The following is a 68,647-nucleotide window of genomic DNA, read 5'->3' as shown; positions in this document are numbered from 1 at the left end:
CACCATAAACACAAAGATTTATACCGCAAAAAAGATTTAGAACAATAACAGTGAGAGGCACTGACCTCCAGCGGGAGGTATGTTGGACGATCTGGCTCCCCCACAATAAGACATGGAAGATCAGCAGAGTTATCCGGCTTGATAGACCAACGGTCCATGTAGTAATCATAAACAGTTACCTCCACAGTACCGTTGCCCTCTCCTTGCTTTCGTGAGAACCTACAGCAAAGAATGTTTTTTTCTTAAACAAGAGCACCTGAGGTCACACATCACGATTCAAGAGTAAGGTCTTACTTCTGTTCATAGCATCTTTTTTCAGATAATCCAACAATCTTAAATTCCGCTTTCCTGTGAGTGGTTTTGATCCATAGATTGTTCAGTGCACGCTTGGCCTAATATTATGTCCAGGGTTAGAACATCCAAATAATGTAATCTAATCATAGATTCTCTGAGGGCTATAAAGTTTATGAAGTCACTAGATTTTGACTTACTTTGCCCCAATCAATTCTTTTACAGTCCTTAATATTCTGGTTGAAGAGCAGAAAATCAATCACAGGACCATGTCTCACTACCATCGTTGTGGATAAATCTACACAAATGGAACAATCAATCATTCATAAAGTATGAACCATCAACTTGTAACAAACTAATTTACCAATAATCTCATGAAATTAGGATTCTAGGTTTAAAACATACCAAAGTTGAGCGAAAGCCCATTTTGAGTGGGTCGAAAGCTAGAATGGAAACCCCGACAACCGATCACGCCACTACCCACGTCTATGGAGCCAAATTCGCTACGGAAAAAAGACTCTCGGACTAAGAGACAACCCCTGTATAAGACAAAAACAGCATTGAAGCAGGCTGGGTATAAAAACCTAAGGACAAGTGTCATCAAATGCATTTGGTAAAAGATCGGGAGGTAGTTCGAAAAGTTAACCAACATACTGTCTTGCAGAATGCTGCCTCAGTATGATGTCAAGAACCCGTATAGCTTCCTGCGAGTTCTCAGATTCCTGACCACCACGCAGAACCTGGGCAATGGCACTCATCGGAATCCTTGCCGCAGAGGTGGAGGCTATCTCCACCTTGAATCTTTTGGGATACACTGCTCGTTTCATTCTCTTCTTGTCACTTGGTCCTGGACTGCCATCTCCTCCGGGGCTACGGCTCGTTCCAGTCCTGCAGGTTTATCATCAAGACAAGTCCCAAAAACAGCAATAGATCGATTAGCTCAATGGATTCGAACAGCTCAACTTCATACTTTCCCGATGAAGCGTCGTCGCACAGAACTACGTCAAACACATTGTTCTTAAATGGGAGAGGCCCAACGGTAAAGAGACCCTTCTCGCCATCATAGGCGAATACTTTGTGCGCGAGATGTGAGGCATAGGTCTCGTACAGCTGCTTCATCACCTTTCTGCGCACGCCTTCTCCGAGTTCGCCATCATCGTACTTCAGAGTCACCTGTGCTCAACATGACGAAAATTTCAAAACAAATTGTCAAAAAGTAGGCATCAAAAGTAAACATAGGGTGAGATATGGGGTTGCCGTGGGTACATCATAGTGGTAGAGTATCTGATCTGTTCTGGTGAGAGAGACTTTGAAATGGTTCGTGAGTAGCATTACGGGCCTCCCTTTTGTTGCATGCTGGGTTGGCCTTTTGATGGGAAGCCTCTGAGGCTTGGCCGTCATACTGGAACCACCCTTGCCACCGTCAGACACTGGTGACTTGCTGGGATCGCCCTTGCCACCGTCAGACGCCGGTGGCTTGCTGGGATCTCCTTGCCACTTTGAGACTCCATCTACAAAGAAGAACACAGCAAACTAATTTGATCAACAAGTATATATTCGGTACGGAATTAACCAGGCATTGTTCCATTCTTTTATCAAGTGCAGCCACTACTTGTGTGCTGTACAAATTAATAAAACAGAATGCAGTTTATGTCGCATGGAAAAATTCTTATACTACATGGTATTTTCCCTCACAAAATGGAATCTGGGGTTCAGTCACAAGTCCAGCTGATTGTAGATCAACCAAAAGAAGACCGGGGAACCAATAATAATCAGGAAACAATTAAACGAATAACTAGTACAGCGCCACCATACTACAGTGAAAAGTGAAAACCCTCATTTTCTTTTCGAGATGAACAGTGGAAACCCTCGTGCATACGAATCCAAGAATCAAACGTAAGAGCAGCAGACCCTTTGACAAGTTGAATGCGTGATGCGTGAATCTAACTTTGAGAGACAGATCCGTCAGGAAGAAGAACTAATGCAGTATCGATTGAGTTCGCTGCAGGCAAAAACCTCAAAAACCGCCGATGTAGAGACTACCGTGCTACGGATCTGTCCTCGTTTGGAGAAAAACGAAGAGAAATGCACGGTAAAACAACTTCGGAAACTAGTACTAGCTCGGAAGCACGCGAAGATTAAAGAAGAGATACAGTAGAAATCCAAGAAGAAAACTGCAGGGAGGGGATCGATCGAGCTCGTCGTCACCTGGCCTGCGTGGATCGCTGCAGTGCGATCAGGAATCCTTTGGAGAAGATTACCCGGCCGCTTCCCCTCTCCTCCTGGAGCGGGAGATGAAAACCCTCGTCTCTTCGCCTGGCTCTGGCTAGCAAGCTTCACAGCACCTCAGTGCAAAAACCCCCATTCCCTCTACCTCTTATTTATTGGCAGACTCCGAGCAAAAACCCCTCTTTGTCTTCCCCAGTGTGGACCGACTGACTAACCAGCGAGTGAGCTTGTCTCGCTGGCTTGTGGGTCCGAAACAGCAAGGTCCCGCGTGTCATCCTCGATCCATCTATGAGCGCAGATAAAGAGACTGGAGAGTGAACGGAAGGGGACGCTGCCGCAGCGCTTGCGAAGGCAGTCGCCGCCAGGTGGACCCGTCAAAGCACCCGTCAAAGCACAGTGGTTCTGTGATGTTACAGTATTCATTATTACACCTGTCCCGTTGAATCCTCTCCTCTGTCATAGTTAAGATTTCTTTTGGACTCTCACAAAAAAAAATTGGACGATCGATCATAGATTCATATTGCTCCTCCGTCTTATTAAATGTGGAAGATTTATCAAAATTTGGACGTCAAAGATTTATTAAAATTTAGATGTACTTAGACACTAAATCATGTCTACATGCATCTAAACTTAGACAAATATTCGACATGTTTCATGGGACGGATGAGTAAGGCGGTAGCCTTAGCTCCTTGCCACAAAAACAAAGTGGTAAGAGCATCTCAGCGACCCGACCCAAAAATGTTTGTTTTGGTTGCGTCAATCCCAAAAATATTTGTTTTGGTTGCGTCAAGCCGCGGACACAAATCAATCGCTTCGTCTTTCTTCTCCGTTTGGGTCGGAGTAGCCCAGCAGCCCGAGGCAAATATTTCTTTTGATAAATTTTATTGATAGAAAACTTAATTCACATAATTAAAAAGGGGGAAATACATTGAATCTAAAATGGGCTAAAACCCTAGCCAACTCTACTTCTTGTTGTTGTCACCCCGGAGGAGCTCCACGATCACCGGACCTCCCACGGCTAGTTGGGTGCCAGTGCCACCAGAGGGTATGCCCGCGGAGGGGTACGACTAGGGTAGGCACGGGCCACTGCTACTACGGCGGTCGTGGCGTGGGAGGGGTGGTGCATGCGAGGACTCCAGGTCGATCCTGATGGCCTCTTCCTTGGCCATTCCTATGGGAAGTTGCATAACAGGGCTGCACGCGAGGCAACAACGCTCGCGCCTCGGAGGCCTTCATGGTATGATCACCTCCTCGTCCACCCCGCATGGCATGATGGAGAGCTCTTCCACGGTTCGAGATGGCCAATTAACTCGTCTCGTGTCATCCCATTCCTCCACGGTCGGGACCTCGTCGCCATAGACCTCATCGCCTCCTCCTCACCCTCCATCTTCACGTCCGGCGCCGGGGGAAGGCGGTAGTCGTACTCGACATCGCCAAGGAATCCACTTGAGTTTACCGAATGTGTCCCACGCCGACGAGTTGACGCTGTAGGCTGGGCCGTGAGGATATCTGTAGGCAGAAGGTCTCGCTATCGAGCGATCACCTAGCGTTGGTCCCGACCGTACTGCGGCACCTGGCGGTATGGGCACCCTCCGAAATTTGAGGTGTCAGCCATCGGGGAGGTGGACTTCGTCCCACCCTCACGGATGGTCATGTTGTTGTAGAGATCCCGCGCCACATCCATACCGATGAGCATACGGTTGCGTGGCTTCTTCTGTTTCCCCGACAATGACCCTGCCTTGTGGTCGTGCTTGGGCTTCCTCCATGGCCACGTTCCCTTGCCCATGGTCGTCATGAAGGGTGCTGCTTGTGCTATGGGAAACAAAAGGTGCCAATGGTGGGGCATGTTGTTGTGGGCGGCAGCAAGGCGAAGCCGCTGCCCTTAAAAAGGACAGGCGTGCGGCCGCTTTCAATGTCGGCGCTGGACTCCAAGCACATGCCATTGATATCGGTGCAGGAGACCATATGCCGACAGACAGTCCTAGCGCGACACCAGAAGTCGAAGCACGTTATTGATGGTGCACGCTGAGTAAAGTGCAGGAGACGAAGCAAAACGGCTGCTGACCCGCCTCCAGGAAGGCACGAGGCGACAAAACGCGGAGACGCATGGTCCCTGTTGCATGCGTGCCGATGCATTTGCTTACCAAATTTGAGTTACATATGGATCGTTGCGGATAGGTCCATTCGTTTGCATCGGGCCGCTGTCCTGGGGTTTTGATCTCCGTGTGTTCGCGCGATACAAACGAACCACGTCGATCTATTTGTGTCGAGCCGCTGGAGATGCTCTAACACTAGCTAGTAACTCACGTGCGGAGAAGCCAAGCAAGTTTCTTAGTTTAGGAGTGATGTTTTGGCTCTTGGATGCTTCATGTATTTTGAAATGCATCTTTGATATATTTTGAAATGTAGAATATTTCAAACTAAAAATTCAAGTGTACATCTCGTACATTCTAGGGCATTAGACGAGTGCGCCGAAGCCTCACCCCACGTAGGATTTCAAGTGTGGGGTCATCCCGTCGGCGGCACAACGGTGGTTCCCGCTTTAGTGAGCTGCCTCGTGATACCATCGGACGTGGTAATCCTTTACTAATGAATGGACCTGTTCCTCATGTGGAGATGCCTAGGATACCGCCGCCGTTGATGGGAATATGTCCTAGGGGGGCTAGCACCTGTCCCACTCACCGGATGAAGAAGGACCAAGAGGGGGTCTAGTGACACGAAAGTCTAAAACCCCGTCGTCTACCTCTGGTCAAGCGACGTTAATGGCGCCCAGCTTTCCCAGACGATGCGGTGAAGCATCACGTCGTGCATGGCCGCGTGGCCATCCGTGCCGGTGCTTATTGCGGCCATCCGCGCCCAGCGCGCTTGCCTCACCGGCCGAGGAGCGCGCCGATCCCACACAGGCCCCCACTAGCAACGACGGCCGGTGGGCGGACTTCTTCCGGCGCGCAGTACGATGCCGACATGAACAGCACCGACGACCTCGTTGGCCGGAGGAATACGTGGAACAAGGAGGGGCGCATCCGTTTCGGGGTGTTCCCGGGCGCACCCCTCCCGAACGTCGTCAATGGAATCCATAGGGGCGCCGCAAGGTTAGAGATGCCAGCTGCCCCGCCACCATCTCATTCGGCCGCAACATGCTAGCAACCGAGCAGGACGTACTCATCCTCCTCGAACTCTTTGTTGCGGCCGTCGCGATTGATGCCTTCCTTGCACCGCCCCATGTCGTACAGCGTGCCAAAGCGTGAGGTGAAGGAAGAGCCGGAGTAGTGCGATGCCGCCCGCGACTCGGAGCGCGGCGGCAGCAACGTCAACATCCGCGAACCAGCGCGGCAGCAGGATAGGCGCGCTGGTGGCGCCCTCCTCGTTCCAAAGCCGGAGGTGAAGAGGGAGCAAGACAACGAGGAAGCCGCGTAGGCTGCGCGGATGTCGGAGTACGAGCGGCTGAAAGGATCATATGACACCTAGAGGGGGGTGAACAGGTGTTATCTCAAATTTTAATTCTTTTTTAATTTAGGTTTGACACAAAGGTAAATTCTCTAGATATGCAACAATGTGAATTTACCTATATAACAAGATACAAGTAACAATACACATACGAGATACAAGTAGTAAGGTGAGGTAAGAGGATAGAGGTAACCGAGGTGGAGCACACGGAGACACGAGGATGTGATTCCCGTAGTTCCTTCCTTGTAAAGGGAAGTACGTCTACGTTTAGAGGCGTGTGGTGCCACGAAGGCCAACCAACACCACGAAGGCCAACCAACACCACGAAGGCTCACCCTATTCTCTGGTGAGCAACGCCACAAAGGCCTAGCTCACACTCCACTAAGCGGTTGCCTTGAGGTCGCAACCGGCACCTTTACACGAAGCTTGGGGCACACATCCACAACCAAATTGGAGGCTCCCAAATGCGCCCATGGAGCTTTACACAAAGAACTAGTTCTAGGACGACCTCACAAAGATCCACAAACTGCACTAAGTAAACACGAAGAAATTGAGCGGTGGTCACAAATCGGTTTGGTGGGATTGTAGATCTAGGGCTTCTCCTTCACTCCTCAAAGAATCACGGTGTTTGGGTGGAGGAGCAAGGAGATCTAGATGAATTTATGAGGCGTAATAATGGTGGAGAGAAGTGTGTAGGTCGTCACCGTCCCAAGGTAGAAGAAGGAGGTCCAATTTATAGGTAGGTGGACCGAATACGGCCGTTGGAGGAGGAGAAACTCATCTCCACTCAGCCGGACCGGTCGAGTCCCGGTTGAACCAATCCGGCCGGCCGGACTGGTCCGGCCAGAGGCCGAACCCTGGCCGGCACCAAGCCAGTGTCCAAATCGCGCGAGCCCGGACCGAGCCCCGGACCAGTCCGGCGGGGCCAGACCAATCCGGCCAGGCTAGACTGGCCCAACACCATATCGAACATCACTTCCGCCTCTTCAACATGCAAGACACCGGTGACATCTTAACAAGATGACTATGTGGGGGAAACTTGGATGTGTATGGGCTCAGCAACCACCGCGACAACCTCTCGGAAACCCCTTTAAACAAAACGAGAAACCTAGCTCAAACCGAAACTAAACCGCAAGGCTTCTCTTCCTTTTTGCTTCTCGAAACCGGGGGAACCACCACACCGTTTGCTTGAACTCTAGAAACTTGGCACAACTAAAGCAAACGGTTAGTATCCAAGTGTTGTTAACAAACATCAAAATCATTAGGAGAAGAAATGCCCTTTCAATCTCCCCATTTTTGGTGTTTGATGACAACACACGGATTTGCTACAAAATATGGAGTATGTATGAAACAAAGCATGTTCGAATGAGATATCGTTGAAGCTCCCCCTAGATGTATGCAACAAGATATAATAAATTGAGCTCAACTACATACAACCTAGGTACAAGTCACTTTGTATTCAAGCAAGTAATGCACAAGGTATTATCAACAAGCATTTTTCATTTAGCAATTGCTTATGAGAAACAAAACACTATATAGCAAAGCAATGCAATACACATGTAAATGGCGAGTAAAAGAGAGCATGATAGGATATATCTCACCATAGACTACTAAACAGCTCCCATTAGTCTTGAGCACATAGATAACCGGGGAATAGAAATAATATGTCTTACACACCATATGATAGCCAAATAGTTCTCAAGTTCTCAAGCACGACATAAAGGCTAATAAGTTCAAACGGAAATACGAATGGCAAATGGAAGAAGCATATCAAGCATAACCTCCATAGGTAAAAGCAAATCCCCGGAACAACCTAATAGACCTTTCTCCCCCTTTGGCATCGAGACACCAAAAAGGAAGAAAGCGATGCTACCCGTCCCCAGAACTCACTCCGGGAAGTCCTCATCACCAAGCTCGGCATCATATTCCTCTTGGTGCGGAGCGGCTGGCCTAGAGGAGGTGGCACCACCATCAAAATCGGAGTACTTGCCCTTCCACTCCGCGGAGGCGGTGAGTTGACCCTCAGAACCACTAGCAACCCGGCATGCCCAACTTCCTCATAATTTCCTTGTTTTGGGTCCTTATGATCTTTTTCTCACGGTGGAGCTTGTAGTTTTGGTCCTTGATGTCAATCCCTTGGCAAAATAATTTCTTGAGCTTTGACTTCTAAGACTCCTTGAGGTCAACGTTGCGAGAATTGCGGACCACTTCTTCAACACCGGGAGCCTCTTCTTGTGTGCGGCGCTTGGACCGGGTGCGGGCTTGACGCTCATCCGCAGTCAAAGGAAGAGACATGGTAAGGCTCCTGTGAGTGGTGAGCGGATAGTTGTGGACTTCGGTTCCAATGCAATTCTCAATAAGCAACTGAAGGTAGGGAGCATAGATGCAACACCGCTTCTCGATCACACAAAGCCTCAACTCATTGTACATATAATCCAGGATGTCAAGCTTCTTGTTGGAGTCAAAGTAGTAGAAGGTGTTGATCAACCAACTGCGAACCATACCTTTATCCCCTTGTTTGATGGACAGTGTGTTGCGGAGAATCTTGTGGATGGTATGATAGGTGTTGGTCATCTGAGTGATATACGGGGAATACAATGGACCATCTCCCTCATGGTAGCACACATACAGGTGGGGATCATGGGAGAAGGGTTGCTTGGCATTGTGGATGCGCAAGTAGTTGGAATCCGCGGGATCTTGCACATCATAGCCCAAGAGAACTCCAAAATCAGCCAAAGTGCGAGTGTAGGAGTTAGTACCACTCATCCAAGTCATTGTCCTTGCTTCATCGGGATGGAAGTGCACGGTGGAGAAGAATTGAATAATAAGCTGTTATCACCAGAATTTGACCGGATCAGAGGTGGGCCGCGATTGGAGATGGGCTTGAAGAATATATACAGAAGAAATACATGAATCGGCCTTGTGTACCAAGTTTGGGCTAATTGCCCGTGTATCTGTACCATAGTAGGATACGTGTCGGTTAGAAGTTAGAGTTTTCCCAGTGCACGGTTAGGTGCACGCCTGAATTAGAAAGTCCCCCGGACTATAAATATGTATCTAGGGTTTATGAAATAAACAACAACCAACGTTCAACACAAACCAATCTCGGCGCATCGCCAACTCCCCCGTCTCGAGGGTTTCTTCCGGGTAAGCACCATGCTGCCTAGATCGCATCTTGCGATCTAGGCAACACACGTTTATTCGTCTTCCATGCGTTGCTCGTACTGAAGCCTTTTTGATGGCGAGCAACGTAGTTATCATAGATGTTTTTAGGGTTAGCATTGTTCTTCGTATCATATGCTATCGTCGTGCAACCCTTAGGCATCTAGCCGCCCTTACGCCTGTCACGGGTGTAAGGGCGGCACCCCGCTTGATCATTATTTAGTAGATCCGATCCGTTATGATTGCTCCTTGTTCTTCAAGGATTAGTTTAATATCTGCATCGTTAGGCCTTACAAAGGGTTGGAGGATCCAGCGGCGTGTAGGGTGTAGTTTGCTAGCCCTAGACAGGACGTTCCGAGGATCAACTTCGTGTTGGTTTTTAGGCCCTATCTAGGATCGGCTTACGATCACCGTACGCGAGCGCGAGGCCCAATCACGAGTAGGATGTTCCGATTGTGCGGTGAGAACCCCAGATCGTAGTAGGTCGCTTCAGCTTTATCTTGATCAAGCAGGACCACCATCTGATCGTACACCTCGTACGCATCATGGGTGGATCGGCTCTTTGAGCCGATTCACGAGACAACCTCGAGAGCCGATCGAGGCTCGTATTTAACGTTTACGTGTATGCCATGCAGGAAACTAAGCGAGGCATCATCCAACACCTTCCCCGACCAGGTATAGGTCAGGTGGCACGCCCTTGCGACGAGCATCGGACGTGTGTGCGAGAAGGCTTTGCGGGCCGTCGCTCGGAGGGACCGGGGCCAGCCCGCAGCCCGGGAGATTCCCGGCTCTACGGTGTTGCCCGTCGCCGCCCGCCGGTGGGTTTCTGACCGCAACACATTCTGGCACGCCCGGTGGGACAATCTTCGACATCCACCGCATCGCCATCTACATCCGAGATGGCGGAAGGCACTCCGGTCAAGTACGAGGATCTGACTGAGGAGCTCAAGAAGAAGCATGACGAGATCAAAGCAGTCCTCGAAGCCGACCTCATCGGCTCTTTCCACAGAACCCGCTCCCATGGCATCGGTGGAAAGGGTTCTCACCCGAAGGCGCGCTCGATGGAGTGGACCTGTCCTCCCCGTCCGAAGAACGCACCAGGTCGCTGCGTCGGAGATCAACTTCATGGTGGCTCATTCGCTGCACCGCCACTCCGAGAGCCCGGTGAACACTTTGGAGCGTGTCGCTCCGCGCGTGATCCAGGAAATCATGAGCCATCGGTATTCTCCGTCGGGACCAGCTCGGGGACTTACCAAGGAGAGATGCCACTCCAGTCCCGTCCACCGCTGCCGTTCGCGTTGGCAGCACCAGAAGTGCCGAATTCATCGGCATACGTCGTCTACAAGATTGGTGGTGACCCTAGTGACTACCAATTCTTACATGAGGCGCCCAAGGAGATCCCCACGGATACACGTGCGCATACGTGCCAGATCGCGATGACTGGGCACTCTCGAACCAGGCTGCAACAGCAGGGACTTCTGGAACAGCAGGAGGAACGTCGGGAGCAGATATCGAGAAGCAGACGTGGCTAGCTAAGTACGCCACTCCGACAAACCTCCAGAGCTCAGCTCCTGCAGTTGGCTCAGACCTGGAAAAGCAAGCATGGCTGGCTAAGTATGCCACCCCGGCGAATCTTCAGAATTCGACGCCTGCAACCATCACCGCGGATCAGATTTGTACAATCCTGAAAGATCAGTTCGGCATGATGCCGAAAAGGAGGACAATCGGCTATTCCAAGCCGTACCCTAATGAGTACGAATTGATCCCACTACCACCCAAATATCGGCTCCCCGATTTCACCAAGTTTAATGGATCGAGATGGTTCCAGCTCCATCGAGCATGTGAGCCGATATTTGGCACAAGCTGGGCACGATCTCGGCGTCGGACGAGCTGCGTGTGAGGTTCTTCGCACGAGTCCCTCACAAGATCGGCTTTCGGGTGGTACACATCGCTGCCACCGAACTCAATCCGGACTTGGAAGCAGATTGGAAGAGCGGTTCCACATACGGTATCACTCGAGGCTTCCGAGGCTGGTATTGCCGATCTAGCACAAGTACGACGAAGCGCGGGAAGCAGGTGTCGAATACATCCAGCGCTGTCAGGACCGTTAGGAACCGATGCTATTCGGTTCACGTAAGTGAAAAGAAGCGCTCGAGTTGGCGGTGGTGGGTCTCTCATCATCGATCAAGGACGTGGCCTCCCGAGCAGTACTACCCTTCATTGGCGCACATGGTGCGTGGCGTCGGCATATGAACAGCGCCACCCGAGATGTTTACCAGGACAAATTCAAGCGTGCGGTGGTCCTGGTTGAGGCGGACGAGGATGAAGGTGCTGCGGGAGATCAAGAGGTAGCAAGTGGCTGAATGGACTCGGGCGGCAAGCCCCGTGTCCCGTAAGTGGGTTAAGCCACAAGGCCCTCCAAAAGGGTTCGACTTCGACGTGACCAAAGCTGAGCAGATTTTCGACCTCTTACTCAAGGAGAAGCAGCTAAAGGTACCCGAAGGCCACAAGATCCCCACGGTGCAGGAGCTGAACGGAAAGCCATACTACAAGTGGCATAACACGTTCACCCACGCCACTAACGACTGGAGGGTGTGGCGTCAGCAGGTCCAAATGGCGATAGAACAAGGGCGGCTAATTTTCAACCAGTACGCCATGAAGGTCGACACACACCCCTTCCCCGCCGTTAACATGGTGGAGTATACTTACCATGGAGGGTGCCAGCCAGATTTCTCGTGCAATATCAACATGGTGGGACCTGGGCACCACTTTGGTAAGGACGAAGAAGGTCGGACACAAAGGAAAGAGTGGCGCCCCAGACAAGAGAAAGCCGATGATGAGACATCGGCTGGCACAAACATGGTCTTCATCCTTCCAACGGAGTTTAGTGCTCCAGGATTAGACGAAGCACCTGTGGCACAACTTGACTGCGGCCCACGGCCGGTCATCTTTGAGAAGCCACGAGAGAGAAGCTACATGCATCTGAAGGCCCCGTACTTGCGAGGTTACATCAATGGGCAGCTCGTCAACAAGATGTTGGTGGACACCGGAGCGGCGGCTAACATTATGCCATACTCCATGCTACGTCGGTTGGGACGCTCCAGCTCGGATCCGATCAAGACCAATGTGACACCGAGCGATTTCAACGGCCAAGCATCCGACGCACAAGGTGTTCTGAATGTGGATCTGACCGTAGGAAGGAAAACTGTCCCTACGACGTTCTTTATTGTCGACAGCAAGAGCTCCTATGCTGTCTTACTAGGGAGAGATTGGATCCATGCCAAATGTTGCATCCCATCCACGATGCACCAATGCCTAATACAGTGGGATGGAGATGAAGTAGAAGTCGTCCACGCAGATGATTCAGCCGAGATTTCAACGGCTGGCATGAACGTTTGGGAGACATCAGGCCAAGAGCCACTCTCGGGCATCAATTTGGACGACTGCGAGTGCATCGACGTGACAAAGGACGGGGTGAGGCTGGTTTTATCCACCGGCCTGACCGTGTAACAAAAGCAACATCGATGGACAAACATGGCGATGCCGATCCAGGGGATCGGCCCCCAAAGATCTATGAAGAAACATTACAAAACCTTCATTGAGCGCTTCGATCAATAGGGAGGCTGATTCCAGCAATCGGCCAAAATTATCCTCACCATACATTCTGCCTGGGTTCAGCAGTGGATCCAACAGGGAATACCTGAAGAGCCGATACCATCAAATCCCTTGAAAGAATCGGCTCGGGGGGCACCTAGGTGGATAAAACACGAGGATATGAAGTAGAAGTGTCTTTCAAATGCCCAGCAGCCCAAGATATTCTTTGATGATGGGTATTGAAGAAGTGTGGGGGCCGATACATGAATCGGCCGAAAAAAATTCAAATTTTTTTAGGCACAGCCGATGCGCAGACATCGACTTAAGGATAGAAAGCCGATGCATGGGCCATCGACTCAAGAGGTACAACTGTTATAAGCAGAGGCTCGATGGAGCAGGAAGTGGGTCACGAAGAGACTCTGCTGGAAGAACTCCTCAATGGAATGGTTTGGTGGCTCAGATCCTCTCTTCAAGAACCTCCAAATTCCTTTTGCAAGTATTCGAGTCCGCAATATCAGCTGGGGCAAGTTTGAGGGATCATGACCCTGACCAATGCCAAGAGCAGACATGGACGTGCGGATCAGGTTAAGGAGGGGTTGCATCAAATCCGCCAAAGGAAAGGAGCCGATCCGACCAAGCAAGGCGCAAGAAGTGGACCGAAGAAGCTCGGGGCAGCTCACCCCGAAGGTTCTTCTGCTCGAGGAGCCGATTTTGTTGAAATCGGTCGGCTCTGCATTATGACTTGGGGGGCCGATGGCGGCACATTTGGCTGGCTCACTACTTTTCTCGCCTTAACCGAGGCTCGGGGGGTAGCTTGCCCCGAAGGACCCTTTGCTATAGGAAGCCGATTTGGTTGAAATCGGGCTGGCTCTGCATCTCAACTTTTTGAGGAATGGTTGCGGGAAAACGAGGCGAGAGCTCGTCCCTGCAGTATCAGCTCCGGCCTCCGGGTTGATTCAGCAATGGCCCTAGAGCTCTCCCGAAGACAAAGGTTGCCGTTAATAACACACTCAGTGACTGCGGTTTGGACCTGCTCGGTTGGGAGTTGGGGATCTGAGGTTGAGCAAGGTTCACAGGTTACCATTTGAGGAGGTGGCTAAATTGATCTATCTCGAAATTTATCGTAAGAGGTCGATGCATTGCCATCGGCTCATTGAGCGTTGATCAAACTAACAATCGGCAGAATCAACACGAAGGGAAATCGGCAAAATCGAGTTAAGGAAAAGTCTTCTTCATTAATAAGAAAGGATTTTTACAATGAAGAGACGATTGCTCAGGCAAAAGAAGAGCCGATTGCTCAGGGCGCTACTAATCCTACATTACTAATCCTCGCTGGCATCATCATCGGCGTCGCCGTCGGCGCTACCGCCGGAGAATTCCTCGTCGCTGCTGCCCCAGCCTTCGGCCGGAGCTTCTTCTTCCTCGTCATCATCATCATCCTCGCTGTCCGCCCAAGCACGGAAGCGCTTCGTCGGCGGGTACCCAGCGGAAGAGGAGGAATCATCATCCTCCTCCTCCTCCTTCTCCTTCCTCGTCATCGTCCTCGTCCTCGCTGTCCGCCCACATGCGGGAGCGCTTCTTCGGCGGGAGCCTCGGCGGAGGGGAGGCCTCTGTCTTCTCTACTTCTCCTTCTTTCTCCTCCTTGTCGGAGGAGATGGGGTTCGCCCCGGAGTTGAGGTCGTCTTCATTCTTGCTCTTCGGCGAAGATTGGAGGGGAGGCCCGAGGGGGAAGAGGAAGAGGAAGACATTGCTACAGGGGAAGAGGGTTTTTGGGCGCCGGTGGACAGGACAGAGCAAGGGGATGAAGTGGCGAACCGTTCGGCACAGATAAATAAAAGGGGTGTAGTGGAGATTTAATGCCATGACGGTTCTCGAGGACGTGATGCCGAAATTATCAATTCGTGCAGAGAAGCCCAGGAGGCGAGGCGAAATGATGGAAGATTCTGCGGCAGTTCGCTCCGCCACGACATGACCCGACGAAAGAAAGCGTAATGATTTTGGAAATGTCATTTCCAAAACCAGGGGGGCATGTGTTATCACCAGAATTTGACCGGATCAGAGGTGGGCCGCGATTGGAGATGGGCTTGAAGATTATATACGGAAGAAATACATGAATCGGCCTTGTGTACCAAGTTTGGGCTAATTGCCCGTGTATCTGTACCATAGTAGGATACGTGTCGGATAGAAGTTAGAGTTTTACCCGTGCACGGTTAGGTGCACGCATGAATTAGAAAGTCCCCCGGACTATAAATATGTATCTAGGGTTTATGGAATAAACAACAACCAACGTTCAACACAAACCAATCTCGGCGCATCGCCAACTCCCCCGTCTCGAGGGTTTCTTCCGGGTAAGCACCATGCTGCCTAGATCGCATCTTGCGATCTAGGCAGCACACGCGTTTATTCGTCTCCCATGCGTTGCTCGTACTGAAGCCTTTTTGATGGCGAGCAACGTAGTTATCATAGATGTTTTAGGGTTAGCATTGTTCTTCGTATCATATGCTATCGTCGTGCAACCCTTAGGCATCTAGCCGCCCTTACGCCTGTCACGGGTGTAAGGGCGGCACCCCGCTTGATCATTATTTAGTAGATCCGATCCGTTATGATTGCTCCTTGTTCTTCAAGGATTAGTTTAATATCTGCATTGTTAGGCCTTACAAAGGGTTGGAGGATCCAGCGGCGTGTAGGGTGTAGTTTGCTAGCCCTAGACAGGACGTTCCGAGGATCAACCTCGTGTTGGTTTTTAGGCCCCGTCTAGGATCGGCTTACGATCACCGTACGCGAGCGCGAGGCCCAATCACGAGTAGGATGATCCGATTATGCGGTGAAAACCCTAAATCGTCGTAGATCGCTTCAGCTTTATCTTGATCAAGCAGGACCACCATCCGATCGTACACCTTGTACGTATCATGGGTGGATCGGCTCTTTGAGCCGATTCACAGGACAACCTGAGAGCCGATCGAGGCTCGTATTTAACGTTTACGTGTATGCCATGCAGAAACTAAGCGAGGCATCATCCAACACCTTCCTGACCAGGTATAGGTCAGGTGGCACGCCCTTGCGACAGCATCGGACGTGTGCGCAGAAGGCTTTGCGGGCCGTCGCTCGGAGGGACCAGGACCAGCCGCAGTCCTGAGTTGTTCCCGGCTCTACGGTGTTGCCCGTCGCTGCCCGCCGGTGGGTTTCTGACCGCAACACATTCTGGCACGCCCGGTCCAACGTTCAACAACAATGCAGATATTAAACTAATCCTTGAAGAACAAGGAGCAATCATAACGGATCGGATCTACTAAATAATGATCAAGCGGGGTGCATTCCTTACACCCGTGACAGGCACATCAAATTGAATTTTTTTTAAGAACAAAGCCGATGCATAGCCATCGACTCTAGCACAATGACACAGGAGCTACCCGCTGCGTGTTCAGGGCACAAGGCAATGCTGTCCGAGGAGTTAGGCCATTGGTGAGTATCTGCATATCGGCTTTCAACGGAGGAAGGGTGATCGGCTTTGGCTGGCTCTGCACGGTAGTTCTCTCAGACATGATTGAGCCTAGGTCCATTTGTCTGAATTGCGTGTCCTCGTCTCTGTTTCGCCTTGACTGAGACTCGGGGGGCAGCTGGCCTGGTGGATGCTCTGTTTTTGAAAGCCGATTGGGTGGCCATCGGCTAGTCCTGCGTCGTGATTTTCGTCAAGGGTGGTAATCCAGCAGAACTCAAACTCATTGATCGAAAAGATGAAGGATAGTTCATGAAGGTTTGATGCGCTGACATCGGCTTATTGAGCTTTGACCAAGATTGCAATCACCCCGTGGTCGAAGAGATGAAGGGCGGATTATGAGAGACCGATGTGTTGCCATCGGCTCATTGAGAATCGGTTTAAAAGAAATCGGCAAAATCAAATTGGGGAAACTTCTTCATTAATGAACAGGATTTCTTACAAAGAAAGAGCCAATTGCTCAAAGAAGGAAGAACAAAAGAAGGGTCTATTGACCAATCTACTACTACTAGGCCTACACTAGTAGATCCTAATCTACGGGCCATCGCTGCCCTCGTCGTCATCCTCGGAGCTCTCATCGGCACTACTGCCGATGGGCTCCTCGTCGCTGCTCCCGTAGCCCTCTATGGGAGCTTCATCCTCCTCTTCATCATCGCTGCTGTCGTCGTCCCACCACATGCGGAGGCGTTTCGCTGGCGGGTAGCCCTCGAGGGAGTCGTCGTCGTCTTCCTCCTCCTCTTCTTCAGAGGAGGGGCAGCCGTCCCGGGGAACCGGTCATCCTCGCTTTCCGATTCCGGCCTCCCGTCGGCGAGGAACTGGAGATCTTCATCCCCGCTGGTCAAGGACTGGTCGTCCTCGGACCAGATGGAGGAGGCGTGGTCTTCCTGGTCCCATTCTTATGGTGCGCGGATGTCCTCCGGCGTCTCGCGGGAGGAGGAGGATCCATAGGAAAGACCGGAAGAGGAAGAGGAGGAAGAAGACATGGTGGCGCAGGAGGGTTTTTTGGGTGCTAATGCGAAGGGGATGAAGAAGCGAACTGTTTAGAACGGTTAAATAAAGGGGATATGAGGGAGATTCAATGCCACAGCAGTTTCCGAGGAAGTTGTGCCCAACAGAAAAATTTTGCGAGCCACGCGGAGAAGTGGAAGAGGCAAGGCATCGTAATGAAGGATACTGCAGCAGCTCCTGCTCTGCCACGACATGACCCGACGAAAGAAAGCGTAATGATTTTGGAAATGTCATTTCCAAAACCAGGGGGGCATGTGTTATCACCAGAATTTGACCGGATCAGAGGTGGGCCGTGATTGGAGATGGGCTTGAAGAATATATATGGAAGAAATACATGAATCGGCCTTGTGTACCAAGTTTGGGCTAATTGCCCGTGTATCTGTACCATAGTAGGATACGTGTCGGATAGAAGTTAGAGTTTTTCCCGTGCACGGTTAGGTGCACGCCCGAATTAGAAAGTCCCCGGACTATAAATATGTATCTAGGGTTTATGAAATAAACAACCAACGTTCAACACAAACCAATCTCGGCGCATCGCCAACTCCCCGTCTCGAGGGTTTCTTCCGGGTAGCACCATGCTGCCTAGATCGCATCTTGCGATCTAGGCAGCACACACGTTTATTCGTCTCCCATGCGTTGCTCGTGCTGAAGCCTTTTTGATGGCGAGCAACGTAGTTATCATAGATGTTTTAGGGTTAGCATTGTTCTTCGTATCATATGCTATCGTCGTGCAACCCTTAGGCATCTAGCCGCCCTTACGCCCGTCACGGGTGTAAGGGCGGCACCCCGCTTGATCATTATTTAGTAGATCCGATCCGTTATGATTGCTCCTTGTTCTTCAAGGATTAGTTTAATATCTGCATTGTTAGGCCTTACAAAGGGTTGGAGGATCCAGCGGCGTGTAGGGTGTAGTTTGCTAGCCCTAGACAAGACGTTCCGAGGATCAACCTCGTGTTGGTTTTTAGGCCCTGTCTAGGATCGGCTTACGATCACCGTACGCGAGCGCGAGGCCCAATCGTGAGTAGGATGATCCGATTATGCGGTGAAAACCCTAAATCGTCGTAGATCGCTTCAGCTTTATCTTGATCAAGCAGGACCACCATCCGATCGTACACCTCGTACGTATCATGGGTGGATCGGCTCTTTGAGCCGATTCACAGGACAACCTGAGAGCCGATCGAGGCTCGTATTTAACGTTTACGTGTATGCCATGCAGGAAACTAAGCGAGGCATCATCCAACACCTTCCTCGACCAGGTATAGGTCAGGTGGCACGCCCTTGCGACAAGCATCGGACGTGTGCGCGCAAGGCTTTGCGGGCCGTCGCTCGGAGGGACCAGGACCAGCCGCAGTCCTGAGTTGTTCCCGGCTCTACGGTGTTGCCCGTCGCTGCCCGCCGGTGGGTTTCTGACCGCAACACAACCACAGGTAAGTCCATGAAGAGCTCACGAAGCCACTTTGCTTTAACAGTGGCTGTGTCTAATGCTGTGAGTTCTGCTTCCATAGTTGACCTCGTAATGATGGTCTACTTGCAAGACTTCCAGGAAACAGCGCCACCTCCAAGTGTAAACAAATAACCACTTGTGGCCTTAGTCTCATTAGCGTCAGATATCCAATTTGCATCACTATAACCCTCAAGTACCCTTGGATACCCAAGATAGTGAATGCCATAACTCGCAGATGCCTTTCAAATAGCCCAAAACTCTCTCAAGAGCATGCCAATGAACATCTCCAGAGTCTAGACACAAAACGGCTGAGTTTACTTACCGCAAAGGAGATGTCGAGCCTCGTGGCGCCGGCTAAATACATAAGCGAGCCAATGATCTCGCGAGTATCGCAATTGATCTCTAGCAATTCTTTTATTCTTACGAATTATCACACTAGGATCATAAGGTGTTGAGAAGATTTACGAGCCGCTATACCCGAAGCGACTTAGGATCTTTTCCACATAGTGGGACCGAAGCAATGTAATCCCACCATCGTCATCCTTCAGCAGCTTGATGTTTAAGATCACATCAGCTACTCCCAAGTCCTTCATCTCAAAACAACGAGATAGGAACTCCTTAACCTCCTTAATCATAGTAAGGTTGGTCCCGAATATCAATATGTCATCGACATAGAGACAAAGAATAACTCCCTCGCCCCCACCATGGCGATAGTATACACACTTGTCAGCTTCGTTTACAACAAAGCCTTCAGCGGTTAAAGTTCTTTCAAACTTCTCATGCCACTCGCTTAGGCGCTTGCTTAAGCCCATATAAAGATTTCAGTAATTTACACACCTTTCCTTCTTGACCATCTACTACAAATCCATCGAGCTGCTCCATATAAATTTCCTCTTCAAGCTCTCCATTTAGGAAAGCAGTCTTAACATCCATTTGATGAACGAGAAGACCATGTGAGGCAGCCAAGGATAGTAGCACTCAAATGGTGGTCAATCTGGCAACAGGTGAGTATGTATCAAAGAAATCTTCACCTTCTTTCTGGTATAACCCTTGGCCACAAGACGTGCCTTGTACTTTTCAATAGTACCATCGGGCCTAAGCTTTTTCTTGAACACCCACTTGCATCCTACAGGTTTGCACCCATAAGGGCGATCAGTAACCTCCCAAGTTCTATTAGCTAAGATGGAATCCATCTCGCTACGGACAGCTTCCTTCCAGTAGTCAGCATCCTGAGATGCATAGGCTTCTGAAATAGAAGTGGGAGTATCATCCACGAGGTACACAATGAAGTCGTGACCAAAGGACTTTGCAGTCCTTTGTCTCTTGCTCCTTTTGGGAGCTTCACTATCATCGTCCACAGGATTATCAAAGTGTTCTATAGCCATGGTAGGTTCAGGAAATAATTCCTGAGTAGATGAACTGGGCATCTCCTGAATTGATGAGCTAGACGTTTCTTTCATAGGAAAGATGTCCTCAAAGAAAGTCGCATCATTCGACTCCATAATTGTACCAACATGCATGTCAGATACCTCTGATTTTACTATCAAAAATCTGTAGCCAATGCTATGAAATGCATATCCCAGAAGAACACAATCCACAGTTTTTGGTCCAAGCTTGCGCTTCTTGGGTATCGGCACATTTACTTTCGCCATACAGCCCCAAGTTCGTAGGTAAGAGAGTTTCAACCTTTTTCCTTTCACATTCCTCAAAAGGGGTAATGGTTTTGTTCTTTGTGGGGACACGGTTTAGGACATGACATGCAGTCAATATCGCCTCCCCCCACCATGCCTTGGATAGACCCGATGTATCTAACATGGCGTTAACAAAATCGCTTAGAGTACGGTTCTTTCTTTCGGCCACCCCATTTGACTGAGGTGAGTAGGGAGGCGTCCTCTCATGGATAATACCATGTTCCGCACAAAAAGAATCAAACTCGTTAGAAAAATACTCTCCACCACGATCGGACCTTAGCCATTTGATCTTTCGATCAAGTTGGTTTTCTGCTTCAGCTTTAAAGATTTTGAAGTGATTAAGAGCTTCATCTTTAGATTTCAGGAGGTACACATAACAATATCGAGTAGAGTCATCAATTAAAGTCATGAAGTATCTTTTTCCTCCTTTTGTCAATTCACCATTCATTTCACAAAGATCTGAATATATAAGCTCCAGCGGTGCCAAGTCTCTTGCCTCCGCAGTCTTGTGAGACTTACGTGGTTGCTTAGCTTGCACACATACTTGGCACTTGGATTTCTTGACAATAGCAAATTTCGGAATTATATTCATATTCGCTAGCCGCGTCATGCACCCAAAATTAATATGACAAAGTCGTGAATGCCAAATATCGGACTCACTATCATTGCAAACATGATTAATAATTTGAGTACATAAGTCCGACAAAGATAAGCTGGAACAGGCCTCCGCACACATAACCATTTCCAACAAATTATCCACACTTGGAAATTACAACTTTATTGGACTCAAAAACCAACTTAAAACCATCTCGACATAAAAGCGATCCGCTAACGAGATTCTTATTAATGGAGGGAACGTGCTGCACATTCTTCGACTGGATGGTCTTTCCCGAAGTAAACTTCAGATCCACCGTACCAACACCACGAACAGAAGCACGTGAGCCGTTTCCCATCAGGACGGAGGAAGTCCTTGCGACCTGATAAGAAGAAAACATAGACACATCAGAACATACATGTGTATTGGCTCCGGTGTCCACCAATAAGGAGAATTACATACTGAAAGGACAGTAGGGGAAATACCGTACCCAACGTCCTTCATCTCAGTATCAACGCCAATAACAACATTTGCGGACTTGCCGCTGTTCCCACGCCGATCATGATGTTCTGGGCAATCAGGAGCCCAATGTCCAGGAGCGCCACAAACATGACAGTTCCCTTTCTTCTTATAAGGAGTCTTCCTCTTGAAGTTGGTTGAGTTGGAGGCTTTGTTCTTCTCATCAAACTTGCCTTTTCCATTGTTCTTATTCTTAGACTTGTGAGATTGGAAGTTCTTCTTCTGTACCACATTGGCACTAGAACCTCCCTCAAAACTACGAGCGCGTGTGTCCTTTGCTCTCGCCTTCTCTTCCACATGAAGTGAGCCAATGAGATCCAAAACGGAAAACTCTTGTCTTTTATGTTTTAGAGAAGTAGCAAAGTTCCTCTATGAGGGAGGAAGCTTGGCAATAATGCCGCCGGCCACAAATTTGTCCGGTAAGGTACACTTAAACTGCTCGAGTTCTTTGGCAAGGGACTGAATCTCATGAGCCTGCTCAACCACGGAGCGCTCATCAGTCATCCTGTAGTCATAGTATTGCTCCATGACATACGAGCTCGGTGCCGGCGTCCGAGACCCCAAATTTGGCCTCGAGCGCATCCCACGCATCTTTACCATGGTCGAAAGCCATGTACGGGTCAACAATGTTGTCCCCAAGAATGCTGAACAAGGCCGCCTTAAACATAGCGTCGACCTTCTCAAACTTTTCCTGCTCCTCTGCAGAGAGAGGCCCCTCAGGTCTAGCATCTGTGGCGCTAAAACAGCCTAGGTTTGTAAACCATAGAACTGCCTTTGTGCGCCACCTCTTGTAATGCATACCATCAAAGAGGGGAGGTCGAGTAGCGGCAGCAACGCTGCTTGAATTTATTTGCCTAAAATCAGATTTTTGGATTGTTGAATATATAAGCAAATATCCATATGAAATAATCCGTACAGGTGAATGATAAATCATGACCACGAAAATAACAAATAAACTAATCATGCAGACTAGTAAGGTAGATGAACAGATCACATCTAAATAAGATAAACTGATCGTGTCTACGACACAAACTAGAAGAAGAAACTCTAACAGAAACTGAAAGAGAGACGACAAGATCACATACTTTGCAGCAGCGTCGTTGTCGCCCATGTTGAGGTTGCCGAAGAAGTCGCTGAGGTCCGGGAAGAAGTTGTCGGTGTGGAGGAACTCGTCGTCCGATGACGACATCGTGATGCCAGTAGTCGCGCCGGAGCGCTCCCCAAAACCCGATTGCCCCTCACCCGTACGGGTTCACGAGAGGCGGGGTTCCGGAGGCCTACTGTCCCGGCAGTCGGTGCACGCCGACGGACGGGATGAGGAAGACGAAGGCGGCGACGCAATGAACTGGAAACAGGTAGTAGCGTATGCGTCTGGTACAGACTAGGGTTGGAGTCCGCGCTTATGTAGTACGGTTCGGGAAGGTCGTGGGGCGCAGCCCACGTCCGAGTCGAAGTAACGCGTCCGTTAATGACTCGAAATTGATTACACAATTAATTTCCCAAACAGCAAAAAGATAAGCTCGGCTCGGCGAGATTCCCGCAACCCGTGACGCGTCGTGGCGAGGCGTGGCGAGGCGGGCGACGGAGGAGGAGTGCGCGAGGGCTCTCTCTCTTCTCACTCACTTACTAGGACTAGAACAGCCCAGCTTATATACCACTCCAACTCCCTCCCAACTAGCAATGTGGGACTAAACTTCAGCCCCCACTAGTGCTGCCACTGATTATTGGAATGGGCCATGTGAATTTCAGAATTTGATAATGGACCATGGGCTAAAGGCTAAATCCCACTAATCAAATCAGAAACTTTTCCCCCGCCTCAGCGCTCAAATCATCAAAATCGGGTATCGGGGCAAGCAAACTAGCCGACGGAAGCCACGCCAAGCAAAAGCAGACAGAGCACTTGCCGTTTCCGGCTCCCACCTCTGAACCAACCCGAAAGTCCCCTCATCACCATTCCTCTTCCTCCCATGGCGGCCTCCTTTACTCCTCCCCCACCCCCACCGCCTTCCCCAGCCACATTACGCCCACACCAGCCTCCAGAACCCCGGAACAAACGAGCCCTTCCTGGCGCCGCCGGAGGAGGAAGAAGGAGCGGGGATGGGGCGCGGGAAGATCGAGATCAAGAGGATCGAGAACCAGAGCAACCGCCAGGTGACCTTCTCCAAGCGCAAGAACGGGATCCTCAAGAAGGCGAAGGAGATCAGCGTACTCTGCGACGCCGAAGTCGGCGTCGTCGTCTTCTCCAGCGCCGGCAAGCTCTACGACTTCTGCTCCCCAAAGACATCGTGCGTGCTCTAGCTCACTCTTCTCTCGGTTCTCTTTGACATGCACTGTTTAGGACTTGTCAGTGCTTGTGCTTTAGTTTCGAGGTGGCTTTTCTTTTACAAAAAAGAGGGGTTGCTTGTTTTATCCCAAATTCTCGATGGATTGGACGTTCTGTTGGCAAATATGCAACCTATGGCTGTTTTATCAGTAAAGGAGGATATACTTTAGTCACTGCAATTAGGTAAAATCTGCTACTCGTACCAACAACTTACCATGAACGGGATTGGGTAGGTCTAGATGTTTTCTGCTTGATTGATTTCTTGTACAGTAGGTTAAAGGTAAACTTAATTTGGTAGGACTGAGTAAACAACTGATACTTCCCTTTTCATAGACTAGATGGGAATTTGGAATCTAGAAAAAATATCTACTTTTCCATTCAAGTGGCACGTTGAGCAACCTTTACCCCTGTACTGAATTATTGATGCATCATTTTGGTGAGACATAGCCTATCAAGAATCTTGGAGAAGTACCAGACCAACTCCGGGAAGATACTGTGGGATGAGAAACATAAGGTAATTCCTGATTTCCAAAACAGATCAATAAATGCCTTTGTAGTGTTGCTTTTCTAGAGATAGAATACCACATTTTCTTAAAGCCAGGCTGAAAAGCCTTTTCAGGAAAAAAAAAAGAGCGACTGCATTTTCTTTGTTGAGCCAGTTGAGTAGAATGACTTATTGCAAAAAAAAAAGGTAGAATGGCTTATCACTGATGGACACATTCAACGTTTCAGAGCCTCAGTGCGGAGATTGATCGAATCAAGAAAGAAAATGATAACATGCAGATCGAGCTCAGGTAAATTCTTGAACATACCGTTTCTTTTTTTCCTTCGGGTACTTTTTCTACTGAGACTGTAGTCACCCATTATGATTTTATACAGGCACTTGAAAGGCGAAGATCTGAACTCACTGCAACCCAAAGAGCTGATCATGATTGAGGAAGCACTTGATAATGGACTGACAGGCCTGCATGAAAAACAGGTAATATAATTGTTCGACTTGTTGGTTGACATTGTACCATTATCACTATTGAATTATTTTTGGTTTCTGATCTTGCTTTATTCTGTTTGTGTAGATGGAGCACTACGACAGGCTGATGAAAACTGTATGACCTAGTTTTGGAGACATGATTACATGTCGTGTATTTTTGTTGATTATAATGCAGTTCTTCTATGCTTTCTTCTCACCCACTGTTTTCTTGGTCAATTGCAGGGCAAGATGCTAGAAGATGAGAACAAGTTGCTCGCATTTAAACTGGTAAGTGACCTTCCAGAATGACTCACTCGTAGAACTTATTGGTGAATAAGCTGTATCTGTTTTTGTTCAAGTTCTTATAAGCTAAAAACTATTGGCACACTGTTTAAATGCTGATTATTGTTCCTTATATGCATTCTATTTTTTGTTAGGGGCATAGACAAAATTCCTAAATGAGTGCATACACAAGAATCCTTCCACCAATAACAATTGTTGAAAATCATACAGTAATATCGCCTCATTAAACATTCAGTTATATAGGGTTTTCCCCCACCTGAAATTTTCATTGAAAGGAGGCCAAAACGCCCAGATGACAGCATAGACCAGGAGGGCGAGGCCATTAGACAGAGGAGCTACAGGGTTACAACATTATGCATAAGCATTTGTAAACGCTCTATCTGCACTGGACCGAAGGAACTTCCTATGCTGAATGTTTACCGAACACTCTGTTTTTTGTTCATTCTCTCCAGCATCAGCAAGATATCGCCCTGAACGGCAACATGAGGGAGCTTGAGCTTGGTTACCATCCGGATAGGGACTTTGCAGCCCAGATGCCGATCACCTTCCGCGTGCAGCCTAGCCACCCCAACCTGCAGGAGAACAGCTAGGCCGTTTATTCTCCACTCCCATTCCATCAAATGATCTTATCCACCACTGGCATGTATATGCACCATGCATTTTGCCAATTGTATCTCTCCTTTTGTGTCTGTTTGGATAAACAACTGGACAAATTATATCTGAAGTCGCTTGATGTGTCGATATAACTCTAGAACACTATTGTGGTTGCCGGTCTGCCCTCATTGTAAGATAGCAACAACTCTGGAAGTTGGTGTAGTACCAGTAACCTGTATCTGTATGTTTGTGTAATCGCCACAATTGCCAGATGCTGAATAGTTTGTACCTTGTGCAAGAAAAAGAAAAAGTCTCTTAGAGCTTTATTTGATGTGAACTTCAGTTCATTCAGCATATCAGCACAAGACAGTGTGCACACTCAATTTACATCAAGAAAAAAGTGATACAAACTCTGAACTTCAGTCAGCCAGCGGTTGCAGAAGTTTAACTGCTGCAGTATACGATTCCAATTTCAAACCAAACATCGCTGCATGCATCGATCCATCACCTGAGCATGTCGCCAAAGTCGACGAATGGACCACTCAGCACCGAAGATGCACTGAAGTTGCCGTCAGCTTCGTCGAACGGGATCCTCTGCCCGTATGGCTGAGGCCGGTCCGGCAACTCCGGCACGTCCAAGTCCCCCTCCAGCATCCTCAGCGCCTCCGGCATGGTGGGGCGGCACGCCACCGTGACGTGCGCGCACAGGATCCCCACGAGCACGAACCTCTCCATGTCCACCACGCTCATCCCCTCGCGCTCGCGCAGCAGCGCCTCGGCGAGCACCTCCCTGGCGCGCCCGGCCCTGACGAGCGCCCACGCCCAGTCGGTGACCAGCACCATCCCGGACGGGTCCGCGAGGTCCAGCGCGCGCCGGCCGCTCATCACCTCCAGCACCACCACGCCGAAGCTGTACACGTCGCTCTTCTCGGTGAGCTGCCCGTACAGCGCGTACTCCGGCGACAGGTAGCCGTGCGTGCCGGCCACGCGCGTCGTCAGGTGCGACTGCCCTTCCCGGCTCCGCCGCGCCAGCCCAAAGTCCGCCAGGCGCGCCCGCATGTCCTCGTCCAGCAGTATGTTGGTCGCCTTGATGTCCCGGTGGTAGATCCCCGGCTTGACGCCGTAGTGCATGTACTCCAGCCCTCTCGCCACGTCCATGATCACGCTCCGCCGCCGCGCCCACGGCATCGCCGCCCCGTCGAAGATGTAGCTATCGAGCGAGCCGTTGGGCATGTAGTCGTACACGAGGAGCATCTGCTTGCTGCCATGGTCGTCCGCGTCCTCGGCGCCGGTGATGCAGCAGCCGCGCAGCGGCACCAGGTTCCGGTGACGGAAGTGGCTGATGATCTCCACCTCGTTTGCAAACTCGTCGTCGCCGCCGTCCACGTCCGGGTCGAGCATCTTCTTGACGGCGACCACCGACCCGTCCGCGAGCACGCCGCGGTACACGACGCCGAACCCGCCGCGGCCGATGATGTTCCGCTCCGCGAACCCGCCAGTTGCCTTCGCCAGCTCACCGATCTCGAACAGCACCGAGCCGGTGTTGGGTCGCTGGCGCGACGGCCGCCGCTCCACGGACAAGCCACGGCCGGTCTTGATGGCGCCGTCATGCCGCTTCGTCCAAACAAGTAGCGCGACGAGGAGCGCGATGAGGAGGACGGAAGCGATCGGGACAACTGTTGCTACCACGATGTTGGTGTGGTTACTAGAGCTGGGGGTAGTGGAAGATGTGGGGTGTGTAGTGGAGAGAGCGAGGCCGAAGGCGCACGCGGCGGTGGCAGGGGAGGCAGGCCCGGCAGTGTTGGAGACGCCGGCGGCGTAGATTACGGTGAGGTAGAAGCAATTGAGGGAGTCGGAGCTGTTTCCGGCCGCGGCGGTGAGTCGAGCCGAGGCGCGGATGCCGGCGGCGAGGCAGCTGGAGCAGAGGGACATCGCGGCGAGGTCGGAGCCGCAGGAGGAGTTAAGGTCCCCGACAGTCGCGTCGCCTACGACGGCGACATACTGTGAAGCGGTGGTGACGCCGGCGCAGAAAGACGGGGATATGGCGAACTGGGATGGGACCGGGAAGCAGGTTGGCGCGAGCGTTGGCGGGAGCGAGAGCGGCGGCGAGGCGAGCTCGTCGGAGAAGGCGCGGATGCAGGCTGCGGAGGCCGTCGCGGACGGGAGGCGGAAGCGGCCGGTGGCACGGAGGCGCGCGGCGATGCCGATGCCCAGCACGGAGAGGAGCGTCGTGCAGCAGGTAGTGACGTTGGCCACCGGCGGCGCGCACGGCGCGCGGTCCCACGGGAACGTCCGCACGTAACCCAGGTCCAGCGGGCATGCCGCCTTTGGGTTACCGCTCCCTGCCGCGGCGTGCAGGATCGGTACGGCGACGAGGAGGAGTCGGATAAGCCCCGCGACGATCGCCATTAGTTTCCACGGACGAGCGAGCGAGAGAGCGCGAGTAAACAAACAAAAGGCTCTGACTGATCGAGTCTGCCATTTGGACTTTGGAGTCTATGGCTCGTGGGGGTAGCCTGACAGGTCAGCGTTTTTCTCAAAAACAAAAGACAGCTCGGTGTGGGTCCCATTTGGCACCTGACCGAAGCTGGAGATAGGGATCTATTGCTTTCTCCTATCCAATTTAATTATCGCAGATTTTGATAAAATTTTGGTTAAATCTACGAACAAGGTCAGAGGTTGTAGTTTACTATGTGTAGTGTGGGAACTTATAGTGGACAATTTAAGTTATCTGGCATTAAAAATGGTCATGGTAATATCTTAATACGTACGAACATGAGAGCGGCGAACTATTTTCAGGGTGAAAACCTAAAATCTTTGATCGGGCAACGATGGCGTTGGTGCACTGTTCCCTTCTTGGAGGCGTTGTTTTTGGAGAGTCTGTATTTCAGGTGTTGTCTTGGTGGTGGATGTATTGCTGTTGCTAGACCTGTGATACTTTTATTTCTTAGTTTATTTTTTCTCTTTTTTGGCTGTGTGCATCCGTACTGTGCATCCGTACTGCCATTAGGCTGGTGCCAATGCATAGCCTCACTCTCACCCGCCACGTCAGCTTTTTTCCTCACTCTCACCCCACTCTCACCCCACGGTGCCAATGCACAGGCTATAGTGCCAGCTTTACTTCTCTTTCCTCCACGTCGCCTTTTCTCTCTCCTTGCCATCAAGCATTTCATTTTCAGATTACAACAATATAAATAATGCAAGGAAATTATTTTATTCAACTAAAATTGTTACCGATTACATCATAAAAAAAATTACATAAAAATTTGAAAAGATTACATAAAAATTTGAAAAAATTACATAATCTAGGCATTAGCCCACACATGCTCCATCAAATCATGCTGGAGCTGTGTATACATCGGTGACTCCCTCATTTCGGTGTCATCCGATACCTTCGCCGAAAGTAGCTCGGAGGATAGTTGCAGTCGTCGGCGAAGTAGTCCTCGAACAGCCGATCGTGGGCACCAAGACGATCACGTCTGATGAACTCTCGGCGGCGTCGCGGCCGTCTTGCCTCCTCCTCCTCCTCGTTCAGCATCTCCTCCTCATACTCCGCTTGGAATGCAGCGATCAGATCACCCTCTATTCCGTCGCTCGAACTGCTGCTGGACGAAGACATGGGGTTGAGTGGAGTGGAAATGGAGAGTGGAGGAGATGAAATGGGTGTGGAGTGAGTGAAACCATATGGGGGTATTTATGGGGGGGGGGCTGAAATTTTAGGGTTTTTGAAGTACCAACGGCTACCCCAACGGCTAGCTGAGGTGGACGAATCACATCGCGCCACCTCGGCTACTACCGCCCTCTCTCGCTCGCTCTCGCCCGCGCTGCCGCCCGCCCCTCTCTCGCCCGCCCGCCACCGCGCCGCTCCGCCTATCGCCCCGTCGTCGTCGCGCTCGTCGCCGCCAACGCGGGCGGAGCCGGCGGCAGCGGGCGGCACCGCCGGGCGCCAGCCGCAGCGCCCCGCGCTCCCGTCCCGCCCCACTCCCGCCCCTCTCTCGCCCGGCGGCGGGCGGTACCGCCCGCGCTGGCACCAGCCTTAGGGTGTTGCGTTATTGCAGAGGCTGGGTGTAATTGGTATCTTTTGATATTAATATATTCGCTTTATCGAAAAAAATGAAAATAGACGTGGTAAATATCTGGATCTGATAAATAATACACAAAAATATGGCACTTCCTCCGATTTATATTATTTATCACTAATATGGATGTATCTAAAACTAAAATATGTCTAGATACATATTGGGGACAATTAATATGGAGCAGAGAGTGTATTGGATTTTGAACAAAATATGGATATGGAAATGGATATATTCTTATCCGAATAAAATTATGTTAGATTATATTAGTAGTTCTAAATTAGTCAACCAAAAATACTTACAAAGTATTCAATATATAATTTTTATGATTGAACCTGAAACAAATTGTGTATTCCTCCGTCTATAAAAGTATAAATAGATGTCTGATTTGTCCAAATCTAGATGTATCTAGACACTAAATATCGTCTAGATACATCCAAACTAAGACAAATCTCATACGCCTATTTATGGACATAGGTAGTATTATCACTGTCTAGTTGACTCACTATAAAATAAGCAGTCTATTATTCGTTATTCGTATCCATTACGAATTAAGAAAATATCCACTCTCCATTCATATTCGACATCCGTATTCACATTCATATCTGTTTTGAAAATATAAAAATGGATATGAAAAGAACATTCTACAGTTGACTCAGTATAAGATACACAGCCTATTACTCCATATCCTCCGAATTGAGAAAACATCCACTTCTCATTCCTATTCGACATCGGTATTTATTTTGAAAAATATAAAATAGATACGAAAAGAGTATTATCTAATCCGCATGCAATCCGTTTCCACTCATGTGATGCACGGGAGGTTTTGCATATATAGTACAGTGCTCAGTGCCGAAGCTAGCTAGTCGCAGGTATCTTTGGTCAATTCTGTGTGGTGTAGGCACGGTTTCTCTCACAGGCCAGCTATAGTAGCAACCAATGGCTAATGTTGTTTTCACGTTGTGTTCTAGCCTAAAGACTAAAGAGGTTTAGACTAATACGGTAACCTGTATGTCCCGAGTCCCATCAGGTACCGTACTGATAGCAGCAGGTCGTCGCTGATGGTAAGAATCATGAGAGAGTTGGTTCCATGTGGCTAACAAGATGCACTTTTCTCACGGGGTTAGACACCTTTGCAGCGAGAAATTTGATGTATCTGATGATAACGATGCTTGATCAGGAAATGTACGAGTAGCTGATAGTTTATCGTGTCTGGTTATCATGCCATTTGGTTGCCGATCTACACACTAGTAGAAAATGGCGCATCAATACCGGTTTCAGAGGGGTTTTTTTTGTACCGGTTAATCAACCGGTACAAAAGATCCGGTACAAAAGCCCCCCCCCTCGTACCGGTTTCTTACGAACCGGTATTAAAGGGCCTCCATGTGGGCACCCGGGAGAGCACAGGGGCGAGGGAGCTTGGTACCGGTTTATAATACGTACCGGTACCAAAGGTTGTCTGCCGCGGCAGAGAAAATGCAGAAATCTCTGCCGCGGCAGAGAATTCAGGGTTTAGGGTTTTAGGAGGGGTTTAGGGGTATCAGACAGTTTCATATCGCGTCGATGCGCCTGCTACGCGTTTGGGTTTAGGTAGTACATGAAGATAAAGGTGATGCATAGCAACTTGGTGCATACAATATAACACACGTAATTGCATAAGATCGCAAACTAAGTAGTATGCATGAAGATCAATCTTCATGCATATATAGTGGTACTCTCCGAGGCATATTATCTATTACATATAGCATAGTGGTACTCTCCGAGTCAAACTATATGTTACATGTACATCTTCATTCATAGTGGAACTCTGCGAATGGTGGTATGACGTTCCGAAGGAAAAAATCGCGCCAATTCATCGCCAATTACTCTGAAGCGTTCCTCGATTGAGATCCTGTCCCGCTTTCTTGCCAACTGTAAAAGAATAAGATACAAATGAATACATGAGCTATGTGTGTGTATATATATATCAAATCACAAACAAACAATTATTACTGAAACTAAGCACAACTTATGGTAACAAAATAAATTTGTGAATATTTTTTCGTACCTCTTTATTTCTTTGATTATTCGTTCTCTCGCTGACAATTATGTGGATGAACTCGCAAACGTAGTATCCACATAGATTAGTCCCCTCTGGTGGTTGCGGGTATTTCTGTACAAGAATATAATTCAATGAAACAATAATCAAGTATGATAAAGGTGTGTGGACCTAGGTAGTACTACTTACTTTGGCCGCACGCCATGTCAGCTTCTGTTTTCATTCATGGGACCGATCTTCCTTGATGAACATTTCCCATACACTGTCCGACAAAAGAAAAAGCTTAAAAGAGTTATCAATTAGTTGATATCAGGAAATTACCGAAAAGACCGATAAGATTTAAAATTACTTTTTGAGCATAAAAAACACGTCTTGTACAGTATGGCCTCTTTGCTTTGTGAGTCAAAGACTTCAACCTCTCCTTCATACATTTTAATGACGATAAGAATAAAGTGGAACCTGCGCACGTTTAAATATGCAGTGTCATATATATAAGTCATCAGTTAAAATTTGAACTTCTCGTGAGCAAAATAGAATGTGTTATAAGACAGTAACACTCATTTGAAGTTGTAAGGCCAAAGTATTATCCTTTTGTCACGTTATCGCTTCAAAAACCTTAGCAAAGTCTCCGGTGTATCCCTGTTATAGATGGGATCCTCTATGGTTTTTTCATGCATTGTATCCAGGTCAATGAACACAATGTGCTTGATTTCATCCCTTTTGCATTCGAGCATCTTCGATCTGCATAATATAGCACACAAAAGATTATAATTTGCAGACAATGAACGAGCTGAGCTAAAGACTTCTCAAATTACATAAATAAATCACTTACAGACAATAGCAACTGATGATTGATTTGTCGAGGGCCCAGAGATTGTATAACTGAAAGAGTTCGCCGAAGTCAACGCTCACAGAGTATTCTTGGAAGTAGTGCTCTTCCTTAACTCGCACCATGATAGACTCGATCCCTTTTTTTGTGGCATTACTATACCACGAATGCAAATTACGCATACTTGTTGGTAGCTTCCTGAGATTCTCGACCAAATCTTTCCCTTGAACAAATTTATATTATACTTCAGCGAAGGGGTAATCGATGTATTATCGAGAACTTTGAACGGCCTTCTCGTCAAACACCATGAGAGGGGGGACCGATTGAACGGGTTGTTCTCCGAGCTGGTGCACTTGTTGTTTCCCTTTTTTTGTTGTGACACCCGATTGATTGCGTTGTTTCGCCTCCACCATCGTGTCATACGATCTTTCAATAGAACGCCTATAGTCAGATGGCGGCGATGGTACAGGGTCATATAGATTCTCAACGGTACGCACAACTTTCACCAGATCTAGTGTCTTCTCAAAAGGTATCTCTGGCGCTTTCTTAGCAAAAAAAGGATTTGAGCTGGGATTGACATTTTTGCTCATTTTCCTCAATACTCATTTCCCAAGGTAACTTCTCCATAGGCGGTAGTGGTTTCTCCATTCTAAATCTCTTCCTAGGCGGAGTACCGTTCCGCTTAAAGGACGCTGTCTTACGCGGAGGATCTCGAGATGGTGGACTGACGCTGGGGTCTCTCTCAGGTAGGTGTGGCCTTTGCTGCTCTTGTGGACTGCTACCTGATACGTCTCCAACGTATCGATAATTTCTTGTGTTCCATGCCACATTATTGATGTTATCTACATGTTTTATGCACACTTTATGTCATATTCGTGCATTTTCTGGAACTAACCTATTAACAAGATGCCGAAGTGCCGATTCTTGTTTTACTGCTGTTTTTGGTTTCGAAATCCTAGTAAAGAAATATTCTCGGAATTGGACGAAATAAAAGCCCGGAGGCCTATTTTCTCACGAAGCTTCCGGAAGACCGAAGACGAGACGAAGAGGGGCCACGGGGTGGCCAAACCCTAGGGCGGCGCGGCCCCCCTTGGCCGCGCCGGCCTGTGGTGTGGCCCCCCGTGCCGCCTCTCGACTTGCCCTTCCGCCTACAAATAGCCTCCGTGACGAAACCCCCGGCACCGAGAGCCACGATACGGAAAACATTGCTGAGACGCCGTCGCCGCCGATCCCATCTCGGGGGATCCTGGAGATCGCCTCCGGCACCCCGCCGGAGAGGGGATTCATCTCCCGGAGGACTCTACGCCGCCATGGTCGCCTCCGGTGTGATGTGTGAGTAGTCTACCCCTGGACTATGGGTCCATAGCAGTAGCTAGATGGTTGTCTTCTCCCCATTGTGCTATCATTGTCGGATCTTGTGAGCTGCCTATCATGATCAAGATCATCTATATGTAATTCTATATGTTGCGTTTGTTGGGATCCGATGAATAGAGAATACTTGTTATGTTGATTATCAAAGTTATGCTTATGTGTTGTTTATGATCTTGCATGCTCTCCGTTACTAGTAGATGCTCCGGCCAAGTAGATGCTTGTAACTCCAAGAGGGAGTACTTATGCTCGATAGTGGGTTCATGCCCGCATTGACACTAGGACGAGTGACGAAAGTTCTAAGGTTGTGTTGTGCTTGTTGCCACTAGGGATAAAACATTGATGCTATGTCTAAGGATGTAGTTGTTGATTACATTACGCACCATACTTAATGCAATTGTCCGTTGCTTTGCAACTTAATACTGGAGGGGTTCGGATGATAACTCTGAAGGTGGACTTTTTAGGCATAGATGCGGTTGGATGGCGGTCTATGTACTTTGTCGTAATGCCCAATTAAATCTCACTATACTCATCATGATATGTATGTGCATTGTCATGCTCTCTTTATTTGTCAATTGCCCAAGCTGTAATTTGTTCACCCAACATGCTTGTTCGTCTTATGGGAGAGACACCTCTAGTGAACTGTGGACCCCGGTCCAATTCTCTTTCTCGAAATACAATCTACTGCAATACTTGTTCTACTTGTTTTCTGCAAACAATCATCTTCCACACAATACGGTTAATCCTTTGTTACAGCAAGCCGGTGAGATTGACAACCTCACTGTTTCGTTGGGGCAAAGTAGTTTGGTTGTGTTGTGCAGGTTCCACGTTGGCGCCGGAATCCCTGGTGTTGCGCCGCACTACATCCCGCCGCCATCAACCTTCAACGTGCTTCTTGGCTCCTCCTGGTTCGATAAACCTTGGTTTCTTTCCGAGGGAAAACTTGCTGCTGTGCGCATCATACCTTCCTCTTGGGGTTGCCCAACGAACGTGTGAAATACACGCCATCAAGCTCTTTTTACGGCGCCGTTGCCGGGAGATCAAGACACGCTGCAAGGGGAGTCTCCACTTCTCAATCTCTTTACTTTGTTTTTGTCTTGCTTTATTTTATTTACTACTTTGTTTGCTGCACTAAATCAAAATACAAAAAAATTAGTTGCTAGTTTTACTTTATTTGCTATCTTGTTTGCTATATCGAAAACACAAAAAAATTAGTTTACTTGCATTTACTTTATCTAGTTTGCTTTATTTACTTGTCTTGCACTCTACACTAAAAATTCAAAAAAATTAGTTACTTTTGTTACCATGTCTAGCTATGAACCTGTTACTTCTTCGCCTGAAGAATTAGTCTTCACTTTTAAACAAGGGGATGAGGAGAGTTTTAAGGATGCTTGGTCTAGAATTTTTACTTCCTATCGTAAAACTGAACCTCAAATGACTCTGAGTTTGCTCCTTAGTAATTTTTATTTTGGTCTTATGGTTCGCTATAGATATGCTTTGGATACTTTAGTGGGAGGAGATTTCCTTCATTGCAATGGGGATCAAGCTTTTAATGCCATAAAGAAGTTGGTTGCATCATATGATTCAGCTAATAACTTTGATTCGAGTCCTCGCTAGCATATATAGTAGATTAAATACTGCGGAGATAAGTACATCTCGCTTGAATGATAACTATTGCCACGTTCGTAATCGTCTTGAACAAGTTTTAGTGAACTCTAAACTCTCATTGTGGGATCCTGCTGTTAAAATTGCTATCGGTGATCGAACCCTCCATGCCTACTCTGTGATATTATGTATGAATTTTGCCTTATGCCTGAAAGTATTTATAAATCTTTGAAACTTTGGGGAGTCGAGGAAGGAGGAGAAGAGATAACTCTCATTGATAACTCTACTATAATCCCTAAAGGAATAGCTGCAGGTGTGCATACAACTATTTGTGGAAGAACAATATCTATTGATTATCTCGTTGTTGAAACAGGAAAACTCACACTCGGAAGATCCTCTGCTGAAACTATTGGGAGCAGTCATTGATGTTGGAGAAGGCACTTTGAAATTCACCTCTATACCGGGAGAAACTCGTATATTTACTAAACCAAAGGGAAAGAAAAACAATAAGAAAGGTAAGGGTAAAGCCCAAGGTAATGTTGATGCTCCACCCTTCGATAATACTTGATACACACTTTTGCGCCTAGCTGAAAGGCGTTAAAGAAAAGCGCTTATGGGAGACAACCCATGTTTTTACCTACAGTACTTTATTTTTATTTTGTGTCTTGGAAGTTGTTTACTACTGTAGCAACCTCTCCTTATCTTAGTTTTGAGTTTTGTTGTGCCAAGTTAAGCCGTTGATAGAAAAGTAAGTACTAGATTTGGATTACTGCACAGTTCCAGATTTCTTTGCTGTCACGAATCTGAGCCCACTGCCCTGCAGGAAGCTCAGAAAATTATGCCAATTTACGTGCATGATCCTCAGATATGTACGCAACTTTCATTCAATTTGAGCATTTTCATTTGAGCAAGTCTGGTGCCATTTTAAAATTCGTCAATACGAACTGTTCTGTTTTGACAGATTCTGCCTTTTATTTCGCATTGCCTCTTTTGCTATGTTGGATGAATTTCTTTGATCCACTAATGTCCAGTAGCATCATGCAATGTCCAGAAGTGTTAAGAATGATTGTGTCACCTCTGAATATGTCAATTTATATTGTGCACTAACCCTCTAATGAGTTGTTTCGAGTTTGGTGTGGAGGAAGTTTTCAAGGATCAAGAGAGGAGTATGATGCAACATGATCAAGGAGAGTGAAAGCTCTAAGCTTGGGGATGCACCCGGTGGTTCACCCCTGCATATATCAAGAAGACTCAAGCGTCTAAGCTTGGGGATGCCCAAGGCATCCCCTTCTTCATCAACAAATTATCAGGTTCCTCCCCTGAAACTACATTTTTATTCGGCCACATCTTATGTGCTTTTTCTTGGAGCGTCGGTTTGTTTTTGTTTTTGTTTTGTTTGAATAAAATGGATCCTAGCATTCACCTTATGGGAGAGATACACGCTCCGCTGTAGCATATGGACAAGTATGTCCTTGGTTTCTACTCATAGTATTCATGGCGAAGTTTCTCCTTCGTTAAATTGTTATATGGTTGGAATTGGAAAATGATACATGTAGTAATTGCTATAATGTCTTGGGTAATGTGATACTTGGCAATTGTTGTGCTCATGTTTAAGCTCTTGCATCATATGCTTTGCACCCATTAATGAAGAAATACATAGAGCATGCTAAAATTTGGTTTGCATATTTGGTTTCTCTAAGGTCTAGATAATTTCTAGTATTGAGTTTGAACAACAAGGAAGACGGTGTAGAGTCTTATAATACTTTCAATATGTCTTTTATGTGAGTTTTTCTGTACCGTTCATCCTTGTGTTTGTTTCAAATAAGCCTTGCTAGCCTAAACCTTGTATCGAGAGGGAATACTTCTCATGCATCCAAAATACTTGAGCCAACCACTATGCCATTTGTGTCCACCATACCTACCTACTACATGGTATTTTCCAGCCATTCCAAAGTAAATTGCTTGAGTGCTACCTTTAAAATTCCATCATTCACCTTTGCAATATATAGCTCATGGGACAAATAGCTTAAAAACTATTGTGGTATTGAATATGTAATTATGCACTTTATCTCTTATTGAGTTGCTTGTTGTGCGATAACCATGTTTACTGGGGAACGCCATCAACTCATTGTTGAATTTCATGTGAGTTGCTATGCATGTTCGTCTTGTCTGAAGTAAGGGCGATCTACACTGAGTTGAATGGTTTGAGCATGCATATTGTGAGAGAAGAACATTGGGCCGCTAACTAAAGCCATGTTCCATGGTGGAAGTTTCAGTTTTGGACAAACATCCTCAAATCTCTAATGAGAAAAGAATTAATTGTTGTTGAATGCTTAAAGCATTAAAAGAGGAGTCCATTATCTCGTTGTCTATGTTGTCCCGGTATGGATGTCTAAGTTGAGAATAATCAAAAGCGAGAAATCCAAATGCGAGCTTTCTCCTTAGACCTTTGTACAGGGCGGCATAGAGGTACCCCTTTGTGATACTTGGTTAAAGCATATGTATTGCGGTGATAATCCGGGTAGTCCAAGCTAATTAGGACAAGGTGCGGGCACTATTAGTACACTATGCATGAGGCTTGCAACTTATAAGATATAATTTACATGATGCATATGCTTTATTACTACCGTTGACAAAATTGTTTCATGTTTTCAAAATCAAAGCTCTAGCACAAATATAGCAATCGATGCTTTTCCTCTATGAGGACCATTCTTTTACTTTCAATGTTGAGTCAGTTCACCTATTTCTCTCCACCTCAAGAAGCAAACACTTGTGTGAACTGTGCATTGATTCCTACATATTCGCTTATTGCACTTATTATATTACTCTATGTTGACAATATCCATGAGATATACATGTTACAAGTTGAAAGCAACCGCTGAAACTTAATCTTCTTTTGTGTTGCTTCAATACCTTTACTTTGAATTATTGCTTTATGAGTTAACTCTTATGCAAGACTTATTGATGCTTGTCTTGAAGTGCTATTCATGAAAAGTCTTTGCTTTATGATTCAGTTGTTTACCCATGTCATACACATTGTTTTGATCGCTGCATTCTCTACATATGCTTTACAAATAGTATGATCAAGTTTATGATGGCATGTCACTCCAGAAATTATCTTTGTTATCGTTTTACCTGCTCGGGACGAGCAGAACTAAGCTTGGGGATGCTGATACGTCTCCAACGTATCGATAATTTCTTGTGTTCCATGCCACATTATTGATGTTATCTACATGTTTTATGCACACTTTATGTCATATTCGTGCATTTTCTGGAACTAACCTATTAACAAGATGCCGAAGTGCCGATTGCTGTTTTCTAGCTGTTTTTGGTTTCAGAAATCCTAGTAAAGAAATATTCTCGGAATTGGACGAAATAAAAGCCCAGAGGCCTATTTTCTCACGAAGCTTCCAGAAGACCGAAGACGAGACGAAGAGGGGCCACGGGGTGGCCAAACCCTAGGCCGCGCGGCCCCCCTTGGCCGCGCCGGCCCGTGGTGTGGGCCCCCGTGCCGCCTCTCGACTTGCCCTTCCGCCTACAAATAGCCTCCGTGACGAAACCCCCAGTACCGAGAGCCACGATACGGAAAACATTACTGAGACGCCGTCGCCGCCGATCCCATCTCGGGGGATCCTGGAGATCGCCTCCGGCACCCTGCCGGAGAGGGGATTCATCTCCCGGAGGACTCTACGCCACCATGGTCGCCTCCGGTGTGATGTGTGAGTAGTCTACCCCTGGACTATGGGTCCATAGCAGTAGCTAGATGGTTGTCTTCTCCCCATTGTGCTATCATTGTCGGATCTTGTGAGCTGCCTATCATGATCAAGATCATCTATATGTAATTCTATATGTTGCGTTTGTTGGGATCCGATGAATAGAGAATACTTGTTATGTTGATTATCAAAGTTATGCTTATGTGTTGTTTATGATCTTGCATGCTCTCCGTTACTAGTAGATGCTCTGGCCAAGTAGATGCTTGTAACTCCAAGAGGGAGTACTTATGCTCGATAGTGGGTTCATGCCTGCATTGACACCAGGACGGTGACGAGAAAGTTCTAAGGTTGTGTTGTGCTGTTGCCACTAGGGATAAAACATTGATGCTATGTCTAAGGATGTAGTTGTTGATTACATTACGCACCATACTTAATGCAATTGTCCGTTGCTTTGCAACTTAATACTCGGAGGGGTTCGGATGATAACTCGAAGGTGGACTTTTTAGGCATAGATGCGGTTGGATGGCGGTCTATGTACTTTGTCGTAATGCCCAATTAAATCTCACTATACTCATCATGATATGTATGTGCATTGTCATGCTCTCTTTATTTGTCAATTGCCCAACTGTAATTTGTTCACCCAACATGCTTGTTCGTCTTATGGGAGAGACACCTCTAGTGAACTGTGGACCCCGGTCCAATTCTCTTTACTTGAAATACAATCTCTTGCAATACTTGTTCTACTCGTTTTCTCGCAAACAATCATCTTCCACACAATACGGTTAATCCTTTGTTACAGACAAGCCGGTGAGATTGACAACCTCACTTGTTTCGTTGGGGCAAAGTAGTTTGGTTGTGTTGTGCGGGTTCCACGTTGGCGCCGGAATCCCTGGTGTTGCGCCGCACTACATCCCGCCGCCATCAACCTTCAACGTGCTTCTTGGCTCCTCCTGGTTCGATAAACCTTGGTTTCTTTCTGAGGGAAAACTTGCTGCTGTGCGCATCATACCTTCCTCTTGGGGTTGCCCAACGAACGTGTGAAATACACGCCATCACTACCAGGAGGAGTCGATGGCCTTTGCTGCTCATGTGGACCGCTACCAAGAGGAGTCGGTGGCCTTTCCTGCTCATGTGGACATCTACGAGGAGTCGGTGGCCTTTGCAAAAGGACGATGTATTTCTTCCGCCATAGGGTGAAACCGTGCTTGACATCGGCAATTGTCCTCTCATTGTCACCTCTAGGAAAATAATCAAACTCCACTGTTTCAAAACCCGGAACAACTTCATCCACCCCGACAAGAACACATCCAGGTGGAATAGGCAAATGATGGTGCGTTGCTCCATCTTCATTTGGGTAAACATAGCCGATCGCCACCTTAACAGACGCGGTCCTGAATAACATCTATAGCTCGCAATCTGTCTTCTCCGTGACATAATCCACTTGGTAGCTTCCTCCACATCCGTCAAGATGCGTGGAACCCACACTGCTTCTTCGCTGAGATGGGGCGACATCGGCTTGAGGATCCTGTAGAAACATCGGCTGATCAGGTGCCCTCTGATTTTTCTCAAGCGCCTCCACCCTATTTAACAATTCCATTACAATGTCCGACTCCTTCTTCTTCTTTCCCGAACGGCTTCTATAAGTGTCAGCGCACTCCGGCCACGCTTCCTTCAGGGTCTGACCTGGGCAAGCTCGAACCCGTCCAACGTGTTCAGGATTCCCCAAAGCGAGTGTTAGCTCGTCATTCTCTCTATCGGGAATGTACTCTTCCTTTCTGACCTTTTCAATTGCATCTACAAGCTGCTTCGTGATTGCTTCAATTTTGTCCTTCCATTTCCCCTGCGCAACGATCTGCCCTGTCTTAGGGTCCAACCCTGCCCCATGTGCGAACAACCAGAACTTGGACAGGTCGGGCCAGTCCCATGTTTGTGGAGTGATTCCGTTTTCCATCAGTTCATTTTCAAACGATGTCCACTTCGGAATGGCAGTCTTGTAGCCACCTGACCTCAAATGATGGAAAAGTTTCTTCTTTGGAGCATTTTTCGTATTTGTGACCGATCGGGAGTTACTCATAAAGCAATAAGTTCAAAGTAAAGGTATTGAAGCAACACAAAGGAATATATAAGTTTCAGCGGTTGCTTTCAACTTCAACATGTATATCTCATGGATAATTGTCAACACAAAGCAATATAACAGGTGCAATAAGTAAACATGTAAGAATCAATGCACACAGTTGATACAAGTGTTTGCTTCTAAGATAGAAAGAATAGGCAAACTGACTCAACAATAAAGTAAAAGATAGGCCCTTCGCAGAGGGAAGCATTGATTACTATATTTGTGCTAGAGTTTTTCATTTTGAAAACAAGAAACAATTTTGTCAACGGTAGTAATAAAGCATATGAGTTATGTATAAGACATCTTATAAGTTGCAAGCATCATGCATAGTATACTAATAGTGCTCGCACCTTGTCCTAATTAGCTTGGGTTAACACGGATTATCATTGCATAGCATATGTTTCAACCAAGTGTCACAAAAGGGTACCTCTATGCCGCTCGTACAAAGGTCTAAGGAGAAAGCTCGCATTGGATTTCTCGCTTTTGATTATTCTCAACTTAGACATCCATACCGGGACAACATAGACAACGAGATAATGGACTCCTCTTTAATGCATAAGCATTCAACAACAGTTATTATTCTCATAAGAGATTGAGGATTAGCTGTCCACACTGAAACTTCCACCATGAATCATGGCTTTAGTTAGCTGCCCAATGTTCTTCTCTAGTATGCATACTCAAACCATTTGATTGTGAAAACCGCCCTTACTTTAGACAAGACGAACATGCATAGCAACTCACATGATATTCAACAAAGGTAAAAGAGTTGATGGCGTCCCCAGAAAACATGGTTACCGCTCAACAAGCAACTTACTAAGAAATAAGACACATAAGTACATATTCTTCACCACGATAGTTTTTAAGCTATTTTGTCCCATGAGCTATATATTGCAAAGGTAAAGAATGTAAATTTTAAAGGTAGCACTCAAGTAATTTACTTTGGAATGGCGGAGAAATACCATGTGGTAGGTAGGTATGGTGGACACAAATGGTATAGTTATTGGCTCAAAGATTTGGATGCACGAGAAGAATTCCTCTCAATACAAGGCTAGGCTAGCAAGGTTGTTTGAAGCAAACTCAAGTATAAAAGGTGCAGCAAAGCTCACATATGAATATATTGTAACTATTATAAGACTTTACATTGTCTCCTTGTTGTTCAAACACCTCAACCGAGAAAATATCTAGACTCTAGAGATCAATCATGCAAACCAAATTTTAACAAGCTCTATGTAGTTATTCATTAATGAGTACAAGGTACATGATGCAAGAGTTTAAACAAGATCTATATGAGCACAACAATTGCCAAGTATCACATTATTCAAAACATTTAACCATTTACCACATGCGGTATTTTCCGTTTCCAACCATATAACAATGAATGAAATAGTTCAACTTTCGCAATGAACATTAAAGATAAAGCTAAGAACATATGTGTTCATACGAAACAGCGGAGCGTGTCTCTCTCCTAAACAAAGAATGCTAGGATCCGATTTTATTCAAACAAAAACAAAAATAAAAACAAACAGGCGCTCCAAGTAAACCACATAAGATGTGACGGAATAAAAATATAGTTTCACTAGAGGAACCTGATAAGTTGTCGATGAAGAAGGGATGCCTTGGGCATCCCCAAGCTTAGACGCTTGAGTCTTCTTAAAATATGCAGGGATGTACCACGGGGGCATCCCCAAGCTTTGACTTTTCACTCTTCTTGATCATATTGTATCATCCTCCTCTCTTGACCCTTGAAAACTTCCTCCACACCAAACTCGAAACAAACTCATTAGAGGGTCAGTGCATAATTCATATATTCAGAGGTGACATAATCATTCTTAACACTTCTGGAAATTGCACAAAGCTACTGAAAGTTAATGGAACAAAGAAATCCATCAAACATAGCAAAACAGGCAATGCGAAATAAAAGGCAGAATCTGTCAAAACAGAACAGTCCGTAAAGACGAATTTTAAAGTGGCACCAGACTTGCTCAGATGAAAATACCCAAATTGAATGAAAGTTGCGTACATATCTGAGGATCACGCACGTAAATTGGCAGATTTTTTTGATTTTTCTACAGAGACTACTGCTCAAATTCGTGACAGCAAGAAATCTGTTCCTGCGCAGTAATCCAAATCTAGTATTGGCTTTACTATCAAAGACTTTACTTGGCACAACAATGCAATAAAATAAAGATAAGGAGAGGTTGCTACAGTAGTAAACAACTTCCAAGACTCAAATATAAAATAAAGTGCAGAAGTAAAATAATGGGTTGTTTCCCATAAGCGCTTTTCTTTAACGCCCTTCAGCTAGGCGCAGAAAGTGTGTATCAAGTGTTATCAAGAGATGAAGCATTAACATCAATAGCTCCCCCATCCGTAGTGGTACTAAGGGCTTTGTCAATTTTACGCCTATAATAATAATTTTTTTGGTTTAGGCACTTTAGAGACATACATAAACTTTTGCTCCTTACCCACATAAGCTTTCTCCTTAAACTTAAGAGAAGAAAAAGTTGAACCCAAGGTTCCCATAGCTTCTTCAAGTTCACTAATCCTATGGATTCGATTATCATGAGTAGCACAAGTTTCTAAAACAACAATTCTCTCATTAATTCCACCTAGATATTTATCAAGTTTATCAGTGCTATTAAGTAATATTCCCAATTTAGTCTCAATACTTGGAAGATCTTTCTCTATGGCCTCCAACTTTTTCATGACATCTTCAAGAGAGATTTCAATTTTAGCTTCATTAACAGGTGGTATTCCAACTAGACTCTCAATAATGCAACTAGCCTCTAAAGCAGGAGTGCCTAGGAAATTACCTCCCGCAAGAGTATCAAGAACATACCTATTCCAGCTAGAGATTTCAACATAAAAGTTCCTAAGTAGTATAATAGTGGAGTGTTTCTTAATGCACCTATGATGAGCATCGCTAATTCTATACCAAGCATCTTTAAAACTTTCTCCCCCTTGTTGCTTAAAGGAACGAACTTCAACTTCCGGATTACACATTTTTAGTAGTAGTAAATAAAGCAAACTAAATAAAGTAAATGCAAGTAACTAATTTTTTTGTGTTTTTCGATATAGAGAACAAGACAGTAAATAAAGTAAAACTAGCAACTAATTTTTTTGTGTTTTGTTTAAGTGCAGCAAACAAAGTAGTAAATAAAGTAAAGCAAAACAAAGCAAGACAAAAACAAAGTAAAGAGATTGGAAGTGGAGACTCCCCTTGCAGCGTGTCTTGATCTCCCCGGCAACGGCGCCAGAAAAATAGCTTGATGCGTGCAGTCGACACATCCGTTGGGAACCCCAAGAGGAAGGTGTGATGCGTACAGTAGCAAGTTTTCCCTCAGAAAGAAACCAAGGTTTATCGAACCAGGAGGAACTAGAAGCACGTTGAAGGTTGATGGCGGAGGAGTGTAGTGTGGCGCAACACCAGGGATTCCGGCGCCAACGTGGAACCTGCACAACACAATCACAGAACTTTGCCCCAACGTAACAGCGAGGTTGTCAATCTCACCGGCTTGCTGTAAACAAAGGATTAGATGTATAGTGTGGATGATGATGTTTGTTTGCGAAGAACAGTAAAAAACAATTGCAGTATATTGTATTTCAGATGTAAAGAATAGGACCGGGGTCCACAGTTCACTAGTGGTGTCTCTCCCATAAGATAGCAGATGTTGGGTGAATAAATTACAGTTGGGCAATCGACAAATAAAGAAGGCATAACAATGCACATACATATATCATGATGAGTACTATGCGATTTAATCAGGGCATTACGATAAAGTACATAGACCGCTATCCAGCATGCATCTATGCCTAAAAAGTCCACCTTCAGGTTATCATCCGAACCCCCTCCAGTATTAAGTTGTAAACAACAGACAATTGCATTAAGTATGGTGCGTAATGTAATCAACACAAATATCCTTAGACAAAGCATCAATTTTTTATCCCTAGTGGCAACAGCACATCCACAACCTTAGAACTTTCTATCACTGTCCCAGATTTAATGGAGGCATGAACCCACTATCGAGCATAAATACTCCCTCTTGGAGTCACAAGTATCAACTTGGCTAGAGCATCTACTAGCAACGGAGAGCATGCAAGAACATAAATAACATATATGATAGATTGATAATCAAGTTGACATAGTATTCAATATTCATCGGATCCCAACAAACACAACATGAAGGATTACAAATAGATGATCTTGATCATGATAGGCAGCTCACAAGATCTAACATGATAGCACAATGAGGAGAAGACGACCATCTAGCTACTGCTATGGACCCATAGTCCAGGGGTGAACTACTCACACATCGATCCGGAGGCGATCATGGTGATGAAGAGACTCCGGGAGATGATTCCCCTCTCCGGCAGGGTGCCGGAGGCGATCTCCTGAATCCCCGAGATGGGATTGGCGGCGGCGGCGTCTGCGGAAGGTTTTCCGTATCGTGGCTCTCGGTGCTGGGGGTTTCGCGACGGAGGCTTTAAGTAGGCGGAAGGGCGGAGTCGGGAGAGTCACGGGGGCCCCACACGCTAGGGCCGCGCGGGCCCCCCTTAGGCCGCGCCGCCCTAGTGTGGCGGCGCCCCGTGGCCCCACTTCGTCTCCCCTCCGGTCTTCTGGAAGCTTCGTGTAAAAATAGGCCCCTGGGCGTTGATTTCGTCCAATTCCGAGAATATTTCCTTACTAGGATTTCCGAAACCAAAAACAGCAGAAAACGACAATCGGCTCTTCGGCATCTCGTCAATAGGTTAGTGCCGAAAAATGCATAATAATGACATATAATGTGTATAAAACATGTGAGTATCATCATAAAAGTAGCATGGAACATAAGAAATTATAGATACGTTTGGGACGTATCATGCGCCTCGGAAAAATTTCCCTACAAGCCCGTGAAAGGCTCCATCTCCTCTAACAGTAATGGGGAAAGGGTTGGGAAATCTCCCGTGGCGCAGCTTCTCGAAGATGTCGTTGGTGCACACGCCCTACGGCATCTTCAGAAGCTGTGCCTCGGAAAACTTTCCCTGCAAACCCGTGAAAGGCTCCATCTCCTCTAACAGTAATTGGGAAAGGGTTGGGAAATCTCCCGTGGCGCAGCTTCTCGAAGATGTCGTTGGTGCACACGCCCTAAGGCATCTTCGAAAGCTGCGCCTCGGAAAAATTTCCTTGCAAGCCCGTGAAAGGTTCCATCTCCATTGTTAATATCTTACATACAGTAACATCATTACACAAAAGTGATTTCCATATTGAGATACACAAGTTATGATCCCTATCTAGCTACTCTTCTGAGTTTTCTTCGTGTGTTTCCCTTTCTTCTGATTGCGACGCAACCATGGACAAACTTCATTATTTAAGATGATGTTTGGGTCAGTTTTTACCTTGAAGGGTGGAATATCATCAAAATTATTAGAATCTTCTGACATGTCTGTCTTGTCCTCTACTCCCACGATGTTTCTTTTTCCTGAAAGAACTATGTAGCGCTTTGGCTCATCGTATGATGTGTCCTCTTGCCTTTCTTTTCTTTTTTTTCGGTTTGCTAGACATGTCCTTCACATAAAAAACCTGAGCCACTTCACTGGCTAGGACGAATGGTTCGGTGCCGTACCCTAGATTCTTGAGATCCACTGTAGTCATTCCGTAATGCGGGTCTACCTGAACCCCGTCTTTCAGGTTGAACCATTTGCACCGGAACAAAGGGACTTTGAAATTAGGTCCATAGTCAAGTTCCCATATCTCCTCTATGTACCCATAATATGTGACCTTCTTCCCATTGTCATCTGCTGCATCAATGCGGACACCACTGTTTTGGTTGGTGCTCTTTTTTATCTTGGGCGAACGTGTAAAATGTATTCCCATTAATCTCGTACCCTTGAAAAGTTGATATAGTCGAAGATGGTTGCTTGGCCAACAAGTATAGCTGCTCGTCATCAGTGACATTCATGTGACGTGTTTGCAACCAACCGCCGAAAGTATTCATGTGATCTCCATCAATCCAATCTTCACGTTGCTCCGGGTATTTAGAGCGTAAGATATCCTTGTGTTCCTCTTTTTAAGGAGCCACCAAGATGGAATTATGTAGAACTGTGTAGTGTGCTTGAGTGAAAGAATTTCCGTCCATACACATTGTTGTCTTTCCTAGCGTGCCTTTTCCACGCAGTCTCCCCTCATAGCGCGATTCAGGAACACCGATCTGCTTAAGGTCAGGAATAAAGTCAACACAAAACTCAATGACCTCCTCTGTTCCATAGCCCTTGGATATGCTTCCTTCTAGCCTATCACGGTTATGAACGTACTTCTTTAAGACTCCCATGAATCTCTCAAAGGGGAACATGTTGTGTAGAAATACAGGACCAAGAACGCCAATCTCTTCGACCAGGTGAACTAGGAGATGTGTCATAATATTGAAGAAGGATGGTGGGAACACCAACTCGAAGCTGACTAGACATTGCACCACATCCTTCTGTAAATTTTGTAGAGTTAGTGGATTGATCACCTTTTGAGAAATTGCATTGAGGAACGCACATAGCTTCACAATGGGTACTCGAACATTTTCCGGCAGAAGCCCCCTCAATGCAACCGGAAGTAATTGTGTCATAATCACGTGGCAGTCATGAGACTTTAGGTTTTGAAATTTTTTCTCTGACATGTTTATTATTCCCTTTATATTCGACGAGAAGCCAGACGGGACCTTGATGCTACTCAGGACTTCAAAAAATATCTCCTTCTCTTCTTTGGTAAGAGCGTAGCTGGCAGGACCTTGATACTTCTCTGAATTCAGGTTGTTTCCTTCGTGGATACTTTCCTGGTCCTTCCGTGCATCCGGTGTATCTTTTGTCTTTCCATAAACGCCCAAGAATTTTAGCAGGTTCACGCAAAGATTTTTCATCACGTGCATCACGTTGATTGCAGAGTGAACCTCTAGGAATTTCCAGTAGGGTAGCTCCCAAAATATAGACTTCTTCTTCCACATGGGTACGTGTCCGTCAACATCATGCGAAACAGATTGTCCGCCAGGACCCTTTCCAAAGATCACTTTTAAATCCTTGACCATATCATATATAGCATCCCCAGTAGGGCGAGTAGGCTTCGTTCGGTTATCTGCCTCACTTCCGAAATGTTTTCCTCTCTTTCTTACGTGATGTTGTTTTGGAAGAAATTGACGATGCCCCAGGTACACATTCTTGTTTCCCAAATATATACTGTTAGTCTCACCTAAACAGTGTGTGCATGCATTGTATCCCTTGTTTGACTGCCCTGAAATGTTACTAAGAGCAGGCCAATCATTGATGGTTACAAACAACAACGCTCGTAAGTTAAATTTCTTTTGTTCGTGTTCATCCCACACAGGTACACCTTCTTCACGCCACAACTGTAAAAGTTCTTCAACCAATGGCCTCAGGTATACATCAATATCGTTGTCGGGTTGCCTCGGGCCCTGGATGAGCACTGGCATCATAATGAACTTCCGCTTCATGCACAACCAAGGAGGAAGGTTATAGATACATAGAGTCACTGGCCAGGTGCTATGACTGGAGCTCTGCTCCCCGAAAGGATTAAAGCCATCTGTACTTAGACCAAATCTTAAGTTCCTTGCGTTATCTGAAAATAACTTGAACTCTCTGTCGATTTTTCTCCACTGCGACCCGTCAGCGGGGTGTCTCAGCATCACATCTTTCTTACGGTCCTCTTTGTGCCATCGCAACAACTTGGCATGCTCTTTCTTTTGGAACAAACGTTTCAACCGTGGTATTATAGGAGCATACCACATCACCTTCGCGAGAACCCTCTTCCACGGGGTTGGACTCGCCCTCAACATCGCCGAGGTCATCTCGCCCGATCTTATACCTCAATGCACTACATACCGGGCATGCATTCAAATTCTCGTACTCCTTGCGGTAGAGGATGCAGTCATTGATGCATGCATGTATCTTCTGCACCTCTAATCCTAGAGGCCAGACAACCTTCTTTGCTTCGTACGTACTAGAGGGCAATACGATCTCCCCTGGAAGCATCTTCTTTATTATTTTCAGCAATTTTTCAAATCACTTGTCAGAAGTACCATTCTCTGCCTTCCATTGCAGCAATTCCAGCGTGGTACCCAACTTTTTCTGGCCATCTTCGCAATTTGGGTACAACAGTTTGTTGTGATCCTCTAACATTTTCTACAACTTCAACCTCTCTTTTTCACTTCCGCAGTTTATCTTCGCATCAAGAATGGCCCGACCCAAATCGTCATCGGGGTCATCAAATATCGGCTCATCAAAAATGGGCTCTTCTTCAGCTTCGTCTTCCCCCATTCTACTATCACCGTCTTCAGTGAACATAGGATAGTTGTCACTATCCTCTTCTTTTTTGTTGTCTTCCAATATAACCCCTCTTTCTCCATGCTTGGTCCAACATTTATAGCTAGGCATGAAACCGTTCTCCAGCAGGTGGACGTGAATGGTCTTTGAGGTAGAGTAATCCTTCATATTCTTACAGGAACTACATGGACAATAGAAGAAACCATTCGACCGCCTGTTTGCCTGAGCCACGTTGAGAAAATAATGCATGCCATTAATGAACTCGGGATGGCACCGGTCACCGTACATCCATTGTCGCTCATCTGCATTATATATGTATATCAAAAATCATTAATTACACAACATCATGGATATATGAGTGACCAACTTAATCAATATTCAAGTTCATCACATAAAACTAAGTTTTTGTATAAAAAAGAAGAGGCTCACCGAGGTGGTACGGTGCCGGCTAGGGGACGACGCTGGCGATCGACGGCGGGGAGGACGGGGATGATACTAAAACCTACAAAACATACTTTAATTTGAGCTCAAATTGCATATAAAAAATAAAATCCCTAACTTAGTCATTTCATCGAACACCTTGCTAGCACTAGAAAAATAATACGAGTTAAACTAGCAAAGAAATGAGCTAAATTAGGAACGCCGGAAGAAATGATGATATTGCTAACCCTTGGATATATGTATGTCGTTAATCTTGTTAAAATAGTGGAGAAAAATGAAGATTTGTTGGAGTGTGAGGGGTGCAAAATATTTAGAAATGTGAGAGAGAGAAGGAGAAGGGAAATGAGAAAGGGTCGGGCGCGCCCTGAAGAAATAGGCAGGGACCCTTTAGTACAGGTTCCTTAGATGAACCGGTACTAAAGGTCCAGCCCTGGCCCCACCTCCGCCTGGAAACTGGGCTCAAACCCTTTCATACAGGTTCGTAACACGAACCGTTATAAAAGGCCCTCAATGAACCGGTATATATGTTCCTCGCCCGCACGGCAGAAGAACCGGTACTAATGCCCCCTTTAGTACCGGTTCGTAAGGGAACCGGTACTAAAGGCTTAGATGGATGCCCATTTTCTACTAGTGACAGTTACCATTGCTGCTTGAGTGCTGGGTATGTTTTGTGAGGGAGTGCTGCTCCTGAAAGAAAATGATAGTTTTGTCAGAGAAAAAATAGCAGCAGCATTTCCGACGACGCGCATGAAAGTCCGGAGGCTCTGTGCAGGATTCCAGAACTTGGGCCTCTTGTAGTGTCTCTCCTTCCAATTAGCTACCTAGGTATTCCGATTCATCATCAGGGACTTACTCTAGCCTAATGGAAAATGGTCGAGAAAAGGTTGCAGAAAAGACTAAGCAGTTGGAAAGGAAAGTTACTATCTCTTGGTGGAAGATTGGTACTCATAAATTCAGTCAAATATGGTATTGTATATGATTTCATTCTTCCAGTTGCCGAAAGGAATTCTTCATAGAATGGATTACCTCCGATCAAGATTTTTCTGGCAAGGAGATAGTGAGAAGAAAAAATATCGGTTGACAAAATGGAGTGTTGCATGCCGCCCCAAAGATCAAGGTGGACTTGGTATCGACGATCTAGAGATTAAGAACCAGGCCCTACTAGGTAAATGGTTGAGTAGGTTCTTAACCGAGGATGGGGTCTGGCAAAGCTTGTTGAGGAGGAAGTATGTAGGCTCGAAAGAGTTTTCTCAGGTTTCTTGGAAACCCGGAGATTCACATTAGGGTCTTTCCGCACGGGTCTTTCTCCATTAGGGATGGGTCGGAAATTCATTTATGGGAGGATAAGTGGTTGGGGATAACCACTCCGGGAACAGTATCCAACTTTATATATGAGCATCCGTTATAAGGATGTAACCCTTCAGAGGGTGATGGAAACCTCTCCACCATCTATGACCTTCAGACGTAATGTAGTCGGTCTCCGTTTAACCAACTGGAACGAACTGCTACAGAGATTAGCTTCAATCCAACTGATCCAAGGAAAAGATCTATTCCGCTGGGAACTTATCAAAAGTGGTAAATTCTCAGTAAGATCCATGTATGAAGCTTTAGTTCAACCTATTCAACCGGTTTATAATAATAAAATGATTTGGAAGCTGAGGGTACCAGTAAAGACGAAGGTCTTTGCTTGGTACCTACGCCGTGGTGTTATCCTCATCAAAGATAACCTTGCAAAAAGGAACTGGCATGGATGTAAGAGATGTGTTTTTTGTCACGAAGACGAGATAATTAAACACCTTTTCTTCCAGTGCCAGTTTGCTAAAGCTATATGGTCAATCATTTAGATAGGATCTAGCTTATACCCTCCCCGTATCGTTGCAAACATTTTCGACAATTGGCTAAATGTGATAGATGTTTGGTTTAGGAGCCTTATCAGGGTGGGAGCGTTAGCCGTTATATGGTCGCTATGGCTATGCAGAAATGATAAGGTTTTCAATGACAGAAATTCTTGTCTTATGCAGGTAATTTACCGATCTATGGCTACGCTCCGTTTATGGTCGCCACTTGAGCGCTTGGAGGACCGCGACCTCTTTACGGAGGTGTCTACACGATTGGATAATTCGGCCAAGGAGTTTACTATCCAACATGGATGGCTGCATAGTCTGAGGATAACGACTCCTTCACCATGATTTGTTTGCCTGTTATGAGAACTCTACTTGTAGTTGAATTTTTACGTCAAACTTTGAAGTAATAAAGCGTCCTTTCTCGAAAGAAAAAAAATGAATGCAGACATACATGAGATGTGAGCATTGGGCATCAATTATTGATGCTAACCCCATATCGTATGCACACGGAAGTAGTAGAATAAAGTGTAGTTCCATCTTTTAGGATGACATATCATGCTAAATATGAACACCACACACAGAAAATCTCTAAATGTTAAATATTATAGGCAAACTCTATATAGCAGCCGGCTGATACTACAGCCGGTCTGTCCGCTCCCTCGCCGTTCCATCAGTTTTCGGGTCGCGTTCCCTCAGTTTGATCACGTTGTGCGCGGATCGCCGAGCTTGACCTCACAGCAAAGTGCAGACCACCCGTCCAACTCATCCCGTGCACGTCTTCATCGCGCGTGCCACCAGATTTGTTGCAGGTACATGCCCAGCCAGCTCCTCTTTTAACCTTTTCTAGTTAGCTAGCTAGCTCTTCTTTTTTTCTTCTTCTCTGGGTAGCTACCTAGCTCCTATACGTTGCATGTGCAGCAATTTGAAGGGTTCCAGTCACCTATAGGCTTACAAAGTTGCTACCCTGCCGCTGCTGCGAACTGTGGCCGGAGCCCCAGCCGCCGCATCCCTGTCGGCCCACTAGGCTGCACCCTTCGGCATCCGTTCTACCGCTGCGAGCTCGTGCCCCGGCCGCCACGTCCCTTCCCGCTGTTGTGCGCTCCCACCGCGAGCTGCCCTGCCTCGGCAGTGGTGAGCTGGCCGCCGCCTCGCGTACCGACGGCCATGACCGGTCTCCAACGGCGAGTCCAGGAACTATTTGCAGGGAAGGCTGAAAGTTGACGACGACTGACTAAACGGCTACTTCCGTAGAAAATAAGCCAATATATGGGAGATAAAATTATTTTAAGACAAAATACCACAAATTTTCATATTAAAAGCATATAAATCACACACTAATACATCCAGTAGTAGAGAGTAGAGAAGCAACAACAAAAGGACAAAGTGAACTCTCTAATAAAACTAGTAAACATACATGTACCTCTAAGAAATCACATCATACTCGCGCAGCACATGTCCTCTACAATCCCTCAATTTCTGAAACTGTATAATGATCTGATCATCATGAATGCTTCTAAATATCTCTTTCTCACAGTAGCACACCACTAAATCATTTAGCCATTCATCAGACACCTTAATGAGCAAATCTGTTTTAATAATCTCCATTGCTAAAAATATGCGTTCAACTGATGCAGTTGCCACGGAAAGAATGAGAGCCAACTCAATAAGACGATACACCAATAGGAAATATGTGTGTTTTGTTGTTTGAACCATCAACAGAGCAAGTGTGGACAGATTTTGACATCCATTAAATTCTTCACTTCTCCTAATGTTCATAAGAAATCTTGGGAGGTCAATTCTTAGCAACAACCTGTCCACTTCTGTGAAGTCCGCAGCATAAATTTCAGCAAGCCGAATAAGTTTCTCAACATTAAACTTTGAGAAGTTGTTTGCTGGACTAAGACATGCCATACAATCAAGTAACTTGGTGGAAACTTCATTGAATCGATGATTCATTTCAGAGTTGCATCAATGGCAACATTGAATATGCTAACCTTGTAATAGTGGAGTCGAGTCGTACTGTTCTTGGTGGTGTGAACAGTTTGACCCAAAGCTCCAACATGATCATCCATATTTGGCACTTCAATATCACGTGTCTCACAAAAGCTCTTGGCTTGGCTGAATAAAGAATCCAACCCATTGTCCCTCATCCCTTGCAAACTTTCTTTCACATCCAAGACCAAACGCATGACTTCAACAATATTTTAATTCTTCCTTTGCAAAGCTAGTGAGAGCTTATTTGTGGTGTATAATAGCTAAGGATGCTCACATGCTTTCTCTTCATTTTAACAAATCTGAAAATATATTACACATAGATAAATTAACTGGAGCTAGCTAGTACATAATTACAAATTTGAAATAGAGAGATAGCAAAATAATATGATGATTGGACATTGGAGGACAAATACCACCGAGCTCACTGGCAGGCCGGCTCTCCTATCTCTGGTGCACAGAGATTCTGGCAGGCCGGCGCGCTGCTCAGAGCCTCAGCCCCCGCCCAAACCTCGCCGGACGCCGGCTGCCGCTCCCGCTACCGCTAGCAAACCGGTAGGGTTTGGCCTTTGGCGGCTGCCGGCTGGGTGCGTTCGCCGGCCGTGCGTCGCCTTCTGGCCTTCTGGGTGCGGGCGTGTGGCGCTCCGCCGGACCCTAGCCCCTCGTCTGTCACCGGCTCGCCACCTCGCTGGTCGTGGTCGCCGCCCGCCAGCCCGCCGCCTCGCCTCCGTCTCTGCCTCTCCTTCGATACGATGTTGTTGCTGTGTGGTTGTGGCTGTGTGCGAGTTGGGCTTATGCCTAGAATACTCAACTGCTAGTGGGCCTCCTTTGGAAGATTACTAGTAGTATTTTTTTTTTTACATTTTTGAAGGGCAGGCTTTAGCCTGTTTAAGCATGCTTGCTGGCCTCGCCTTTGCCGGTCTCCACTGCATGCTATGGGATAGAACACTGGCGTCCTCACCGGAAACTTCACCATCGCCGATGGATTTGTTGGCTGGCGATTTCAAATCGGGCATGATGGTGTCTCCATGTATTTTGGTATAGAAAGATTTGCACCTGTGTTACATATGTTATTGTGTAATGTTGAATACATTAGATACACATATTGGATTTATTGTAGAGAAATGTTGTATAACAATGTCCTATTTTCTAAAACATTTCCTACCCGCAAAGAAAATGTTACATTCGGGATTTTTTGTACCATTGTCAAAAAAATTGTACCATTATTTTGATTCAAAATGAAAAATATTGGAGACAGATGTTATGGGACTATCTATTTGGCATTCGAGTGTTTTCTTTTTAGACATCACTCAAATTTCCTGCACCAATAAGCAAGCGCTAGCTGTTCGTGGTCCCTGCGGCAAAAAATCCAGAAAAGTGGGCGTGTTTGGCTTGTACCGGTTCGTTCCCTGACAGCTTTTGACCAAAAAAAAATAACAACTCCCGCCCGTTGCGTTGCAAAGTTGTCCTGAGATGACAGAGAATGGCACCACAGCTTCTAATGTCCAAACAGAAACCATGGAACTATGCTCAACTTAATTTCCATCTGACAAAGAAAAAGATAAGATTTCTCCTTGAGTGAATAGAAACGGATCAACATTTGCACAAAGAAAACTGAGAAACTAACTAGCTGAAGACGTGGGGCATAGACAAAACCAATCATAGGCAAAATGTAGGCATTTATACTTCAATGTCAGCGAAAACATTGTGTAAAATGTAAAATAACACCCTTTATAGGCCCTTGTACAAAGCGAACTATCCGTTACACCAAACCAGCAACTTCTAACTCACCCATGCATTCAAAGGACAAGTCCTCAAAAGGCTATATAAGAGACAGACACTATATGGTATCAACATCCCAGACTAAGCAAATTCAGCGATAACAATCCACACGCAGTATCACACCTAGTCCAACAAAATTAATCAAAAGTGATTCAAGTTATGCCTACAAACAAACAAGAGGGGACCTAGCCCACCATCAACATAAGGAGGAAACCAGTACCATGGTTTATTTCCAAACAAAATAATTAAAGTTTCTCTTTCTGAAAAAAATGCCTAACTTGACTGTGAAAGAAACAAACATTATTTAAAGGTGGACATATTGGTAAATCAATTAAACTGATATTATTCTGCTAGAAAGCAGTCATGAACTATATTTTGCACTCTCTGGTATCACACTATCAAAAAGAAAACACACTACCTTTAGAACTTGCTGAAACTTGCTACTAGCTTAAATGTTCTCATACAACTGAGCCATAAAAACGTGACAGGAAAATAACTAACTAGTACCTATGTTTTTCCGACTATCTTCCAAAAATTAGACCCTTCGCAAATGTATGTACCCCTGCATTTAGAAGAAGACAAAAAAATAGTTGACATGCCTTACATATAGTGTGCATGCTACTTACTTACATCTTTTCTAAATATGTATATATGTCCAAATTCAAGTGTCTAACAAGCACTTACAATTTGCTATATGCACATATAGTCAGCAGCTTTGAAATTTTGTATTTGAAGACAAATTAGTAAGGTAATACACTGCTAAAAATACAAAATAAATTTAATGTGCCTAAAATTGTACAGACAGTACACACAGTTAATGCAAGACGTGATTTGTCTTGGCAGTCAAGAGTACACACAGTTAACTGCATATACAATGCATATACACTGTATATGCATCCTATATACATTGCATATGCAAGCACTTGGTTCGCCCCCTTAGTCGTACTCTCTCGACCAGGTCATCATAAGAAATGAGAGAAAAGGAGGGACACAATTTCTATCCCTAGCCTTCTTAATTGAGAGGAGGGACACAATGCATATAGAATGATACTAAGAAACCAGAGAAACTGAGGAAAAGAAACTCATAAAAATGATACTAAGAAAATGAAGATGAAAAAATGCATATACAATGCATATGCACTGTAATATACATTGCATATACATAATGCATATACTGCATTGCCACAATGCATATGCACTGGATATACACTGCATATGCACTGGATATACACAAAGAACACTACTAACTTCTAACAAACAAGCTTCCAATCATTCAAAATCATCAAAAAAAAAAGCCAACAGATTCTGCATTTTGAACAACCAGAATATGCATTGAGCATATACAGCTATTTAAAAACTAAAAAAGAGAAAGAATATGCATATACCCTGGAGGCTTGAGGACTTGCTAATATAAACAATGCACCTATGATGTATATACGTTGGAGATATACAAATGCTTCTACGACATATACACTTGCATATACACTGCATTTACATATAAAAACAGACAGTATATACATCCGGAAAAAAATCAATGACAATCCACGCCCTTGGATGCTTGATGCCCCTGCATTACATTGCATATACAGTGGACTTGCTGGTATATACAATGCATCTACGATTGTATATAAACTCTATTTACTTGCATATACCACTGCATTTACATATATAAAACAGACACTATATGCTAACAGAGAGGCAATCCCACATAACCTACATTGTATATACATTGGACTTTCTGATATATACAATGCATCTACGATTGTATATATCATATAAAACAGATACACTGCATATACACTGGATTTACATATAAAACAGATAGTACATGCATCCAAAAAAAAAAATCAATAAGCTAGTAAGTAACAGAGAGGTGATCCATGCTAATATATCAGCAAGTACAATCCACTAAGAACACAAAAACAATTCTGCATTTTAGACATGTGCAATAAATAAAAATAATGCATGAGACTGCATTCCCCAATGAATAACACCTAAATAACCCCCTCACAAATTTCCTCACTGTATATTATTATCCACCTCCATATCAATCACGTTCTCTGGCAGTGTCACAGCTTCGTATCTGCAGCAAGCGGCAGTTTTAAGTAAAAATGGCACACTGATTTCTTAATCTTACGATATATCATTCTCTAACCCACCATTTTGTACCCATTGTATGGAAGATCTAACAAAGAGAGGGTCAAACACTTGAAACCACTCAATGGAAATGGTACAGTAGAAAGAGATTACATAGCGCATATGGAGTGCTAACCAACTCTAAATGGTGAAGGAAAAGGTGCACAGTGACATGAGTGTCTGTCCTTTGAACATGACAGAATGTGAAGAAATGTTAACATTTTTCAAAGGTGATAAAATCCACTCTGAATATAGCGTTATTTCCCAAGTACCACACTTCCCTCGGAATCTCGGATCTGCTACAGTTACATCGTCTAGTCTCAAGAAATCAATTGATACTTAAGAAATCAAACACGAACAGATACCAAAAATAATAAGTGAGCACTGAACACCCCAAAACTAATTTATTTCTCCCTGTGCCAGCCAGCCACCCCGCTATTAAAATTGTTAAGCTAGAAAATGGACAAACTGGTTCCTAAAAAAATGGAGTATAAAATGTAAGAAGACTTCCATAAAATACACAGCACACACATGCACACACGCGCGCGCACACACACAGCCACGTTGGCCCGAAGAACCACCTTGCAACCTGGAGCTGATTAAAAATAACTAAACGAGACATCAAAATATGCAAATGCAGCATCAGCACCTAGAAACCCAAATAGCCCTCCTCCTTGACCCAGATTTCAACCCATGAATTTGATCAAATAATAGGATGATTAATACAGGAGCAAGAAAATCATACGAAGAGTCATATGAATATCTGCTGCCCCACAAACACAAGAACAGAGTCATGTTACAGCAAGAACCAACGGCTAGCATTGTGCATCTCATTTACATTTTGCAGCATGTAGCAATCAGTGATGTGGGACTATCGGGAAACTGTTAGCAAACTGAAAACACCACAATGTAGTATCACTGCAAGCTCATCGTAAAATCAGTAGTGCACAATGCAGCACTCAAGCTAAAGCGGAGAGACTGACAGTGTTATCAAGTCTTGAAGAAATTTCATAAGCACAGAAATTTCAGTTTTCCATGCGAGCATCTTGGCACCTCGCAATAGCCTCTAATCAAAACTATCAGACTAACACCACACGGTCTAAGCACACAAAGAGAACTCTATTTCCAGGGGAGAAATGGACGCAAACTTTCGGTTCTCACCACACACGGCCGAGACATCGATCAACTCAAATTTAAATGCAAATAAGAACAACCAGTGATTTGGCAACATCAGGGAACTTGCAAGGAAAAGCTATAGTGCACTACCGTTTGTTTTGTTGATTATTATGCCAGTCGGTAGGCCAAGGTCGCGCCCCTGTACAAACAACACCAGCATCAAAAAGCCGAAACCCACCTCCACCGCGCTAAGGTACAAACACCACAGGGAGCAAAAAGGTGACACACAAATGCATATACATCTCCATACCCCCTGGATATTGGGAAATTTGCATCTCTCCATATTGTAGAAAATACATTAAAATCATGCTTGCAAAGGATATATCTACATATAGCCAATATTATTCCAAAGCCCCCCCCCCCCACCCCCATAGAATACTTCTGTGTATATACCATATACCTCTATACATACATTGCATATACATCTATAGATAGTCGTCATTTACTGATTTACATCGTCCAGAAAGCGACAGTAAGAACCGGTGTACTCATCATTTGGCACCCCTCTGCTATATGCTTTAGAGATAAAAAACTAGACACATTGCAACACAAAGTATCTATTCAGTCACGCATAATAATCAAGCAGAGCACAAACTAGCAGTAGTATCTTCTTCATCATCAATAATCAAAAAAGCCAGAAACCAAGGTGCTATGCAGAACTGATGCAAAAACAGTTTAAACACTTCCTGCACCTCATGGGACTGCTTCATGCTACTAAATTACTCTCCAAAACATACACATACTGCATCCACGGCTAATGGATTTCATCCGAACATGAACAATCAGAAGCGTCCACGGGAAACCCCTATACTGCACACGAAACACCACAGAGCAAAAACATCTAAACCTACCCACGAATCTCCTGCAAACTATCTCCGATTCCTGGTACTGAAATCACCTCGTCATGAACCAAAACAACAAATCCACGAAAAATCCGCCGACGAAAATCTGGCCACCCACATCACCAAACACCTAGATGGCTAGAAAATGGTACACGCAGGTCGCCTACCACTCACTGCATTCATCGTCGACGACCAGCAACAGAAGAACAGCGAGGGATTTGGGGTCGTCGCTTACCTTGAGGACGAGCTCGAGTACAACAATGGAGATGCCGCCCAGGCCCGAGGCCCCCAGCCCCCCCTCCCACCCGCAGGTTGCGGAAGGGCGCAGCGAACTGCGCTCGACCGCGGCGGACGGGATCGTGTCCGACCACGGCGGCGATTTCGCCCCTTCCGCGCCGCTCTCTCCCCTTCCCCGCCGCTGCTCTGATACTTTGCGTTCCACTCAACGAGGGATTTGGGTCGGAATGAGGAAAAGGAGAAAAGCCCGTTGAAGCCAGTGTGGGGCCCACCGATAAAAAAAAACGGTGGAAACAAGAAAACCAGGAAAAAGAAAAAAACCATGCACAAAACCGGTCAACCATGGGTGAGCCAAAACATGACTTTTGCCGGGTGAAAATTACACGTTAGAAAATTCGAGTGATGGCGAATTAGAAAACAACCGAGTGATAAACAGCAAAAGTGTTACATAGAACCATTTTTGTACCACGATTGGACGCGCGGAATTCACTCGGTTAAGGTTATCTGATGGTCCAGACGGTGGCTGATGGCTGGCCTTTTTACAGCTGGCTGATGCCTAGCACTAGCCAATATTATAAGATTCCTATTGATAATGGGATGAGAAAAATAATGTACCGTTCTACTTTAAGATGACATTAGTACTATATAAGCGAATTCTGATATGGCTTTTCTAATTTAGGATTAGATCTTTGGGGTTCCAGTGAAGTTTGTTCTTGCTCCTGTGTAATAGGAAATCCGACTATATGGGAAATCTCAAACTCAGTAAAGAATTTCAGTGTAGCATTAACTATCAACACACAGTTGATCTCCGCTGTTTTTCACACACTAAAAATTCATCGAAAGAAATAATCTCCAAAAGCATAGTTTTTGATAAATCATACAAATGAATACTAAATAGACCAGAATCACAACATTTCGTATCAAGCTTTGGCATGGAGCGAAAAATAACTATTCCAGTGCCAGAACTGAAAAGAAAATATATACCCACGTATGATATCATTGCATTTGCCTATATAGTTTACAGATATTTTCTATCTAATCAATCAGCTTTTCCATAACAAGTGTTCCACAGCTGATTTTTAGAAATCTACGCGCGGGTGAACCAAACCCAACCCTAAGTAGTACAAGCTGCGTACAACTGGACGACTGGACAGGACATCATATCCTCGTAACTACTGTTGGAGGGGAGAGACAGGCGAAACGTGCGGTAAGTTGTCGCCATGGCATGCGCCTCCTCGGCGTGCCTCTCCGCCGATGCGGTCTTGCTCTGTAGAGCCATGGCTACGGCCTCCTCGCCGGGCCTCGACGCGAACTCCGCCGCGCCCTTCCCGAGCCTCCCCGCCAGCTCGGTCATCTCTGCCATCATCACCTCGGCGGCGTATTCCCCGATCGCCGTCGCTGCCGCTGCCGCAAACGCCTGTTCGTGCGTGGGAGCCGCCACGGCGCCCATGGCCAGGGCCATGTTACGAGACGCCTGCTGGATCGCCCGCGCCTCCTCCGGATCGACCACGTCCTCATCCGTCGCCGCCATCCTCCTCAGGTCGTCTTCCTGCATGAGCCGCGCGGCGTCCACTGTGGCCATAACCCCGGCACGCACCACCTCCACCGAGGCGGCCTTGCTCAGCAGCGCCGCCACGAGCGCCTCCTCGCCGGGCCTCGAGGCGAAGGACGCCGCGCCACTTCGAAGTTCCTCCACCATGTCGTCCATGCACTCCACAGCCGACAGGAGGGGGAGCTCGGCCCTCGCTGCCGTGGCCACCTGCTCGGGGGACGGAATCTTACCCTCTTCCACCGCCAGCGTATCGTGCAAGGCTCTGAATAGCTCTGCGTCAGCCTCGTCGATGAGGTCATCCGCTGCTGCCATCGACCTCAGCTTCGCCTCGTGAACGTCCATGCCGTCCACTCAACGGACGAATAGAGGGCGACGTCAGCGGTCAGCCTCGTCGACGTCCTGGTGCTTGCCTTGCCAGGAAGAACCCTAGCAATTCGCGCTCTCTATCGATGATGAAACTCGATGAGCGTCCCCAACCGGCAACCCTTCCTTTTAAATAGACCTGATCCACCGTAACATACGCGCTTAGGTCGTTTCAGGGTTGGACTCCGAGTTCGAGTTGAATCGGGAGCGCGCGGGAACCGACACCGAGGAGGAAGGCGCGTTTCAGTATACTAGTTCTGTATATATTGCAATTTTATTTTCTTTGACACTTTTTCCATTATTGGATTCAGGAGTAGAATCTTCACAATTAACTCATATAAGCCTTACTTATAGTGAAAGCTATAGAAAAACTGCAAAAAGAGGCCGAGCTACATGTAGCCTTTTATTTTTCAAAAATTCGAAAATCATAGTTTTAAGTTTTAGAAAAATCTGAAGAAAAAATTCCTGAATGTAGACAATGATGAAATCTAGAAACATGCAAAATCTCAATGTAAAGTTCTTTGTATCGTAGACTACACAAAAATGACAAAATCTGACAGGTTTTATAGTTTTAAAATGTGCACTATTCACTATTCTCAGATCCACGCATTTTTCATTTTTGTGTAGCCTAAATTACTAAGAATTTCACATTTGAGATTTTGCATGTTTATTAAGTCCATCATTGGCTACATCCATGATTTTTTTCAGAATTTTTTAGAACTTAAAAATATAATTTTTGAATATTTGAAAATAAAGAGCTACATGTAGCTCCGCTTTCATTTGTCCACTCTTACATATGCAATGCCAACTAAGCATTTTGGTTACATGACAAGTTATTAGTTTGAAAGAACAGGGAGTTGTAGTAACTAGTTCTGTTACCATCACATCACATATTTTAAGACAACATGAGTCTAGAACTTAATTAATATCAGCCACCCTACAACATATATATATTACTACCCACTATAGATGTACTGACATAGATTAATGGGATTTCTATTTTGAGCCATTGGTTCCTTAGTGTACTTAGTTTCCTCCAGGCTCTAATCTTTTACTTACTTTTGCTTAAACTCTTGTCTGAAACTCTCACAAAGAGCTTGAACGGCGGTTGTCGTCAGGTTGACCATTATGCTGACTTATGGGACCGCATCGTGTGGGGCCGCGTAGGGCCGGGAGGTGCGCACGAGTAGGTTCTGTCTCTCTCGCCCAAATTAGCAGTTTTCAGTGCTCCTTTTTTTCTCTCTCCCTAGAAAAGCTTTCTATCTATCTCTCGCTTATGTCATTCGTTCTATTTTGCCTAAATTGGTAGCAAGTCTAGCGTATTATTTTTCTGTCTTTCTTAGAGCATCTTCGGCGTCCCCCAAAGCATCCCCCCATGGGATTTGGGACGCGTCGGACAAAATTTCGTTCCCAGCCGCGCGTCCCAAAGCCACCTTCTGTCCGGCGCGGCCAAATACGGTGTCCGGCGCTCCGAGCCTGTCCCAGTTACACAAGGGACGCTCCGGGCACGCCGAACACAACGAAAAGCGAGGCGGGCTCCCACCTGTCGACGACCACTTCCATAACGGTATGTTCGTGCCTTCTATTTCTCGTTGCGCCTTCCCTCCTGCGCCTCCCACCCCTCCGCCGCCGCTCGATTTGCCGGTCGTTTCGACGGTAGATCTCGTCTGAGTCGGGCACCGTCGTCGCGGCTTGCTCTCTCGCTGGCCTTTTCCCGCCGCCGCTTCGCCAGCGCGTCCTAGAACGCGGCGTCAAATGCGCCCCATCTCCGCGCATATAAGGTCTTCGACGCCTTGTCAGGTAGGCGCGATAGGTCGCTGTTCGTTGCCTCGTCTGCCGCGACAGAATTTTTTAACCATTAATTTTGCTTCAGACATGGATATCAACGACGAGATGCTTGTCCGACTGCTGGAGGACGAGCAAGCCTTTGACGACGACATCTGGGAGCATTTGCTGATCATCGCGTCCCTCCAGAACATGTTTGACGCCGAGGCGAAGAAGCGGAAGAGGCTGCGCCGCGGAGGATCAATGCCGGGGAGAAAGAAGTCGAAGCCCCGGCAGAGGATGGAGGGGCATACCATGCTGCACAACGACTACGTCGCAGATGACGCACCACAAGCTGACAATTTTCGGCGCCGGTATATGATGAGCAAGGGTTTGTTCATGAATATCCTCCACGGCGTTCGAGAGTTCGACCCCAACTTCAAGCTGAAGCACGACGCTGTAGGCGTTGTCGGGTTCTCGTCGATTCATAAGTGCACCGCCGTCATGAGGTTGCTTGCATACGGAGCACCTGTTGATACACATACTGGATTTATTGTAGAGAACTTTTGTATAACAGTGTCGTATTTTTAAAACGTTTCCTACGCGCAAAGAAAATGTTACATTCGGGATTTTTTGTATCATTGTCAAAAAATTGTACCACTATTTTGATTCGATATGAAAAATATTGGAGACAGATGTTATGAAAAAAAATATTACATAGAAACCATTTTTGTACCACGATTGGACGTGCGGAATTCACTCGGTTAAGTTGATCTGATGGTCCAGACGGTTGCTGATGGATGGCCTTTTTACAGCTTGCTGATGCCTAGCACTGGCCAATATTATAACATTCCTATTGATAATGGGACGAGAAAAATAATGTACAGTTCTACTTTTAGATGACATTAGTACTAATAGGGCTTTTCTAATTTAGGATTAAATCTTTGGGATTCCAGTGAAGTTTGTTCTTGCTCCTGTGTAATAGGAAATCCGACTAGGGTCAGTTGGTTACCTTGGAGCCTTATCCTCTCCCCGTCCGCAGTAGAGAGAGGGCGACTTTTGGGCGATCCCGGGCGTTCCACCTCACCGCCGCCAGATTGGCGGGTTCCTCACCCTCCGGCGGCTGCTCCGGCAGCGGGAGGATGGGGAAGCCCCGATCTGCGGCGTGTATATAGCGTAGGTTCGGTTTGGGAGCTAGCCGGCGGCGTTGGGGAGTGGGCGGCGCGGCCGGAGTGGCATTTTGCGACGGAGGTCTTCCTCTCCGGCGGTGGAGGTTCGAGGAGCTCTGCTGCTGATCTTCCGTCTTCCGCGTGATCGGGGCTCGACGGAACTGCTGGGTGCGACAATCCCTCGCCCGAGTCCGCGGGACGGCGGATCCGGGGTATCGAAGATCTGAATCAAGCTGGTGATGCGGTGCAGGGCGTTCGCTTCGGCGGCGCTGGATGGAGGCCCTCCGGGGCTGAGCTTCGTCGACTTCCCGTCCGCAGAGGGGCTGCTCTAAATCCAAGGCATGTGTGGAGCAGCAGCGGCGGCGCGCCGGTGGTACGTATTCGTCGTCGTTTATCCAAGGGTAATTCTATTGTTTACTTTACACACATTGCTTAATGCGATTATCTGTTGCTTGCAACTTAATACTGGAAGGGGTTCGGACCATAACCGGAAGGTGGATTATTAGTCATAGACGCAGTTGGATTACGGTCTATGTATTATGTTGTAATGCCCAGACGAATCTCATAGTAATCATCTTGTCATGTATGGTTTTTATTCTGTCAATTGCCCAGCTGGAATTTGTTCACTCAGCATGTTATTTATCTTTATGGAGAGACACCTCTAGTGAACTGTGGATCCCGGTCCTTTCTTTTACACTGATACAATCATCTTGTTCTGTTTATTTACTGCAAGCACTGTTTAGTAAATGAGTTAGCGCGTGGTTCAAAGTCGTACGTTCGTCCAAGTTGCCCTTGCGCTCGTTGCAAGTGGTGTCATCGTCAAGGAAATGATGCTATGACTAAACATCTTTGGTTGAATAGGTATATGCCTGACTACGTCACGTGTGTCGACTTTGCTCAGTACGAACGTGACAGAGGTGAGGTGATGCGGCAGCGGATCGATGGCAATGAGGACAATGGATTAGGTACTTGCTAGATGATCTCCGCGATGCCTATATGCCATAATCGCCTCCGCTAGAACCGAGGAACCGCCAGAACCGGAGGAACCGCTAGAACCGGAGTAACCGGAGCCAACTGCAAAGGCCTTCTATGATATGATGGCTGCAGCTAAGAGGCCTCTATACGAGGGTGCAAAAATTTCTCAGCTCGATGCCATCGCGCAAGTACTAGCCGACAAGGCCAGTTCAACAGCACCTGTGCATGCTTTGAAAAAAATCTGGTAACAGTTGGTAACATGTTGCCCGAAGGCCATTATCTGCCTAAAGCCATGTATGAAGCAAAGAAAATGTTGAAAGCGCTCAGCATGGAAGTATGATTGTTGTCCAAAAAAAATTCTTTTGTTTTGGAAAGAGTTTGCAGATGAAAAGTATTGTAGCAAGTGTGGGGCCTCTAGGTATCATGAGGTAGAAAGAGCTAATGGTGAGAAGGTGCAGACAAAAGTCGCCGTGAAGATTCTTCGTTATCTCCCGTTCATAAAAAGAATCCAATGGCTTTACATGTCCGAGGAGTCTGCCAAACAGATGACGTGGCATAAGAACGGGTTGAAATTCAAGGACGAGAAGGGACGGCTAAACATGGGGCACCCATCTGATGGTAAAGCATGGCGGAACTTCGATGCAAAATACCCTGATAAGGCAAATGATGCTCGGAATATCAGAATGGCGATAGCAACCGATGGATTCAATCCATATGGTATGTCAGCATCCTCGTACAGCTGCTGGCCCGTGTTTGTTATTCCGCTCAATCACCATCCGGGAGTCCTTATGCAAAGTAATACCATATTCCTGTCGCTGGTCATTCCAGGGCCTGATTACCCGGGGAAGAATTTGAGTGTATTCATGCAACCACTTGTGGATGATTTGCACCACTCTTGGCACCATGGGACGTTGACATACGACCGAGCAACGAAGACAAACTTTGTCATGAAAGTTTGATTCCAATATTCCATGCACGACCTACCTAGGTACGCCCTATTCTGCGGGCATTGTACAGCTGGTAGGTTTCCATGCCTTGTGTGCAGACACCGACTGGAGTTCATTTGGCTGAATGCGGGTCGCAAATATGTCTCATTTGACAAACATCGAAAGTACCTCAAAAGAGGGCATCGGTTCAGAGGAGATAAAAAGAACTTCACAAAGGGCAAAATTGTGCATGAAGAAAAAACGATACCAAAGTTCGATGGTGAAGTTGTTGATGGTGAGCTACGTGCTCTCAAGCCTAGTAAAGAACCCGGTAAACCATATGTGGGATATGGTGAGACACACAACTGGACTCATGTGCCAGGCTTAACGCAGCTCGAGTATTACAAGGATCTCGAACTTCCCCATAACATCGATATGATGCACACCGAAAAGAATGTCGGGGAGTCCATTTTTAACACCGTCCTGAACATTCCTAACAAGACAAAGGATAATGTCAAGGCTAGAGTCGATGTTGAGAATCTGTGTGATAGGCAGAGACTACACATACATCCTCCTGAGGGCAATCGAAAAAATTGTGTCAATCCGCATGCCAACTACTGCCAAGATAGTCTCCAGAAGGAGGCAATGACGCGGCTAAAATACGCCGTCATGTTCCCTGATGGTTATTGTTCGAATATGAGTAAGGGAGTCAATCTTACAAGAAAAGTAAATGGGCTCAAGAGTCACGACTATCATATATGGATTGAGCGGCTGATGCCGGTGATGGATCGAGGGTATCTCCCCGAGCACGGTATGTGCTAAGAAGATATGTGAGTCGGTGATTGAGAAGCTGCATGATCAAGTGCCAGAGTTGATATATATGCATGTTAGAGATGATCTTTCCACCAGGTTTCTTTACTCTGATGTTACATCTCATTGTGCACCTTGCGAACGAGGCACTCTTGGGTGGACCGGTGCAATATCGTTGGCAGTTTTATATTGAGAGAGAGTTCAAGTATATTCGAAACAAATGTGGCAACAAAAATAAGATTGAATCATGCATAGCTGAGGAAACTATCCTCGGGGAGATGGCAGACGCCACGACAACGTACTATGCATATGATGTTCCCAGAATGCATAACCGATCTCTCGGTAAAATATCGACGAGCCCAAGCATGACCCCAAGCTCCTCCTCTTCAAATGTCATGGTGGCTAGGTTGGTGCCTCCAAAAGGGGCATCTTGACAAGGGAAGAGAAAGATTGCATAATGTTTTATGTGGTTACGAACATGCATGAAGTGCTTAGGTTCATAAGGTAAAATGGTGAACAAATTAGTTTGCAACTTGTAACTCGGTTTTGGTCTAATAAGTATTTTCTCCCTTTTAGCCAATACAAGGATGAATATTGGACGAGATCGACGGATCCCTCTGATGCGGAGATGGACACTCTTCTGAAAGAGAGTCGCCTCGGAAAGAAAAAAAATTCCTGGCTTGGTTCTACGAAAAAGTTTTCTAACCAGTCCCTTTTAGCCAATACTTTTGCAATCCGCTTCCATACAGAGTATCACCAGAAGAATCGACCTAACCCTAAAAATATAATATTGGGGTCTTTGCCAAAGGAGCTGATGACATAGAATAATACGGAAGATTAGAGAATGTATACGATCTGACATTCAATATGACAAACGTACAACTCAATCTCGTTGTTTTCAAATGCCACTGGTTTGACCACAAGATGGA

The 68,647-nt window shown here is 46.3% G+C and overlaps 2 protein-coding genes across 2 annotated transcripts; one reads left to right on the top strand and one right to left on the bottom strand.

Annotated features, from left to right (window-relative positions):
- Positions 1–23,573: 23,573 nt before the first annotated feature.
- On the top strand, positions 23,574–25,789 carry LOC124659708 (MADS-box transcription factor 2). Its single transcript, XM_047197530.1, has 7 exons — positions 23,574–23,761; positions 24,247–24,313; positions 24,532–24,593; positions 24,679–24,778; positions 24,873–24,902; positions 25,010–25,054; positions 25,522–25,789. Exons 1-7 carry the CDS (start codon positions 23,574–23,576, stop codon positions 25,657–25,659), a joined length of 630 nt encoding a protein of 209 aa, XP_047053486.1. The 3' UTR covers positions 25,660–25,789.
- Positions 25,790–25,962: 173 nt separating this feature from the next.
- LOC124659707 (probable receptor-like protein kinase At1g11050) lies at positions 25,963–28,072 on the bottom strand. The gene has a single exon (XM_047197529.1). The coding sequence runs from the start codon at positions 28,070–28,072 to the stop codon at positions 26,168–26,170; it is 1,905 nt and encodes a 634-aa protein (XP_047053485.1). The 3' UTR covers positions 25,963–26,167.
- Positions 28,073–68,647: the final 40,575 nt, after the last annotated feature.

Source organism: Lolium rigidum, chromosome 6, assembly GCF_022539505.1.
Source record: "Lolium rigidum isolate FL_2022 chromosome 6, APGP_CSIRO_Lrig_0.1, whole genome shotgun sequence".
Classification (NCBI taxonomy): Eukaryota; Viridiplantae; Streptophyta; class Magnoliopsida; order Poales; family Poaceae; genus Lolium; species Lolium rigidum.
Note: the sequence above shows the minus strand (reverse complement) of the source record. Positions and strands in the feature narration are given on the sequence as shown.

Coding starts and splice junctions, on each gene's coding strand:
- LOC124659708 (XM_047197530.1), top strand. CDS start 23,574: ATGGGGCGCGGGAAGATCGAGATCAAGAGGATCGAGAACCAGAGCAAC. Junction 24,903..25,009: donor ACGACAGGCTGATGAAAACT/GTATGACCTAGT, acceptor GGTCAATTGCAG/GGCAAGATGCTAGAAGATGA. Junction 25,055..25,521: donor AGTTGCTCGCATTTAAACTG/GTAAGTGACCTT, acceptor CATTCTCTCCAG/CATCAGCAAGATATCGCCCT.
- LOC124659707 (XM_047197529.1), bottom strand. CDS start 28,072: ATGGCGATCGTCGCGGGGCTTATCCGACTCCTCCTCGTCGCCGTACCG.